The 72,089-nt window shown below is 41.2% G+C and overlaps 1 pseudogene; it reads left to right on the top strand.

Moving 5' to 3' along the window:
• Nucleotides 1-48,594: 48,594 nt before the first annotated feature.
• Hsp90ab1-ps4 (heat shock protein 90 alpha family class B member 1, pseudogene 4) lies at nucleotides 48,595-60,983 on the top strand (annotated as a pseudogene).
• The last annotated feature ends 11,106 nt before the right edge of the window (nucleotides 60,984-72,089 follow it).

Here is a 72,089-nt window from a genome sequence, read left to right as displayed (position 1 = left end):
CTTTAGGTAATAGAAGAGCACAGTAAGGAGAGCGCAATCTGTGCACAGGTGTACAGATTTTATATGCACTATAGATCAACATTTAATTATCCCATAATTTGAGCCAGGACTACTCCTTGACCAAAGTCAGTTGTGTCCTTTTATTTTTTAAGATTTATTTATTTATTACATATGAGTACCCTGTAGCTGTCTTCAGACACATCAGAAGAGGGCATCCGATTTCATTACAGATGTTTGTGTGTCACCATGCTTTTGCTGGGATTTGAACTCAGGACCTCTGGAAGAGCAGTCAATGTTCTTAACCACAGAGCCATCTCTCCAGCCTAGTTGTGTTCTTTTTCAGAGGCTTTCTGGATCTTCAGAGCCAAGTTCGACTTTCAGGGATTCAACAAAGACTGGTGGTTGAGACAGGGTCTGACTTTACTGTTTTATGTCCATCCATAGGCAAAGCATTTAACCTCTAGGAGCCTCTGCTTTCAGTCCATGTAAAGTGGTACACTGGGACCTTGTGCTTAGAGAGAGAGAGAGAGAGAGAGAGAGAGAGAGAGAGAGAGAGAGAGAGAGAGATGCCCTCTGCTTTACTACAGCTTTTGACTCTCAAATTTTAATAAATGGAAAAAGTGACACGTATAATACTTAATTGACAAGGTTTGGTAAGTTGGACCTATGGATACCTGTCACCATGACCACATTGAGGTGAATAGACACAGCTATTTTCTCCAGAGTACTCTCATATCCCTAACAAACCCTATTTTAAGACTACCCCAGGGTTGGGGATTTAGCTCAGTGGTAGAGCGCTTGCCTAGCAAGCACAAGGGTTCGGTCCCCAGCTCCAAAAAAAAAAAAAAAAAAAAAAAAAAAAAGACTACCCCAGGGTAAAACCCTCTGTCCCATCCACATATCATTAACAATGACGTCACTTTTCAGTTTTTATCAAGGAAACAAATTGTATTAGGGTACAGGTGTTGAGCAATTAGCTAAGTTTATACCATTTTAAAGTCTGCCCTTACCTCATTATTTTGTTACAGCACTAAGCTATTCAGACATATAGCATGGGGAATTCAGAATTAGTGTATGTCATGCATCTTTCTCACTGATTGTGACAATTTTCATAGTTGACTGATCAATCTCTCAGTGCTTTACTATCTTGCCATGGATTGTCTAAGGACAAAAGAAGTGGGATATGCCAGGGCTCCTCGTAAGTCATTGTGTAAACTTCTAAATGAAAGTTCCTTAAGATTTACATCTGGGCTTTGGATTGGCCTAGAGAAAACAGAATCAAAGCAATTACAGGACACTGTCTCAGGTGTTTTTTGTTTTTTGTTTGTTTGTTTTTGTTTTGCTCAGGGAGCAGTATATATACACATCATGCAGGCTAATAACACAGGATTATAGATCAGTCTTGGTTAAACATAATCTGGATAGCTGCGCTGATTGATATTGTCATAAAGTATTTTCTATCTTGGGAGGTGAAGCAAAGCCCATTTACAGCTCAAATTGTGTTTCATGGTTTTCTTCTTGGCCTAAGAAAGCAATATGTGTGAAGTTTAGAAATCTCTCCTCAGTCATCACAGAACTGTGACTACACTCTCAATTGTAGAATAAGTCAAGGTTTGGAGAGTTTGTGGAGAAAAGATTAAGGGACTAAAAATTCACCCATGGTGAATTTATTTCTAAAGCTTTTTATTAATACTTAAACATATAGATAAATAAGAAGGAAAGAATAGATTAAAGGATATAAAAAGCTGTGCGAGAGCACTAGAATGTTGATGAACTGGTAACCCCGAATCCTGTGACTTCACTTTAGTTTTCCCATAAGAAGGAACTCTTGTGATGTCAAGCAGGTGCAACAGGCGAGTGAAGCCAGGGTGAGGGGCATGGACTAGGAATGGTAAGATTACACCTCCTTTATCTCCTGGATGTGAAAACCCCAGGTCAGTTCTGGAAGGTGATTACTGTGGCTCCACATTAGCTGTGGTACTTTAATAGCAGATGGCACAAGCAAGTTGAGTTTAGCAAGCAAATGAGTTTTCTGGAGATGGACCATTGTTCTTACATGACTTTGATGGTTATGCTCTGAAAGGCATGGTCCCAGATATTTCTTCCCACTTGCTTCTCACTGCTGATACACCTTTCCTGCCATTGTCACACAGTGTAATGATTCCTGGCATCAGGCAACCCTATTGGGCAAATTTCCTGCAGATCAACATGAAGGTGAACTTCAATGGTTTAAGGCTATTTAGATGAATTAATGTCTTTATAGAATTCCTGATTTATTCAAACAATTTTCAGAAAAAAGTTTAAGGGGATGGCTTTAGTTGTTTTGCCAGAATATAATAAACTTAGATCAAGAATTGAATGTTCTTTCTCGTCATAAAATAGTAAATAAAAGCTGCACAATAAAGAGTACAATCAGTTTTCATAAACTGCACTAAGATGAAAAAAATAGGCTTGGATCAGATTTATGATCAAGGAAAAACATTCATTCTAGGTCAGTCAGGTCCAAGGATGAGGCCACCCATGTGCACTGTGATAAACCAAGGCTGTATGAAACTGTTGCTTTGAGCTTATAATGAGCTTATACAATGAAACACAGGTTTGAACTTAGAATCAGCATCCTTTTGTAACTCCCCTTTGTTCATCCTTTTGTCTCTGAGGTAATGTTTTAAAAAAATGTTGTTTAAGAAGCTGTAAAAAAGGCAAAGAGGAGAGAGAGACCCAACCGCCTGGTCAGGTGGGCACTCCTGAGGCTGCAGAGCGGAAGAGACCACCAACACTGCTCACCCCTGCCCACATCCCTGGCCCAAGAGGAAACTGTATAAGGCCTCTGGGCTCCCGTGGGGGAGGGCCCAGGAGTGGCAGGACACCTGCCTGAGACACCGCCAAAACCTGAAAGAAACAGACCGGATAAACAGTTCTCTGCACCCAAATCCCGTGGGAGGGAGAGCTAAACCTTCAGAGAGGCAGACAAGCCTGGGAAACCAGAAGAGACTGCTCCCTGCACACACATCTCGGACGCCAGAGGAAAAAGCCAAAGACCATCTGGAACCCTGGTGCACTGAAGCTCCCGGAAGGGGCGGCACAGGTCTTCCTGGTTGCTGCCGCTGCAGAGAGCCCCTGGGCAGCACCCCACGAGCGAACCTGAGCCTCGGGACCACAGGTAAGACCAAATCTTCTGCTGCAAGAAAGCTGCCTGGTGAACTCAAGACACAGGCCCACAGGAACAGCTGAAGACCTGTAGAGAGGAAAAACTACACGCCCGAAAGCAGAACACACTGTCCCCATAACTGACTGAAAGAGAGGAAAACAGGTCTACAGCACTCCTGACACACAGGCTTATAGGACAGTCTAGCCACTGTCAGAAATAGCAGAACAAAGTAACACTAGAGATAATCTGATGGCGAGAGGCAAGCGCAGGAACCCAAGCAACAGAAACCAAGACTACATGCCATCATCGGAGCCCAATTCTCCCACCAAAACAAACATGGAATATCCAAACACACCAGAAAAGCAAGATCTAGTTTCAAAATCGTATTTGATCATGATGCTGGAGGACTTCAAGAAAGACATGAACACACTTAGGGAAACACAGGAAAACATTAATAAACAAGTAGAAGCCTACAGAGAGGAATCGCAAAAATCCCTGAAAGAATTCCAGGAAAACACAATCAAACAGTTGAAGGAATTAAAAATGGAAATAGAAGCAATCAAGAAAGAACACATGGAAAAAACCCTGGATATAGAAAACCAAAAGAAGAGACAAGGAGCTGTAGATACAAGCTTCACCAACAGAATACAAGAGATGGAAGAGAGAATCTCAGGAGCAGAAGATTCCATAGAAATCATGGACTCAACTGTCAAAGATAATGTAAAGCGGAAAAAGCTACTGGTCCAAAACATACAGGAAATCCAGGACTCAATGAGAAGATCAAACCTAAGGATAATAGGTATAGAAGAGAGTGAAGACTCCCAGCTCAAAGGACCAGTAAATATCTTCAACAAAATCATAGAAGAAAACTTCCCTAACCTAAAAAAAGAGATACCCATAGACATACAAGAAGCCTACAGAACTCCAAATAGATTGGACCAGAAAAGAAACACCTCCCGTCACATAATTGTCAAAACACCAAACGCACAAAATAAAGAAAGAATATTAAAAGCAGTAAGGGAAAAAGGTCAAGTAACATATAAAGGGAGACCTATCAGAATCACACCAGACTTCTCGCCAGAAACTATGAAGGCCAGAAGATCCTGGACTGATGTCATACAGACCCTAAGAGAACACAAATGCCAGCCCAGGTTACTGTATCCAGCAAAACTCTCAATTAACATTGATGGAGAAACCAAGATATTCCATGACAAAACCAAATTTACACAATATCTTTCTACAAATCCAGCACTACAAAGGATAATAAATGGGAAAGCCCAACATAAGGAGGCAAGCTATACCCTAGAAGAAGCAAGATACTAATCGTCTTGGCAACAAAACAAAGAGAATGAAAGCACACAAACATAACCTCACATCCAAATATGAATATAAAGGGAAACAATAATCACTATTCCTTAATATCTCTCAATATCAATGGCCTCAACTCCCCAATAAAAAGACATAGATTAACAAACTGGATACGCAACGAGGACCCTGCATTCTGCTGCCTACAGGAAACACACCTCAGAGACAAAGACAGACACTACCTCAGAGTGAAAGGCTGGAAAACAACTTTCCAAGCAAATGGTCAGAAGAAGCAAGCTGGAGTAGCCATTCTAATATCAAATAAAATCAATTTCCAACTAAAAGTCATCAAAAAAGATAAGGAAGGACACTTCATATTCATCAAAGGAAAAATCCACCAAGATGAACTCTCAATCCTAAATATCTATGCCCCAAATACAAGGGCACCTACATACGTAAAAGAAACCTTACTAAAGCTCAAAACACACATTGCACCTCACACAATAATAGTGGGAGATTTCAACACCCCACTCTCATCAATGGACAGATCATGGAAACAGAAATTAAACAGTGATGTCAACAGACTAAGAGAAGTCATGAGCCAAATGGACTTAACGGATATTTATAGAACATTCTATCCTAAAGCAAAAGGATATACCTTCTTCTCAGCTCCTCATGGTACTTTCTCCAAAATTGATCATATAATTGGTCAAAAAACGGGCCTCAACAGGTACAGAAAGATAGAAATAATCCCATGCGTGCTATTGGACCACCACGGCCTAAAACTGGATGTTTGCCCGGAAACCGGGAAAGGGAATAACACTCGAAATGTATATAAGAAATACTCAAGTTAATAAAAAAAAAAACTGGTCTTCAATAACAATAAGGGAAGAATGCCCACATATACGTGGAAATTGAACAATGCTCTACTCAATGATAACCTGGTCAAGGAAGAAATAAAGAAAGAAATTAAAAACTTTTTAGAATTTAATGAAAATGAAGATACAACATACTCAAACTTATGGGACACAATGAAAGCTGTGCTAAGAGGAAAACTCATAGCGCTGAGTGCCTGCAGAAAGAAACAGGAAAGAGCATATGTCAGCAGCTTGACAGCACACCTAAAAGCTCTAGAACAAAAAGAAGCAAATACACCCAGGAGGAGTAGAAGGCAGGAAATAATCAAACTCAGAGCTGAAATCAACCAAGTAGAAACAAAAAGGACCATAGAAAGAATCAACAGAACCAAAAGTTGGTTCTTTGAGAAAATCAACAAGATAGATAAACCCTTAGCCAGACTAACGAGAGGACACAGAGAGTGCGTCCAAATTAACAAAATCAGAAATGAAAAGGGAGACATAACTACAGATTCAGAGGAAATTCAAAAAATCATCAGATCTTACTATAAAAACCTATATTCAACAAAATTTGAAAATCTTCAGGAAATGGACAATTTCCTAGACAGATACCAGGTATCGAAGTTAAATCAGGAACAGATAAACCAGTTAAACAACCCCATAACTCCTAAGGAAATAGAAGCAGTCATTAAAGGTCTCCCAACCAAAAAGAGCCCAGGTCCAGACGGGTTTAGTGCAGAATTCTATCAAACCTTCATAGAAGACCTCATACCAATATTATCCAAACTATTCCACAAAATTGAAACAGATGGATCACTACCGAATTCCTTCTACGAAGCCACAATTACTCTTATACCTAAACCACACAAAGACACAACAAAGAAAGAGAACTTCAGGCCAATTTCCCTTATGAATATCGACGCAAAAATACTCAATAAAATTCTGGCAAACCGAATTCAAGAGCACATCAAAACAATCATCCACCATGATCAAGTAGGCTTCATCCCAGGCATGCAGGGATGGTTTAATATACGGAAAAACATCAACGTGATCCATTATATAAACAAACTGAAAGAACAGAACCACATGATCATTTCATTAGATGCTGAGAAAGCATTTGACAAAATTCAACACCCCTTCATGATAAAAGTCCTGGAAAGAATAGGAATTCAAGGCCCATACCTAAACATAGTAAAAGCCATATACAGCAAACCAGTTGCTAACATTAAACTAAATGGAGAAAAACTTGAAGCAATCCCACTAAAATCAGGGACTAGACACTCTCTCCCTACTTATTCAATATAGTTCTTGAAGTTCTAGCCAGAGCAATCAGACAACAAAAGGAGATCAAGGGGATACAGATCGGAAAAGAAGAGGTCAAAATATCACTATTTGCAGATGACATGATAGTATATTTAAGTGATCCCAAAAGTTCCACCAGAGAACTACTAAAGCTGATAAACAACTTCAGCAAAGTGGCTGGGTATAAAATTAACTCAAATAAATCAGTTGCCTTCCTCTATACAAGAGAGAAACAAGCCGAGAAAGAAATTAGGGAAGCGACACCCTTCATAATAGACCCAAATAATATAAAGTACCTCGGTGTGACTTTAACCAAGCAAGTAAAAGATCTGTACAATAAGAACTTCAAGACACTGAGGAAAGAAATTGAAGAAGACCTCAGAAGATGGAAAGATCTCCCATGCTCTTGGATTGGCAGGATTAATATAGTAAAAATGGCCATTTTACCAAAAGCAATCTACAGATTCAATGCAATCCCCATCAAAATACCAATCCAATTCTTCAAATAGTTAGACAGAACAATTTGCAAATTCATCTGGAATAACAAAAAACCCAGGATAGCTAAAGCTATCCTCAACAATAAAAGGACTTCAGGGGGAATCACTATCCCTGAACTCAAGCAGTATTACAGAGCAATAGTGATAAAAACTGCATGGTATTGGTACAGAGACAGACAGATAGACCAATGGAATAGAATTGAAGACCCAGAAATGAACCCACACACCTATGGTCACTTGATTTTTGACAAAGGAGCCAAAACCATCCAATGGAAAAAAGATAGCATTTTCAGCAAATGGTGCTGGTTCAACTGGAGGGCAACATGTAGAAGAGTGCAGGTCGATCCATGCTTATCACCCCGTACAAAGCTTAAGTCCAAGTGGATCAAGGACCTCCACATCAAACCAGACACACTCAAACTAATAGAAGAAAAACTAGGGAAGCATCTGGAACACATGGGCACTGGAAAAAATTTCCTGAACAAAACACCAATGGCTTATGCTCTAAGATCAAGAATCGACAAATGGGATCTCATAAAACTGCAAAGCTTCTGTAAGGCAAAGGACACTGTGGTTAGGACAAAACGGCAACCAACAGATTGGGAAAAGATCTTTACCAATCCTACAACAGATAGAGGCCTTATATCCAAAATATACAAAGAACTCAAGAAGTTAGACCGCAGGGAAACAAATAACCCTATTATAAAATGGGGTTCAGAGCTAAACAAAGAATTCACAGCTGAGGAATGCCGAATGGCTGAGAAACACCTAAAGAAATGTTCAACATCTTTAGTCATAAGGGAAATGCAAATCAAAACAACCCTGAGATTTCACCTCACACCAGTGCGATTGGCTAAGATCAAAAACTCAGGTGACAGCAGATGCTGGCGAGGATGTGGAGAAAGAGGAACACTCCTCCATTGTTGGTGGGATTGCAGACTGGTAAAACCATTCTGGAAATCAGTCTGGAGGTTCCTCAGAAAATTGGACATTGAACTGCCTGAAGATCCAGCTATACCTCTCTTGGGCATATACCCAAAAGATGCCTCAACATATAAAAGAGACACGTGCTCCACTATGTTCATCGCAGCCTTATTTATAATAGCCAGAAAATGGAAAGAACCCAGATGCCCTTCAACAGAGGAATGGATACAGAAAATGTGGTACATCTACACAATGGAATATTACTCAGCTATCAAAAACAACGAGTTTATGAAATTCGTAGGCAAATGGTTGGAACTGGAAAATATCATCCTGAGTGAGCTAACCCAATCACAGAAAGACATACATGGTATGCACTCATTGATAAGTGGCTATTAGCCCAAATGCTTGAATTACCCTAGATCCCTAGAACAAACGAAACTCAAGACGGATGATCAAAATGTGAATGCTTCACTCCTTCTTTAAATGAGGAAAAAGAATACCCTTGGCAGGTAAGGGAGAGGCAAAGATTAAAACAGAGACTGAAGGAACACCCATTCAGAGCCTGCCCCACATGTGGCCCATACATATACAGCCACCCAATTAGACAAGATGGATGAAGCAAAGAAGTGCAGACCGACAGGAGCCGGATGTAGATCGCTCCTGAGAGACACAGCCAGAATACAGCAAATACAGAGGCGAATGCCAGCAGCAAACCACTGAACTGAGAATAGGTCCCCTATTGAAGGAATCAGAGAAAGAACTGGAAGAGCTTGAAGGGGCTCGAGACCCCAAAAGTACAACAATGTCAAGCAACCAGAGCTTCCAGGGACTAAGCCACTACCTGAAGACTATACATGGACTGACCCTGGACTCTGACCCCATAGGTAGCAATGAATATCCTAGTAAGAGCACCAGTGGAAGGGGAAGCCCTGGGTCCTGCTAAGACTGAACCCCCAGTGAACTAGTCTATGGGGGGAGGGCGGCAATGGGGGGAGTGTTGGGAGGGGAACACCCATAAGGAAGGGGAGGGGGGAGGGGGATGTTTGCCTGGAAACCGGGAAAGGGAATAACACTCGAAATGTATATAAGAAATACTCAAGTTAATAAAAAAAAAATGAAAAAAAAAAGGCAAAGAAAAAATGAAGTGTGGCTGTTGGGGCTCTGTTCCCTCCACCAAAAGTATGTATGTGCATATATGTATATATGCATAAATGTACATATGTATGTATGTATGTATATGTGTATATATGTATACAGTATATGTATATATGTATATACATGTCTGTCTGTTTAAATACATACATAGGTATATGCATGCATATGCATATATAAATATGCATGTACACATGTAAACTTGATGAAACTGATGGTTGGGCCCGGCCAAGTGTATGTATGTGTATACATGGCTTTCTCTTTATCCTTTTTCTTTCTTTCCAGAACACGAAGAGTTAATGAACTCATAGCCTGTAGCCTGGTCAGCCTAGAGGCCTATGGGACAAAAGGTAAAGAGCCTGAGGAACTAAGTTTCTTTTCCTGATCTCCAACAGCTATCAGGAGGAGTCAATTGCCAGAAGCCATCAACTTCTAGCCCCCAGAACAGTAAGAGAAAGTTCAGAGCCAGAGGTCATATGGTCCCCCTAACTATGCACCACCTTAGTACCTGAATGTCTGGGCAGGACCCTGACAAGCAGGACTGGCATTGTGTAAAGTCCTTTGGGGCTCTTTGGAGTCTTTCCTTTGTGAAGACAAGAATGAGCATGATGAGTGGACTGTTGAAATGATGGCTTAGCTCTTCTTGATAGATCTGGTCAGTCTGGATTTCATACGTTCAAAATGGAGTCTTTAAGTATTATGTTTCAATCATTTGATTTGTTTGGAAGCCCATATTTCCTGCCAGGATTCTTTTGAGAAACACATCCTCCCTTCTCTGCCAACAGATGTCTCAAACCCGAGAGCCTCCATCTTCCTGGTGGTCCCTTATTGTTACCTTGTGTCAGCAGGTTGAGATGACCAGGTGAGCAATTTAAAGTCCCTTTTTTAGACAGCATCATTTCTAACACTTGTGGAATAATGCCAGAACTTTCTTTTAGTGCTTCTTAGGTACCCACCTCTTGGCTACATTTAACAGTGGCATTGCTGAACCAGCAGTGTTTGCCAGGATCTCAGTTTAACACTCGGGGTATTTTCAAAGCACCAAAGCAGCTTTGGTGGTCACATGTTGAGTGGCAGAATAGTCCTTTGCATATGTGACTTTTTCATTCTAAGCCCTTCCCTCCTCTGGTTTCCTTGCTTGATCTATGGTCCCTGAGGTTGACAAGCCCCATCTTTGCTAATGATGCCCAGTAGCTTTATCCGACATTCTTAGTTACTCATTTCCTCCCAGTGCACCACAACATCTTATACAGCGTTATCTCCAGTCATGAGATACAAAATTATTGATGGCTTAGACAGAAATACTCAAAAGGAGTCTCCCCACAGATGCACCAAGTTTCTAGGATAGATCCTCCCCTGAGACAGTGCGCTGACTTACAGTGACTCTTATGCAGTGATCCATCATTCACACAGTCGGAGAAAATGTGTTCCCATATAAATATGGAAGCACCTTCGTATCTTCTTTTGAGTCTGCAGGATTTTGGAGATAATTTCCATCAATAATTATAAATTAAGAAAGAACATGAATTACATAAACTTAGTCCTAGTAGTTGCTACTTTTTTGCAGTTTGACCTTAAACTCATTTGGTGCTTTCTTGCGTTGTTGAACAATAGTGATGATAACACTTCCGCTGCTCATAGTAGTCATGGCAACTAATGTCATGTCATAAGTCATGGCTTTATTTCTGGCTTCACATGATCTTTATTTTTTTTCCTTGTTGTCTCTGTTTTCTAACTAACCACACCATATTTTAAATACTATAGGGAGCTTGTCGAATTTATTTGAACATGCAGGTGAATAGTTGCCTTCTGGGAAGCCCCTTTGGAGAGCCCTCAGATAGTATGATAAATGGCTCTTGTGCATTCGTCTTCCCTAGAAATTCTTTCCCTCTAAACTGTAGGTAACAGCTTTTCTCTCTTTTTCTATAATATTTGTTTAGATGTTAGTTACCCAGGCATAAGTGTTTATTGCTTTGTCACTTGGACAACCAAGGTTGTCCGCGTGCATTAGCATGCATGTTTGCACGTCTTTGGTTAGCATGGAAGATATCCCCCCACCAGCTCTTTCTTTAAGCTCACAGCATATTCTCATTTTCCAGTATAATTCAAGTCATCCTCTGATCCTTCTCACTCCACGAAAGCAAAATATTTGATTATGCCTTAATCATTTTATCTCCATTCACTCCCAGACAAAAGCACCATGACTTATTTTCTGTGAGCAGAATCTAATCGGGTTTTCACCCTTTGGCGATTCAATATTGTTGGGAAATGGTTTTGTTTATGAGTCTGTCATGGCAGAATGCATCTCCGTCTGTGCAGTTCTCTGAGCAAAGAACCCAGTAGGGCATTCTTAGTTGAGAAACTGCTCTAACAGGCACACTTTTCTCCTTATCATTCATGATTTACCAAGGTGAGTAACACAGTGTATCATTGAGTTTCAGAAGAGATCAACAGTGCGTAATTCCTCACACAGGCCAGGAGGCAGACATTATTCTGTCTCTGGTGGGCAAAAGTATGAAAATGATGAAGAGTTTTTCATACTTCTATTTGTACGATCATAATAAATGTAGGATACTTCTTAGTGTCTTTAGAACTTGAAAATAGATAACACCATCAAATAATAAAATACATTTGAAATTGATATGAATGGCAAAACAAAGAGTTTCTAAGTGAAACTTTCAAAGATCTAGTATAATCAGCTATGAATTTATCCCCATGTGTGTACCCAAATGCTGTAAGAAGACAAAGAAGTAAGGGTGCCGGTAAACACTCTAAATTTTTACCGTAGATTTTCCTCAACTGTGGCTGAGCTGCAATATTAGGTGATAGTTCTGAAAGTCTATGCATTTTACCACAAAGTCACAGTCAGAGCTAGCAAGATTCTTCTTTAATGGAGTGATAAGAACTTGGATTTCAAGAGTTTAAAGGATTCATATTGGTCAAGTACTCATTTTCACCAAGGTTAATCGCTATTTAGGCTAGACCAATCTCTAATAGAATTGTTAGACACTATCAACGGAGGAGATAGAAGCCATGTGAGGCAGAGTATTTTGGAGTTTAACAGCGACTGACCTCCCTACCCCTCACATCTTCCATTTTCTGGGGTGTTTATCTACCCAACACTCCATTCATGTGCTTCTCTATACCTCAAAATCAAAGGAATAAGAATTGGGCGGAGGGCGGTAATGGGGGTAGGATGCGGAGGGGAACACCCATCTAGAAGGGGAAGGGGAGGGATTAGGGGGGATGTTGGCCTGGAAAGTGGGAAAGGGAATAACATTTGAAATGTAAATAAGAAATACTCAATTTAATAAAAATGGAAAAAAAAAGAAAGATTGGGAGTTGAATAAAAAACAAACAAACAAACAAACAAAAAAGAACCATTAGACAGCTAGGCAGAGAGAGTGCTCCAGTAGGCTGCCTACCCTTCTAAAGGCTGGGCGGGGAGTGGGGGTGGCCAAGCATTGTGCTGACTCCATATTACCCAACAGTGGTAGGCAGGTTGCTTGAGGGAAAGCTGTTCTAAGCTGGGCAAGAAGGAAGGCACACTTCCTCAACACGTGAAATGGAGCTGAGCGACCACGTCTCCCATTCTCTAGTCTTGAGCGTCACACTCTCATTCCCTTCTCTGTAAAATGCACACACCAATAGAACCAACATTTAGGGTTGTAGAGAGGACCACATGGAAGAATTAAGCAAGGTTTAGCAGAGAATTTGCCCTTCAGTGAGAACTCTCATTGAAGTTGCATCTGCGTAACCAGAATATTCTATCTCTTTGCTGCTCTTGGGTGATGACGCGTGCTCTCACGGATGTGATGCTGTGGTGTTTATTTTAAAATACATAAAGACAGCTCTTCCACTGCAGATAATGGAGTTCACAGCGTCAGAAGTTTGCAGAACTCTTTAAGAAGGATAGATGCTATATGTATGCATACATGCATATTTATGTGTACATATATGTATATGTGCACTCTATGTCTGTATATGGAGATTTTTATATTCCCCTGTTTCTATCCTTTTCCTAACCTATACTCATCTATTTATTAGCTAACATTTTCTTTGTAGTAAAGTTCACTGTAAACCCAGCAAGATGTGGACTTGGAACAAACATCAACCATTGGGGTGGGTTCAGATTTAGGCACTTGAGGATGTTCCCAGTCTGATTTATGCTCATAGTGTTATTCCTGATACCTCTCACCATGCTTCAGAGGTAAGAAAGGAAAGCTGTTCCTGTGGCTACCCAGGGCGGTACCACAGTTCCTTAGTGAGATAGGCTTGATTTGTGGTTAACTAAGAAGGATTCAACTGGAACAGCCCAGGTCACGTTCAGTGATGAATTCAAGGGGCCTACCCTGTGAACTATACTGTTCAGAGGTTAGAGAGTTGGGGTGGGTTTAAATAGCACAATATCCTAGGCACAGGGATGACAGTGGTGGCTTGCTACCCAGTGATGTCCAGGGTCAAATGGTCAGTCATGCAAAGTGCTCTTGGTTGTAGGAATAACATGCCGGAGATAAAACTGCTCAGCGGTGCGAATCTTTCATGAGCTTCTCAGCATGGCACAGTCCCCAAGTCTCTCTTTCTATCCTACTACCGAAAGCTTTTTATTGTATCATGTGCTATAAACATTATTGCCATATTAAGTATGTTCCTTGGGGTATTATACATTGTGTGTAAACAATAATGATGATAATAAATCTGGCCTAGCATTTATTATGCCCCTAGAGGATTTACAGCCTTGGCAAATCTTTCCTCTTCTACAATGCGTTCTATTTCATCCTTTCCTAATTTTCAAAGCAAGGTGGCTGTATCACGAATGCCTGTATTAGAATTAACCTGAATTCCCCTTCCTTAAGGACCAACTTTCATGCTATCTGAAGGTGCCATGCAAGTTTCAAAAGGAGGGAGGCCTCCAACAGCCCTACCTAGTTATGATGCCTACAAAGGACATCAATGACCAAGATGGCACAATAACCTTACAGGTGCAGGTAGTGGCACTCATACCCTGGAGGTAACCAACTGCTCACTGGTTGAACTGAAGACATGCTCAACATGAGAGAAATCATGCCTGCCATTGGAAGCTTAGCTAATAGATTGGTGGTAGTGCATCATGGTTATTGGAGTAGAGCAGTCAACTAATTTGCTAAACTAGCATAACCCAAACAAAAAAAATCTATAAACATTTGTCCTAAACCCACCACTAAATATAGTCTTTACCACTCATCAATAAAACTCTTTGCAACAAACGAAGACTACTACAGAAAACCACGACCAACCAAAATACAGCATACGGAGCCCAGTCTGAATGGATACATCTACAAAAACACTCCTACGCCTAAGCCTCAGGGAACATTGTGGATGAGGGGCTGGCGAGATTGTAAGAGGCAGAGGATCAGGGAGTTTGCTGTGAGGCTGTGTGTCCTAGTGCATCAGAAACTCTACATGTTGAGTTTCACCATCGCCACTACCCAAACATGAACTGAACATGGAGGTCAATAACAAACCTGCCAAAGTGGATGGGGAAAGGCTTAGGAAGTGCAAGCTCTACAAAAAGAACTACAGGCAACTGAGTAAAGCTTGGAGTGGGAGAGGCGGCCCTCCCCAGGCCAAGGAGAACCAATCAATGTTCAGTGCCAAATGGTCAGCTCTGAAAACATACTTACAAATAACATGTGGACTCAACAGGTTATATTTAGGATCATATGTGTATGTGTATATATATATGTGTGTATATATATGTATATACATATATACACATGTATATGATAACACTGAATGAAAAGAAGAAGCCATGCATTTGAAGGAGACCAGGGAGGGATGTATGGAAGAGTTTGGAGGGAGGAAACTGAAGGAAGAAATATGTCATAATTAAAATACAATTTGAAAACAAAATAAAACAAAAAAAACCCCCAAGCATTTTTAAACATTTGGTTTTTATTATTTTCTTTTATCATTTAGAAGATTATAGAGGATGACATTTTGTTTTAGTCTTTTTAATAGTATCTGACATGGGATTGAATACCAGATAACAGCTGAAAGAGACTCCACGAGTGGCCCCAGTAACATTACGTGTCTCCATTACTGCTGGCCCTTCTCTGATTATAACCCCTAAAATGAAGACGTTGATTTTTGAGTTGGTTTTCTATCACTGTGACAAAGCGCCTTATATAAACATCTTAAACGGTTAAAAAAAATGGCTCATTGTTTCTGAAGTTTCAGGACACAAGCTGTTGGCTCCACTGTTTGTGGAAACATGAAGAGAATATCATGGCAAGGAGTTCCTGGTGGAACGAGGGCTAGTTATCTAAGGGTGAAACCAAGAGAAGAGGGTTCAAGTGCCAGTGTCCCTTCTGTGGAATGAGCACAATGACTGAATTTTCTTTACTAGGCTCCACCTCCCAAAGTGGAATCTCCAGACAATGACGTCAGCTGGGAATCAACACACAGGGCCTTCCATTTGTTGAAACATCAGCTAGCTAGGTGAGGGGGCAGCCTTGCTCATGGTAGTTAATTCAGGAGCAGAGGTACACTGGAAATTAAAAGCGGACAGTTAAAACGTTCCATAGGCAAAAGGCAGGACAGAGATGTGGGAACCGTGAAAACCCACTCTTAGATTTTCTAATACAGTACTGAGTACAAACAGCTCAACCGCGCTTTCTATTTTGGCTAGCCTGAATTGCTAATTGTATTTTTTTGCATTTGCTTTTAAATAATCCTTAATGAATTAAATAAACATTTCAAGTAACACAACCAGGGCTACTAGTGATTGCTTGGGTGGAAGTAATCACAGATCCCGGGAAAGGTTCTCTGCTGTTTCACATCAGCCCAGGGCACCTACAGCTTCTGAGAGACTTTTGAGAAGAAAATACTCTGACATGGAGTTCTCCTGGGGAATCAGTTCTCAGATATGTGAAACCTAAGACAAATAACGACTTTTTTTAAAAAAAACATGTTTTTCAAAAATGTCAGTTTTTCCTTGTTGCTGGAACCGATTGTACCTTTGGGGGATGGGGACGACCAACAGCTTTTCTATTTCAGAAAAATACCCTGCAGTGTTGGGTATTGGCAAAGTTAAAGCCCAGATCCCAAGCTGGAGAGGAGACAATGAGGAGCTATGCAGCTCTGCATGGCTCTGTCCAAGGCTGTTTTCCTCCTGGGTAAAACAGTGTCTGAGACTAGGCATGCGCAGAGGCTGGCTCCTATTGCTGAGTAAAGGAAACCCCAGGCTTGACTTTCTGTTTGCCCCTGCCCTGGGTACAGGATACGTGATGAAGGCCGCCTGCCTGGGTTGAGTCCCAGCGCTGGTGCTGCTGTCCTATCAGTCATACGCTAGACAGGAAAGAACTGTGCCAGTCACACAGATGCATAGAGTTCAATAGTAAGGACGTAAGGCAAATATAAACTTGTTAATTCTGCAGCTAATGGAAGCAACATACGGATGTGTGTATTTGTATGTGTGCCCATGAATGAGTGTGTGAGTATGCATGTATGCACATATGTGTGTGCGTGAATGTTCATGAGCATGCATGAATGTGTACATCTATGTGGTCATCTACATATCTGTGTGCACGCGCAAGTATGGGCAGGAGCACAAGAGTATAAATGCACGCATAGAGGTGCAAATGTATGTTTATGGGTATGTGCACACATGTATATTCACATAGCATGTGCACATACTTTGTGGGTCTATGTGTGTATGTAATTGTGAATGTGTATAGCTGTGTATATATAGATATATGCATTTAGATATATGATCATGCACGGATACATATGGACACATGTGTACCTGCAGTTAAAGAGTGAACAAATGGGCACAAGAGTTTGTATATATGTATTTGAGTATGTACTTGCCTGTGACAACACGTGTGTATGTCTGCGTCTGTAAGCACATGTGTGCCGCTGAGTTCCTGCCAAGTATGTGTGTATAAGCATATTCACATGTATTCATGTATACATGTCTATGTATGTGTATGCACCTTTGTGTGTATATATGTGTGTGTATGTGTGCATGTGTATGTGCACATGTATGTGACTTGATGATAAAAGGCAAATTGAAAAGGGAAAATATTACTAAACAAAATTTATGAGAGGCCACTGTTTTGAACGAGGTTTCTGTACTAGGCTTCAACAGAGCTAAAGCAGCTGGAACTACTTATGCTACATGGCACGCAGTGCTGGTTGATGTCAACCTGAGTTTCCTATTCCAAGATACTCATAGAAACGGTTGAAAGGGGTGCAGCTTACCTGAGCCAGCTCGCTTAGCAATCTCCATCACATCCCTTCCTCTAAGGAAACCGTCTTTGAAATGACCAGCCCACTTCTGTTTCCCATTTTTGCTTTCTGTAGTCACTTTCTGCCTGTAAAAGGCAATCTCATCAGATCACTTACTGCATTTTGTAGTACAGCATTTTGTCCAGCATTGGAACCATCAATACAAATCATTTAGTTTTTAAGTTGGCAGCAATCTGTCTTTCCCTAGCAAAGAGTTACTTAATATACATTTGCGTTATATGGGAACCTTCAGAAACCAAGACCCAGCTCATTAAGGAGACTTGAGTGACTTCAGGGACAAAAGGGAAGCAGCTTGAGGCAGTCAAAGGGAGGCATGATTGGACAGTATGGCATGATGAGAAGACTGGGAGGAACTTGTTACATCCTTGTATATTCACTCATAACATTTCAGTGTCACCATTTCTTTTCTCGTCTCTTCTTGAATGAGGACCTTAGGATCTCCCTCAGAGGAAGACCAGAACATTCTTCCTAGATCTCTAGACCTAGGCCTCAGAGAAGGGCAGGGAAGGCTGTGGAGATGTTCTTCCCTCTGCTGTTTTTCAGAAGCCAAGTACTAGAGTCTTCACACCAACTGGTTCTCTGAGTGTTCAGTTTCAGCTCTTACACAGTATGTTTTTTTTTTTTATCTTGTCTTAGTCTTTCTTTTAGATTTAGTGGTTGGCCTTATAGAACAACATATGACAGGACATCAAATGTTACCTGGGGAAAGTTGTTCAGAGGTGCACAGAGGCTGTGACACCATGGGTAATGAGATCCAAGTTGAAAATAAAAGTTTATGGACTGACCGTAACATAGGGAGAGAATGGGATGACCTGGTTTTGAGTAGAAAGGACTTGGAATGTAGGTATTGCTAAATAAAGCAATTAATAAGGGAGATAGTGCAATATCATGACTACCTTGAAAGGCATTTAAGGAGCCAGTATATTTATGTGCAACTTAACAAGAAAATATTAAGGTAAGACCGTTGCATGGAATATAAATGTTTAATGTCCAAGAGCAATGAATCCTTGGGATTGTCTTGCCTACTCTGCTGAAATTATTTGCACTGCAAGTCAACAAGAAGCTACAGTTATCAAGCAACTTCCCATGGAATATGAATAGTAATGTATAACAAAAAGAGAGGAGACAAATATATTCCCTAGACACCTTTGTGTGTCTGTTTTTCTGTTGTGCATCAAAAGGACACGGTGCCTATCTTTTGTTTCAATTTTAAAAGCACGTAGCCCACCTTTTGGTTAAAGCTCCTGGATATTATTTAGGTACAAAGAGAAGTAGAACCTTGTAGGCTTCTCTTGAGAATGTACAAAAACCTTCAAGGTAACTGTGTTAGAAGCTACTTAAGACTATGGTTGGTTTTGGGTCCTAGGCCCCTTTCTGTTGCCTATCCTTTTAGACCTGTTATTTTCTAATTGATCAGTTCACATCAAGTCTACTGGTCCTGGGTTCCTGCTTTGGGTCGTCATTGTCTAGTTAATTATATACCACCTTGACATCCTGGTCTTGACAGCAACCAACAGGGAACTAAGACTTACAATATTAGAAACCGTTAGTAGATGCCATGCTAGCCACATATAATGCTTTCCCTTGCTGTCTGAAGCTGTCATCACCAGGAGTCAACTGCTCATGCCCCAAGACCATTTCTCTGAACTTACAGAGGTTCTAAAAGCTTCTTTTAATAAACTTTCTTGGCAAATCCTCTTTAACAAACTTTCTTCCAAATGAGTGATACTAGGTTTTGTTGAGCGACAGTGAGCTTGTCTGTCTTTTAAGGGACACTTACCTTGTTGCTCTAGAAGGTAAAGGTTTGAATTTAGGATTGTATTATCACTCATAGTGATTGTGATCATCGCGGGAGTTGAAGTGGAGATGTGTTGCAAGATTAAGGATAAAGAGAAGAAAAAGGAAGATTTTAGAAGTCAGACATAAAAGAAAAAATTCCCAAGATGGGACAGTGCATCTATAGTGTTCACCCTTGGAAGTGCTGGCCACTGCTCAGAAGCCTCTCTGAGTTCTTTGGAAGCTGAGTGATAAAGGAACTTTAATTTTATTGTGAGTTATTGTCCAAGATTCCTTGCTCATCATGTTATTATTTAGTAAATAAAAATGTATTATGCTACTGTTTTACATTAGTGTAGCAAAATAACTTTATAGAGTTTATTAAGTCCACAGATTTGAAGGCTGAAAGTCTAAGATTGGGAGGTGGCTGTTACAATCTATCGGGTTCTGTGTGTGTGTGTGTGTGTGTGTGTGTGTGTGTGTGCGTGTGTGTGTGTGCGCGCATGTGTGTGTGTGAGTGTGTGTGTGTGTGTGAGAAAGAGAGAGAGAGAGAGAGAGAGAGAGAGAGAGAGAGAGAGAGAGAGAGAGAGAGAGAGGTGTGTGGGGGAGACCACGTAGTGAGAGGAGACAAGGAGGGTCCAGGATGGAACTTGTCTGTGGCAACAACTCATTCTCACTCCAGGAGAGCAATGTTAGACTTCAAGGACAGAATCCCCAAAGACCTAGTGATCATCCACTAGGTCCAAACACTTCAAGGTTACACAGCTTGGGGACAAGCTTCCTGCATAGAAACTTTTGTGTTTGCATCTTGACGCCTTTGTGAATGTGACAGCTTGTGACTTCACAGGCTTCCATAGAGATGGCTTTTAATCTCTTATAACACAAAGCTTCTACAGTGCTAAAAGGATCATGGGAAGGAAACTACACTAATGATGGAGGATGGTGCTACTCCTCCAGACTCAGTTTGGACTGTCTCTCTATAATGACAATGGTGATTCAAGTTTCTAATCACATGAACAATGTTATAGCCCAATAATAAAAATATGGAACACACAAATGCATGTGTATAATAATCTCAAGTAAGGAAACCTTTAATGGAGTATATTAACATTTTAATGTGATTAACTTTGGATTGAAATATATATATATATATATATATATATCCTTTTTTTAACTCTGCTAATTAAAATTTACAAAGAAAAATGAAAGGCAAATCTGAGCATTGTGATGACACAGAAAGTATTACCTATATTAATAAATAATTGTTGTGTTAAAGTCCTGGAAGAGTCAGTTTTCTCACAATTAATTTATATGACGTTATTTCACATGGATTTTCATAAATACCCTCTCTAGTGCAGCTACCAGCACAGATTTATGCTTACATTAGCACTAGGCTTCACTCACTGCTTCTTATGATGGCCTTCTATAAAACCAAGGGCATAGCATTAAAAGTGAAGTCAGTGGAGGTTAACCCTGGGAGGAGCCCTGACACAATAAAAAGGGAGGTTCAAATAGCTTGCTTGATCTATAAGATCTTACAGAATCATTGGTTCCAAGGTCACAGAATGTGCTAACGGCAGAATCAGAATTAGCCTGTGTAAATCTTGATTTTTCAGCTGTACAGTACCACATATCTTCCTGCCCCGCCTCCGAAGAACACCCACCACTGCTTGGATCTCTTTCTCTGAATACTCTGCAGGGGTCTGTCACCCACATTCATTCTGCCTTCTACCAAATTTCTTTTTAAAAATTGGAACTCACCTCTTCTCCAGGGGAGGGAGAGGGAAGGAACAAAGCAAAGACCAAAAGACACCCGCAGACTTGCATATACTGGCACATGTGTGTGTGTGCCTCAGGTTGACAAGGCCTTGAGGAAAGTAGACATAGATCCAAATTTTATACACAAGAGGCCAAACTAAAAACATTAGTCCTTTATGATTAATGGAAAGAAATTATAATGTAACTGATGGGAAATTTACAATATGCTTTTAAAATAATTAAATGCAATGTCTCTATTGGCTCTTAACTCTTTTCTGAGCCTTGTATTGGCTTCTTTCCAGAACTAACACATTTCATCCAGCAATAGGAGAACATATTTAAAGGAAAAAATTTTTTTCCATCTTTGATTTAATATTTCTTGACCAAAGAGTAGTCTATGGAATTAAGTTACTATGTACTGAAAGAGTCACTAGATTTTTCCATAAATATTTTTATGAGAGCAATGACTGTTTTAAATCAGAAAGAAACATACAAATCCATTATATCTTGTCTCATTTTTCAGATTGGGAAACTGAGTCCAGGGAGGTTACCCTACAGCTAACCATTAGCTCTGACTTTTTTCCTTTTATTAAGGACTAATTTTTGAGTATCTACTGTGTTTTATATTATGCAACAAGCCCTAAAGTGCTAACACCCAAAGCCTTACTTGATGACATTCTTAATTTAAAGAAATGTCCTTTTTTGGGTGCTGGATTCAACTTTAAGCTTTAAAGGGAAGAGGCCTTAGTACTGCAAGACTTTCTGTACATGAAAACCAAGGCTTCTCACAGTGATTCTCAGTCAAGAGTGAGGAAATCTCTCCAGTTCCCGTATGTCTTGCTCTTCTAGTCAATGGTGTTCACATGCTGATTCTTAAACTCCCTGTTAGTTATGCCTGGGCTTCTGAACTGGTTACCATGGAGAAATGTAGGGCTTAGCTTTGAGTCTGTGAGCAGCGCAGTCAGTGGTGTTTCTGTCTTACACAGTAAAATTTGCTAAGCAAGAAGGAGGAGGTGGATGAAAGCCAGACTGGGGAACCGTCCATTTTGAGTGTCAAGGAAGGAGGGCTTTACAGTAAATGGGCGGCCATTGGCACAAAGATTGGCAGTTGAGATCAAGTAGAATGGGGGGTTACAAAGGGATTCATTAAATTTGTCAATCATTAGCCCATGTGTCCAATGGTAAGTTTTGGTGGAAGTTTTCAGAGATGTTCCAGGAAACTTTTGCAGAAAATTCTTGAAAGGGATCTGTGGCAAAGAAAGGGGAAAAGAAATGTGAAATCGGAGCTGTGGCTGGGGTGGAAGGTGGTGTACATCTTTAATCTCAGCACCCAGGAGGCAGAGGCAGGTAGGTCTCTGAGTTTGATGCTAGTCTGTGCATAGTGAGTTCCAGGGCCTCCAGGGCTACATAGTGAGTTGGGTATTGTGGTATACAAGCAGGAAGATCATGAGTTCAAGGTCAGCCTGGAATATGTGGTCAGAAAACCTATCTCAAAACAAAACACAACAAAATTAAACCAAAAGATGCTGTTCAAATGTTAAAGTGGTTGCAGCTTACCAAGTTTTTAATCATTATTAAGTTAATACCAATTCCTTCCTATATTGAAAGGAAGAAAACTCATCTTCCATTTGAAGAGTATGGTAAGATGTTGAAGAGACGAACGAAGATGTAAGCATCATGAGAGAGGTGGGGCTGGGGCAGTGTGGCCATCAGGAACGTAAGAGATGGAATTTCCATCAACATTTTACCAACATCAGCATCGTGTAATTTTTTTAGTATGCTCTGTTTAGTTTCTTGGCTGTGATGAAAAATTGATATGTTTAACTTATACAGTCAGCCTTAGCAAGATGATATGCACCTCGTAATTGCACCATAATTACATTAAAAAGCAGAGGCAATTTTCTCCCGAGCGCGGGGCCACCCACTCAGAAGATTGGTGTACAGAAAGCAATCGGGCACATTTTGTCAACGTCAGGCCAGATTTACAATGCTCAGCCAAAGTGTAAAACAAGCTCTCAAACCTGAGGTCAGCAAGATTTAAATGTCACACATTCTGTGATAACAGCAACAGTGATGTTAGAGACATCCCCCCCGTGACCCACGATGCTTTTGGGTTCTCAGGGAAAGCAGTGCTGTAATGATCTGCATTTCATTCTGTTTATGCAGCATGCTTCACAATTCTTTCAGTTTCCCCCACGTCGCAGTGATCTGGTGAACTAAGAATAGCTGATATTATTTTTATCTCATAGATGGGAAAAGAGAGTCTTAGAAGACTTGCTAACTGATTGGCTGTCAGCTGCTCCACAGTTCATGGAGAGTTAGCAGCATACAAAGTGGGTCCATATCAAAGCTGGGAGAGGTGATTTCATGGCAGATTTGTACTCAAAGTAGATAGGAAGACCTGAACCACAGGAAGGCTTCCGAAGTAAATGGGTGAGTTGATGGTTCCAGGCTAAGGTCAGGGATAAAAATGTGCAGAAAATTCATTGAGGGTCATATTCGAAAAGGACTTTAAACACCATTCTCCCCAGTCTCACAACACCCAGAGGAAGCCCAACTCCCAGGTACTCTAACATGCCCAGGATCATTGGTACTCTGAAATGCCCAGGATCACAGGATCACAGAGGAAGCTCAACTCCCGGGAGATTGGACACAACTAGGATCTCAGGATCCCAGGATCCCAGAACCATAGGATCACAGAGACAGCTGGACTCTGAGGAGTTCTGACACAACCAGGATCACAGAAGGGACAGGCTGCAGTCAGAGACAGCAATGGCAGGTAACACTAGAGATAACCAGATGGCTAGAGGCAAGCTCAAGAATATAAGCAACAGAAACCAAGGCTACTTGGCATCATTAGAACCCAGTCCTCCCATTACAGCAAGTCCTGGATATCCCATCACACCAGAAAAGCAAGATTTGGATTTAAAAATTACATCTCATGATGATGATAGAGGCCTTTAGGGAGGACATAAATAACTCCCTTAAAAAAATACAGGAGACCACAGGCAAACAGGTAGAAACCCTTAAAGAGGAAACACAAAAATTCCTTAAAGAATTACAGGAAAACACAACCAAACAGGTGAAGGAATTGAACAAAACCATCCAGGATCTAAAAATGGAAGCAGAAACAATAAAGAAATCACAAAGAGAGACAACCCTGGAGATAGAAAACTTAGGAAAGAGATCAGGAGACATAGAGGCAAGCATCACCAACAGAATTCAAGAGATAGAAAAGAGAATTTCAGGAGCAGAAGATACCATAGAAAACATTGGCATAACAGTCAAAGAAAATACAAAATGGGAAAACTCCTAGCCCAAAACATCCAGGAAATCCAGGACACAACGAGGAGACCAAACCTAAAGATAATAGGTACAGAAGAAAAGATTCCCAACTTAAATGGCCAGTAAATTCTTCAACAAAATTATAGAAAAACACTTCCCTATCCTAAAGAAAGAGATGCCCATGAACATACAAGAAGCCTACAGAACTCCAAATAGACTGGACCAGAAAAGAAACTTCTTCTATCACATTATAATCAAAACACCAAATGCACAAAACAAAGAAAGAATATTAAAAGCAGAAAAGGAAAAAGGTCAAGTAGCATATAAAGGCAGACCTATCAAAATTACGCCAGACTTCTCACCAGAGACTATGAAAGCCAGAAGACCCTGGGCAGAACCAAATTTATACAATACCCTTCTACAAATCCAGCCCTACAAAGTATAATATCTGGAAAACTCCAACACAAGGAGGGAAACTACACCCTAGAAAAAGCAGGAAAGTAATCTTCTTTCAACAAGCCTAAAAGAAGATAGCCACACAAACATAATTTCACCTCTAACAATAAAAATATCAGGAAGCAACAATCACTTTTCCTAAATATCTCTCAACATCAATGGACTCAATTCCCCAATAAAGAGACGTAGACTCACTGAGTGGATATGTAAACAGGACCCAACATTTTGCTGCATATAGTAAACACACCTCAGTGACAGAGACAGACACTACCTCAGAATAAAAGGCTGGAAAATGGTCCCAAGAAACAAGCTGAAGTAGCCATTCTAATATCAAATAAAATCTACTTTCCACCAAAAGTTATCAAAAAAGACAAGGAAGGACACTTTACCTTCGTCAAAGGAAAAATCTACCAAGATGGACTATGAATTCCGAACATCTATGCTCCAAGTGCAAGGGCACCTACATTTATAAAAGAAACTTTATTAAAGCTCAAAGTCCACATAGTACCTCACACAATAACAGTGGGAGACTTCAGCACCCCACTCTCATCAATGGACAGATCATGGAAGCAGAAACTAAACAGAGGCGCAGTGAAACTAACAGAATTTATGAACCAAATGGATTTAACATATCTATAGAACATTTCATCCTGAAACAAAAGAATATAACTTCTTCTCAGCACCTCATGGTACCTTGTCCAAAATTGGCCATATAATTGGTCATAAAACAGGCCTCAACAGATACAAGAAGATTGAAATAACGCCATGTATCCTATCAGATCACCATGGACTACGGCTGGCCTTCAATAACAACAAAAACAACAGAAAGCCCATGTATACATGAAAGCTGAACAATGCTCTCCTCAGTGACAACTTGGTTAAGAAAGAAAGAAATTACAGACTTTTTAGAACTTAATGTAAACGAAGGCACAATGCACCCAAACTTATGGGATAAAAAATAAAATTAGATGAGTAAAAAAAGGAAAATAAACCCCACTCTCTTGCTTTCTTCCCATTTACCATGTTGATACCAAGACAGAGAAATACTAGATAGATAAGGGACTTGGATCCCAGTGTCCTTTCTATGTGAGTGGAAACTTGGTGTTATTAAGAGCAGCCCATCTGAGGGAGAACAAGACTGAAAGGCAGGTAGAGTGGTTTGGTTCAAAGGTTCACATCCTTCAAAATTCACAAGTGTTGGAAGCTCTAATGTTTGTAGAGGAACTGACCTGGCCTAGTTACTCTGTGCCCGAAACCATCCAAAATGAATGGCAGATGCCCCAACCCAGAAGGAGTTCATTTCAAAATGCAAGGTGCTACAAATAGGTTTGAATTATGAAGTTAGGAATGGGAAGATACCTTAAATTCTTTGCATAAATCCTGAAATTAGTGAAATTTTTTCGGCTGTATTGGCACAAGTTGTCTTGTTTTGGGGCTGATCAATCAAATATTTTAAATTGCAGATGCCTTGCAGTAACAGATAGCTCCCTTTTGAGAGATGGGGGTAGCACATTTGGGAATGCAACTGCTTTTAGGCTGATTTATATCCCTAAGCGCAAGCAGCAAATAGCCTTGTTTATTATTGGTCATAGTTATTACACTATTCATAATTTGCTCTCCCGTAAGAACAGTATTGCAGTGATGAATGACAGCTTATGTATGGAGCAGAGTGAATTTATTGCAGGAAGCATTTTCAAATAACGCGGAGGAAAAATTAGGTCTGCAACACGTTCAAGCTGTGTCAGGTAACTGCTCTGCCCCTTCAGAGTTCACTTTGGCAGCACAATAGTGAGTAGATAGATTGCTAACTCATGTTTTAAGTGCAAACTCTGCTCTCTGAAGACAGGGCACATCAAACTCACTTTTAAAGCTCTCAGAATCCCTCCCATTCATGTTACATGATGAAATAAACACCGGGTGGAAAATGGTTGAAAGAAAGTCATGTTTTTGTTGTGATTTTCCTCCCATCACAGTGATTCATGTGTACCAGGTGTTGACTGTGTCCTAGGAAATGTTTTATGTGCTTTAATTCATCCAAGTTTCCCAGCAAACTCTTGAGGAAAAATACATTAGTGATCACCAAATATGTGCAAAGAAAAATAGACACAGAGATATAGAACAATTTCTAAAATTAAATGATGCAGCTAAGTAAATTATAGAGTGGGATTGCACTCCAGGCTAAGTGTGCTAAGTTGAAATGCTGCAACCTTAATCACGGCTCTCCCAACTCTTATTTCTCCCATGCATACATTCAGTGTATGTATGGTGTGGTGAGGGCGTATTTTTCTTCAAATTACAAATGGGCTGTTATGGTTTATTTTTAATATCATACTTTTCCATTGAATTATATAAATACTAATTTTATGTATTTATTTACCTGTGTTTTGTTTGACTTACAGGTTTGGCTGTGCATGTTTGTGTGTGTGAGTGGATGAATGTGTATCGAGTGCACAGCATGTGTATACAGATGTATGCGGAGGCCAAGGGACAACCTGGGGTGACATCCTCAGGAATGCTACCTCCTTTGAGGCAGTAGCTCTCCTGGACCATGCATTTGGCCAGTTAGGCTGGGTGGGCTGGCCAGGGAGCCCTGGGTATCCTTCTACCTCTGTCTTCCTAGCACTGGGCTATAAATATGCACCATGTCACCTGACATTTTTATTTGTTGTGAAGCTTTTCTTTTCTTTTCTTTTTGTCAGAGCTGAGGACCGAACCCAGGGCCTTGCGCTTGCTAGGCAAGTGCTCTACCACTGAGCTAAATCCCCAACCCCTGTTCTGAAGCTTTTATTCCACTAATATCTATGTTTGTGCATGTACCATGTAACAACTCTACCAACTCCTAATACCTCTGCATCCCATCCCTTCTTGATTTTTATTAAAAATATATTTCTCCATATTAGTATTTCCTCTGGTGGTTTTGAAGCTGTTACCCCGAATTCACACAAAACTCTAATTATTTTGATGCATCACTCACATTGAATGCTGAATGAATCCTTTTGTAGTTACATTGAGTCTATAGATTGCTTTTAGTAGTATAGCCATTTCACAGTGTTAATTTTGTCTGTGAGTTTGGAAGTTTGTCCATCTTCTAGTATCTTCTTCAATGTCTTTAGTATTTTAAAATTTTCACTATAGGTTTTTTTCATGACCTTGGTTAAGGTCATGTCAAGGTTTTAATATTTTTAGAGTTCTTATAAATGAATTTCCCCCTGTGTCTCCGAGTATGTTTTTATGGTTAAGTAGGTAAGCTACTGATTTTTATATACTAATTTTTTTTATCATTGTCAGTCTGAGAATTTCCCAGGAGAGTTTATATATAGTCTTTTATACATAGAATCCTATTGGCTACAAATAGGGATAATTCGACTTCATTTCCTACTTGTACCTCTCTTATTTCTGTCTCTGGTCTTATGTCTGTAATGCATACACTGGCACTATATTGAAGAAGAGATAAGAAGGGGGCACTGTTGTTCTGTTTCTGATCTTCACAGAATTTTTTTGCCCCTTAATTATGTTTGCCATGGTTTTGCTGTATGTTGCTCTCATTATGTTGACTTATGTTTCACACATCCTCAGTTCCTTTAGATGTTTCCTTTTTTATGATGAAAGGATGTTGTCCTTTGTCAAAGGCCTTTTCTGCATCCGTCGATGGGATCATGTGATTTCTGTGATTAATGTAATACATTGCATTTATAGATTTTTTTTCATCCAGTAAGGTGATTGGGTGAAGGGAGTGATCTGAGGAGATGTCTTGCTGAATCCAGTTTGCGAGTATTTTATGAAGAGTTTCTCATCCATGTTCGTCAGGGAGATTAGGCATACTTTTCTTTCTTTGTGCGTGTTTATCAAGTTTTGGTATCCATGTGATCCTGGATTCATCAATTGAGTTTGACTGTGTTTGTTTTTAATTTGTCTTGAGATTCATTGCTGGCTTCTATTTTCTGAGTAGCTGGGATTCGAGACGTGTTTCACCAGGTCTGGTGTGTGCTTTTGCTTCCACGAGTTGGACATTTTTTGCCCAAATCTACTATTCAAACAGAGAAGGAGAAAAACCTTTTATTGAGCAGCTACTTACTTCCGTTCTTGTGCTAGGAAAATGGCCCCAAACCGTATGTGAGTGAACTCACAGACATGAGGATTGATAAAAATTTATGTTCAAAACCAGACCGGGGTCAGACTGGGTTTGTCAACCACAATTGTACTCTTTCCGTATTTGGTCTTTTCTGTCACTTAATTTGATCTTGGTCTGCTTAAACTACTATTATCCACATCTGATGCTGTAGTTTGAATATTATTTGTATCTTTAAAGTCTCTACTAGATTTAAAATCTAGTCCCAGTGTGGCACTGTGTGAGGTGACCCTGAGGTTAAATATCTTTATGCAGATGCTCTGAGAAGGTTCTTGAGGGGCATGATAGTTTTCACATCAGGGTTGTTGTAAGAGCCTGGGTTTGACCCTGCTCAGCTGCATCTTCTTCCTCCTCACTCAAGAAATTGATGATTCTTGCCACCTGCACCTACATTTACCAGGAAATCTTCACCAAGTGAGATGGTTCAGATGCCAAGGTCTACAGTCTTTAAAACTGTATGCGTCTTCTTGGGCTGGATAGTTTCATGCTCACTTGACACAAGCTAAAGTCATCTGAGAGGAGGGAACTCAAGAAGTCAATAAGAATCTGCCTCCTTATGTCTGGGTTGTAGGTAAGCCAGGAGGTCGTTTACTTAGTGATTGATTGGGGAAAGCCTAAACCATTGTGGGATCTCTAAGAAAACAGGATGAACAAGCCAGGGGACACAGGACAGTAAGGAACACCTCTCCTTGGACTCTGCATCAGCTCCTGTCTCCAGGTTCCTGCCCTCTTTGAGTTCCTGTCCTGACTCCCTTCAGTGATGAGCTAGCAATGTGAAAGAGTAAGCCATATAACCCTTTCCTCTCCAACTCACTTTTGGGCATGGTGTTTCATCACAGCAATAGTAACCTTAAGTAAGACGTTTCTCCTCACACATGGCCATATGAGCTGTTTCCCTGTGGCGGTCAAAGGCTATAAGCATAGTTCCACAAGGAGGACACGACTCGTTCTCCCTTCCCTGATTTCTGTGCACACCCTCGCAGGAAGGGGAAGGACCACATGACTTCACTAGTTTTCCACTTATAGCAATTTGATTTCCATGTTCCTTGCCTTGCCAGGGACATTAGGAGATAGCAAAGCATCTCTCATCTCAAAAACCAAACCTAGACCTGGCATAGAATAGGAACTATAATGGTCCAGTCAATGGATAAGCATATGCTGTTAACTGTCACCTCAGACCCTGTGGGAATCTGCCCTTCCTTCCATTTGCCTCTTCTCTTCCTCTCTGTTCTTCAATCCTTGGGCTTCACAGTAGGAAACCAAACCTACACTTGTATAACAGTTATGTTCTTGAATGGAGCAAATGTCATAGAAATATTTACCCGCAGACACATTTCTTTGGTCTAAATGCTCACCTTGATTCCCCCTTACCAATTACATTCTCATTAGAACCATAAATCCTGGGACATTGTGTCCTAGGATAACTGTTACTGCTCTGGAAGTTAACATCATGCTGGGCCCTGTAAGCTGGAAAAGACTTTTTCTGAAGTTTTGTTATTTTATTACTTCACCGTCTATAGATCTGAAAAACTCTCTGGTGCTCCTTAACATTGAAGGTGTTATTAGGTGCATGGATGACTCCAAGTGGCTTTATCATTTAGGGGCAGAGAGCATGTGAGAAAACTATTTGAATCTAAAGCACAATGGCAGTTTAGACCATCAAGAGGGAAATCGGCTAGGCGAAAGCACAGGGCTGAGGTGAAGAGAAAGTCAACTGGGAGCACTGTTGCTCTGACAAGTTTGGTTGCATCTGACAGAATGCAGAGGCCAACGAACTCAATACTCCCAGTGGCAAGTTCGTAAGGCAGCAGAATTACCACAGTCTCCTTTAGTTTATGCTGAGCAGTGGGCAGCGCTTTTGAACGCCTGTTTTTACTTAGGTTTTGTTCAAATAACTTCAATTTCTCCTTTATAAGCCTATGAACATCTCTACGACACAAACTTTTGTCTCCAAGTTCACCACTCAAACAAGTGTTGCTTCGTTGACCTCTCCTAGGATCCTGACCTCATAGGCTTTTCTTTCTTTTTTCCTTGTCATTTTCATTGGTTATTTTATTTACTTACACTTCAAATGCCACCTCAGTTCCAAGTTTCTCCTCCACAGACCTTCTATCCCCTCCTCTCCCTCCCTGCTTCTAAAGAGTACACACTGAGGGACTTGCAGGCTTTTCAATGGTGTTTGTTAACCTTGGCAAGTTTAGGAATCTAGAAATGGCCCAAGGAAAGCATTCTATTTCGGGATGAGAGGCACATCCTTTCTCACTGAGGCCAGACAAGGCTGTCCACTTAGGGTTATGGGATGCATAGGGCGGAGGAGTAGAGATGGGAGTGTGTGTAGGGGTTGACACCTAGAAGGGGGGCTTCATGTTCTAAGGGAGATGAGGGGAGGACTTATGTAAGGGGGTACTGGGAAGAGAGGAGGAGCTGATATTGGGTTGTAAAGTGAATAAATAAATAAAATTAATAATAATAAAAAAGCACTCTGTTTAGAAGGCAACTTCCACTTGTTTCTTTCTATATGGTGTGGTCATGGAGACTGGACAGGAGTTGATGCTTATTGGGTATGGAGGGTACACGGGTGGTATCTGTTAATGAAGAGTCCCGAAAGGCTTGAAAACATTAATGTCTTCTGGCCTTCAATGTAGTTTAAGAATTAGCTTAAATATAATACCCTTTAGGGGAATAAAACATCATGCAGGATAGACTTGCAGACTAAGACTGGAAACTCACGAGTGGGTATATGACTTGAATTTAGTCACATGGATAAAACGTCTCTCTTGCTCACAGACATGCACAATCTATAATGGACTTCTCACACAGGACATTAAGAATGACTTCTAACTGAGTTGTCATTGTTCCATGTTGGGACATCTAACTGTAGTATTCCATAAACGTCTGTGAACTATGTGACTAAATGATAAATGACCCCGTGTGAATGAAAGAGACCTCTCAGGATAGCAAAGTTAATATTTTGGCCCCAATCCATTATTTGATGTTTACTCTTGACACTGTTTCCTACCCCAGCCACAATTATATGTTATGTGGACTTATAAGACAATATGTTAAGTGGACTTATAAGACAACAATGGACACTCTTGCTGGTATTAATTGTGTCTTTTTTTTTTTTTGCTGTATAGTCCAGGCTGGCCTGGGTGGGAATTATGCAGTCCTAACAGAGCCTCTGGGGTTCTGACAGATCTTATGTAATAATTTACATGCCTTATTCGAAAATGCTTGGCTTCAGTTTTCTGGGCAGTTTTGTATGCTTTTGTTGACCCAGATCCCGATCAATAAGCAGTCCCTGCCTTTGATTTTGCGTGGGTAAGGCGTCTGTATGTGTAAGATTCTGCCCAGCCCTCCGTACACAGAGAAAACGTCTTCATTCTGAAAGCAGATAACAATTGAGAGACTGGGTCAGTTAAATCTAAAATGCAAATCTTCAAACTATGCCTCCTAAAGACACTCAGGGTGGTCATTAGGATAAGCAAACACATTAGACATTCAGAATGGGATGCTAAGACAAACGTGATACAGGGAGAAAGACTTCTCTTCTGCCGCACCCTTTCATCTTGCAACGGTGAGCACCCTGGCTTGCCGTAATTCTCTGCAATAACATTCACCCCTTCGGCTAAACTGCTGTGTCAGACATATTTCAAGCTAATTATCTGGCATTATAAGATTATATTTTGTTCTCTAATAGCCTTTCAGCGCCCTCTTTTATTAGAGAATCAGTGATTTCTAGGGATTTCTTTTTAAGTGTAAAAGATAAACAATGATCATTTGGCCTGGTTATTTGATCTCATCACAGTGCGGGTCTGGGGATGTGACTCGAGAGAGTCATCTTGAATCATACAGCTGAGATACTGGTTTCTATTGATCTCTCTCCCCCTCCCTCCTCTCTCCCTCCCTCCCCTTTCCTCCCTTCCTTCCAATCCCTGCCCTCCCTTCCTCTCCCCCTCATCCTCTCTCCTCTCTCCCTCTCTCCCATTCTTTCTTACTCTCTCATTTCTTCCTTCCCCAATCCTCCCCTCCTTTCTGTTACACACATTTTTTTTTAGAGCAGAAAGCAGTCAATATAAAAACTAACAAGTCACTTTTTTTGCTTGAACTTCAGATCTCTGTATAAAATACTCTTTAATGAGAGTGTGATTGGACACAGCGAACCCTGATCTTCTCTCTCAGTCTCAGCATCTCTAGCATCCCTCCCTTCCCCCAGAGGCCTTCCCTTTTCTCCTTTGTAGAAAGCTCCTTCCTATCCCATTAGGACCGTAAAGCCCTCCGTGACGTTGACTGACGCGACGCTCAACTTTCAGGGACAGTCCTGATCAGTGTTCATGGCGAGCCAAAAATGTAGATTGGAAGTTTCATGCAGCCTGAGGATCTTAGATTTCTAGGGCCAGAGTAAAGCAGCTTTTATACAGAAAGCCAGGAAAGTAGATGTTTACCTATGGTAACATTGAATGAGCTGAACAAAACTGGGAGAGTGGCTGGGATTTCCGATCGTTCTCCATACATCACAGGAGGAAGTATGATTAATATCTGCAATAAACAGATTATTTGAAAATAATAAAAGATCACCCTCTCCAATGGCCAGAGTTTGGGTACAGCAATAGCGGCACGGGACCTCTTCTGAGTGGGAGGAGCCTAGGAGGTAGGTTACATACTCACCGACCTTCCCTAAGCAATTTCTATTTTCCACAAGACTGGAAGGAGGAGAGAGCACACTGAAGGTGAATTGCTTGTGGTTAGCCTTCCCAGCCAGTGCCTGACCAGAGAGCCTGCTCCAACTTGCTTAATGGAGTCACCGATCCACAGAAAGTATCCAAGATAGAGTTTGAGCTATTGGAAGGCCGAGCTACTTAGAGATCAAAGGGAAGCGCTTCTAGGCTTCTGTGAGCGGTGCCATTCATTTGCAGTCCAACTGAGTGGGACAAAAATGTCTTTTGATTGCGCACTAACGTGGGGTCATCAGAACACTGGCGACATTCAGACACAAAAGAAAGCCAGGAGGCGGAGGGACCTCAAAGTGACCTTGGTGACAAAAAGCACTTCCGCAGAGGCACACATATCTCAGGCAGTGTGGCCAACAGTAAGCAAACTATGTCAGCTGACATTTTATTCCTGAGTAGCTCCTGAAGCATTTGGGGCTGAGACTTTCATCCCACTCCCGTGGAAACCCCCAAGAACTCTCATAAATGCCTGCTTTTACTTTACTTCCATTAAAACAACCAAAATTCCCTCCTCACAGTTGTTGGGGCATTCGAACAGCACAGTCCTTTCTTTCCCGAAGCAATGCAAACAAACATTGTTTTGTCCATTGCTTGTGTGTACTCCAGCCTCAAACCAATGTTAACATTTTTTTTCCTTACTAAAGGGCATTTCCTAAAAACACCTGATGGTGGCAGTATTGTGCATCAGTCAGTGATTAGTAAGGAGATCAGGAACGAATTAAGGAAATGATTTAAGGAGTAGGCTGCAACTGACTCAAAATGAGCAGATTATATACTGAGGAGATTTCTTGAGCCTAAATGCAACTACATCCCCCCGTCCACCAGAATACACTCCAATGTGTATGTATAGTGAAAAACGGCAAGAGGAAACCTAAATGCTACATCAACAGAGGGTAATTCCATTACTATTTCAAATATGCTCAGTCTATATAGTTAATGCTGTGATATCTTGGCCTGTGGGTCATTAAGACAGCTGGATGAAGAAATTCCAATGATGCCAATTCACCAGGAATTTTCCAGGAGGAAGGACATTATTCTCTCCAACTTAAGCCTCCAGGAATCTGCAATCCATGTACTTTGGAAGCAGACCCCTATTTCCCTTGGAGAGACATGAAGCAAGACCGTGCAGATATTTTCCATGCATCCATGCTACAAAAGTCCCCAGTTCTCTGAGGTAAAACGAAGCAACAGCATTGCAGGAAAACTAACTGGTGATTGAAATGGGCCAGGCTGGGGGAGGGAGGGATCATTGCCCATGTGGTAGTGACTGGAAGGAGATAGGTAACTCTAGCACAGTCCAGCCGAACCCAGTCCTCTAACCAAGATGATGATTAGGGCAGTCTTGGCAGCCACATCACAGTGTCACCTAGGAAGTAGATGAATAATTGATTCAGACTGAGTGGACCTTTCAAGGGACATTGACCATATAGCTGTGAGGCTGATGATGAAGGTCAGTTACAAGAAACAGGTCAGAGGTAGGAAAGTCCCTGTGTGTCAGAGCCAGGGCACACTCTAGGTCTTCTCAGATCATAGATTGGAGCATATCCAGACTTCCAGCTGAGTCACTATCTTAGGGTGTTTCATTACTGGGGCTTTCCACATTTTTAGAATTCCCAAGGAGAAGAGCCCTAGATACTCTGGACCTGCCATTAAAATGAGACAGCACAAATGGTCACTTTGTCTTGTTTGTTGCAACAGTGAATGAGTTGCCTGGTACTTTGTTTCACATCAGTATCAGATACTGTTAGGATCACCCAAAGATTATGGTCTGGGGAAAGACTTTTGAAAAGAAATGCCATTTTAGAAAACTCAATGTTAAGAAATTGAGTAGTTTCTAGACATGGTTACAACTATTTTGGATATTTTATGCCATTTAATCATCATAATATCACATGAGGCAGAAATAAGCTATCTATCTGTCTATCTATCTATCTATCTATCTATCTATCTATCTATCTATCTACCACAATTGTATAGAAGTTGACCTTCCCCAAAGCTATAAGGGCTGGTATTCAAACTCTGAGTTTCTTTAGGGGAAGGAGGGTTAAATATATTTATGAAACCATTGAATGTGAATCATTTTTGTTGAAGACTGATAGGCTACTATGAATTTCTTATTTTAAGATTTATTTTATGTGTGTGTGTGTGTTTATTTGCCCGCATGTCTGTGCACTTTGTGCCCACAGAGGCCAATAGAAGCCATTGGATCCACTTCCTGGAACAGAGTTAGAGATGGTCATGAGCTGCTATGTTGATGCTGGGGATCGAACATGAGTCCTATGCAAGATCAGCCAGTGCTCTCATGGCGGAGCCATCCCTTGAATCCCTCTTTTTTCTCTTTTGCAATCAGTATATATCAGTACAAAATAATAGGCTTAATTATGATATTTCAATACACACATAGATACTGTATATACCCTCTGTTATATTTTACTTACAATTCAAAGTTGGAGAATACAATTAGTTTCAGTGTCTCATGGTATTAATTATTGCATGACCTCAGATAAAATCCATTACTTGATGCCCACCAATTTGGAAACACTTCCCATGGATCAATAAGTGTGCTGTGGGGCCAGAACTCATCCACGCTTTAAGAATAGCTTAATTTTTACTTTAGAGGATAAGATTGGGAGCTCTAAACCTGGAGACGTCCACTTGTCCCAATCACTGCCTTCCGCACGTTCAACTCTCTATCAATAAACTGTCATTCCATGCCAACCCTTTGCTTCTACCATTGCTGGAAACACTGCCCTTCTTGATTAAATGTCCCCTCCTCACTACAGAAGAGACCTGGAAGATGAGTGTATGTCTAGCGATGGGCCATATAGCTGACTGGGAATGCTTTGAAGAGGAAAATTAAGAAATTTAGGCCACCCACTTGACCTGTAAGCAAAAAGTCCTGGCTGATCTCAAAGACAGACTTCCAGCATTGCTCAGGACTCTGCACCTCCTGGGTGCTTTGTCATCTCTGGTGTCCAGGGGTCACTGGCCTTTAGAAACTACTCCTGAAATCAAAGCGGGTGCTATGTAGAAGAGACTTTAACTGGTTTCCTAAATCATATCTATTAATAGCAAGTATAGGATTTGGAGACTGACACTCAAAATCAATAGATACACTTGAATCTAGGGCTCTTCCCTGACAGTCTTATTGTCATCAAAAGTATGTGTAGGAACCAGATGTGCTGGTATAGGGCTGCAAAGCCAAAACTCAAGAGACTGAGGAAGGAGGACTTTGAATTGGCGATCTGACTGGACAACAAACAAAAGAAAACAAATGTAGCGTCCAAGGCTATATAAGGAAGTTACTACAGTGGATGTGCTCAAAGAACAAGCGGCTTTAAGTCACTTCTCAGAGTAACACTTGCATCGGAAACACTGGGTAATTTGTTGAGCTTCAGATCTCCTAGTCACACTTGTTGAGTCCAGGACCCAGGCTCTTGGCGAAAATTAAAACAAGTTACCTCATGATGTAAGAGGACCTGTAGTCCCGGTTGTTCCTCAGGTCAATGGCATGCATATCACTTGAGAGTTTGTTAGAAATAGAGATTTTGTTGAGCTCTAGTTTAAGCATGCCTGACCAGAAATTGAGGACGGAATCAAGAAAGCTGTATTTAAAAAAATCCCCAAACTCTGCTGCATGATGATGTCTGAGAATGACTTGCCTCTCAACAGAGTCTTCCATAGTTCCTCACCAACACCGGTCAGCTACTGAATCTGGAAGAGACAAACCCAGAGCTACGACATTTTCTTCTAATGCTTCCCTGGTGATTTTTTTCTTTGCTTGCAGAATAGCACTGATGTAGAAGAACAAAACCTTTTTCCTTTAGCCTTTGGCCCGAGTACTTACCCAATCATCTCCACATTTAAGAATAAGGGTCACTCTTTGATTAGTAAAAGCCCACTGATGTGTACCCTGTGCAAACTGCGTGTGGCTATATGTGTGTGTGTTTATAGGCACACATGTGTGTGCATAGGCAGACATTTAAAACAAGGACCGGTTTCTGCCCCAACGTTTATTGCTATGCTATGATTAAATAATAACCATTTCCTCTCTCACTTTATTGTAATACCTGAATAATTTACTTCAAATGAACTTTAGTTCAAAAGCATTTACCTGTGAGAACAAATAGGCACATTAGAAGAACTTTTGGGGGATGGGCTGATTAAAAATGTTTTACATTTATTTATTTACTTCATGTCTATGAGTGGATGCACATGTGCCAGGCTGTATGTATGGAGGTTAGAGAACAACTTGTGCGAGTTCTGTCTGTCCTTCCAGTATGCAGGTTTCAGGAATTGAATGCAAGTGGTCATGCTTAACAACAAAGAGCCCCTACCTCATTGAGCCATCAGTAAGGTCCCAGAGATCATCTGGGCTTATACTTTTGTTAGAACAGTATGTATAACATTTTAGCATCTTTTCTCCAAAAGTCATTAATTCATTAATTCATTAATTAATTCAAGAAAATTACTGCCAGGTGTGAAGGCAAATGCTGCCTACCATTCCTTGAAAGAGATAGAGAAATTGACTACCAAGATGAAGCCAATGATACCATCCACAGGATCCAGAAAAAAAAATGTTGTTAGGACCATACCCTTGTTATAATGTAGTGACATTAAAACTTAGATTTATTATAACTTAGTGACTTGAATAAACAGATTGTCTTATAGTATGGTATAGCAGTCTATGTTTTCAGGAATTAAAGATACATTATTATTAACTCACCAGGAGACCCAAGCTTTTTATCCCTGTGATTGAGGTGGTAGCATGTCCTTAGACACTTTCTCCTCTCTCTCTCTCTCTCTCTCTCTCTCTCTCTCTCTCTCTCTCTCTCTTTCTCTCACTCTCTCTCTCTCCTTCTCTCTCTGTGTGTGTACTATATAATCATATTCGGAATTTTTCAAATTAATTCCCTCTTGGGACAAGACCCTAAAAAACCGATCCTGTATATTATGTGCTGAAACCAGATACAAAGATCCTTTCTGTTTTCTTATTTGGGCATAAGATGCATGGGTAGATTTTCATATTTGCTTTCCTTTGTTTTGTCCCCCAAGTGCACAGGGCACTCCAGTTTCTGTGCCCGTGGAGGTGGGTCATGAGGAGGGTCACTGCCACCTGTTAGTTTTAAGGCTTTGAAATGTCTCCGACTTATCTCATCTTTGTTGTTACCTTTTATTTTTATTTTTCCCCAATGAGTTTAACCAGGATTGTGTGGGTAAACATGCATTTGGAGCTGTCCATTGGGCTCTGGTTGGCTCATCAGTAGCTATACAACAGAGGCAACAACTGCCCTTTCTTCAGCATCCATGAGTAGTCATCAGGGATGGGTGAGGCCCTGTGAGACCTTCAGCTGACTGTTGACAGTTCAACATCATTCTTACGTGCTGTGTGGCATGACGTGTGTAATGACATCTAGTTCTCTGTATTTTGGCTCTGTGCCATGATTCCAATAGCTTCCTTTGTAAGAAATGGCAGCCTTACGCATCGCAAATTTAATAACGTATGTTCCAGTTTTGGGTGATCATTTTTGGGAACACTGCACCATGGTCTCATTCAGCTTCGAAGTTTGTGCACTTTAGTCTTATTGAGAAGAAAACAGGGCAGATCCCTGCTCTACCAAGTTAGCTTTTGGGTTGTAGAAGACACCGACACCCTTGCAACCTTCCTCTTCTGCTAAAGAACTCCAGTTCGTTCATCTATTCATATGACAGTATTTATGTCCATATCTCCTTGAGCTTACCCTACAGAATCACTGCAGTGTCATCACCCCTTATGATGTATGGTTCATAGAACAAAACAAGACAGGCTAGAATGGATGGGACCATCATGCCCATGATACAGTAACATATTCTATCTATCTATCTATCTATCTATCTATCTATCTATCTATCTATCTATCTATCTATCTATCTATCCATCCATCCATCCATCCATCCATCCATCTATCTATCTATCTATCTATCTATCTATCTATCTATCTATCTATCTATCTATGCATGTATGGTCTGGAACTGGCCTTCAGTTCTTAAATCCATGATCCTCTTGCCTTCACCCTTCTAAAGGCTGTGACTATAGGCTTGTGCCATCCTGCCCAGTCCAGTATGCATTTCCTTTCACAGAACCTAAATTCCCACTTGACATTCTGTCCTCTCTTTCAACATCAGCATTAAAGTTAAGCACTCAGTGAAGATTTTCCATATTGCTGTTCAGTATTCGCCATATTTTCTGCAATTGTGCACTCTCTTGCATAGGGCTATATTTTCTTTAAAGATCAACCAATTGCTCTCTTCCTTTGAAGTTCTCTTCATACCTTCTTCAAAAAATACTGAGTCGAATACTGTGATTTTGATAGTATGTAGTCACAGAATGAATTTATAGAATTTTCTCAAGACCTAACTTCTAAATATTTCCTAACATATTATATCCAATTCCAACCGCCTAACAGTGATCAAATGACCAAGTAAAATTATTTTTTTTGCTTCAAAACCATCATGAATTTAAGTTCCTTTTTCCTAAACCAATTTGAAGAATTCTGCCACTTGATGTATTAAATCTCTCATTTTCTTGTAGTTCACATAGCTGATCATAAAGTTATCATTTGCTATTGGTTACCCTGGAGAGAAATCTCCCACATGCAGACAAAATACATTAACTTAGGTTAATTTATAGTCTTGGAAAGATGCCAAGTATAATCACCATTAAGCTGGATTTCACCCTGGGTGTCTCTTTCTCTGTGCATTTAAAATTTTTCTATATGGATGTCACAAGAAATTTTAACAAGTTGGCTATTCAGCCATCATGATTCACCTGAAGCTTTTGCCTCACTAATGTGTGTGTGTGTGTGTGTGTGTGTGTGTGTGTGTGTGTGTGTGTGTGTGTGTGTTTAACTGGTTTAACATGATCTACTCTTAATGTGTCTACTGGTTTTTCCTAGCATTCACAATGTCCCCTAGCATGTATTCACAACCAATCTGTTAATATTCTATCCAAGAAACTTGCCTGCATTTTATGTCAAGCTCACTAGTCTATAAATGACAGGACCCATCTGTATCTCTTTTAGATAAGTGGAAACACATTCATCTAGTCTCCACAATCCCACAAAATGCTACACATTCTTATTCCCTAAGCAAACCACCCCAAGAAGGTATATTTGTATTGCCAGGAAAGGAAAGCACTTCAGAGAAGCCAGGTGCTGCTTTATTAGACTTTATGCACCTATCAATATTTATTCTGTAAATTTCAGAATAAAAATCGTGCTTGCTGACAAAACAGACCAATGTAAAATCCAAATTGAATTCCTTCTTATCTCACTGTCGTCTGTTAACATTATGTCGGTAGCCCAGACAGCCCGAGAATGCATTCTTGCTATTCTGTTTACTTTCAATACAAGAATGTGTGTTTGCTCTCTTAGTATGCTTGGCATTTCTTGGCTATTTGAGAACATTAGATGTTTTTAATATTATTCATAGGGTGTTGTGTCTTCCCTCTTCTTTTCTCTCCTTATGTGATTTCCCTGCCTCTAACTCCTACCCCTCTCCTTCCTGGAATACGTTCCTAAGACTTCACAATTCAAGGTAATTTGTGTCTTTAGCTGCAAGCTTTCTTCTAACATTTGTTTATTTATGTGTGCACAGGTTGAGTACCAAGGAGTATGGGTGAAAGACGGTAATTTGTGGATGTTGGTATATTCCTTCTATAATGTAGGTTCTGTGGGGATTGACTCAGGCTGTCAGGGTTGGTGGGAAGTACACAACCCATTGAGCCATCCTGTCAGCCCCCTCTTTCCCTTTCTTATGGTGGCCATCTGTAACTCTGCTGCCAAGTTACATTTTTAAAAGATTGGCCATATCTCATTCATCTTCCTGCTTGTCAGGTTAAAGATGAGTGAAGGTGGAGGGGAACAGAGGAGGTAGCCAAGAAATGTCTTATAAGATACATGGAAAATGTCTCTGACTAGAGAATGTATTTTTTTTCAGAAATTTAGTAGAAATGCTGCTTTATTTTGTATCAATTAACTAACTGAACATGACTAATGACATTTGCATTTAATTCAAAATAATATTTTAAAAAACCCTCAGATTTGCAACTGGTTTCATGAGCTCAACTCCTATTGGTGCTGATAATTGTCTGCTCTGTCTGGCTGGTTCTGCCCAGATCCAAAACTAGACGACAGCTCTATTAACATCAGTGACATCTTTGTCCCGTGACTGGCATTATTTATTTATTTATTTTTTGCTTCCACTTTTGATGCTGAGTCTACCTGGGGAGGTTATTGCTGTCACAAGAGATAGATCACACGAATGCCTTGCTCCTATATCTTTGACCCCCTATCCCTGCAGTCCCGGAGGGCCCCTGATTCTAGACAACAGCACTCTGGACACATTACACCTAGTTTCTTTCTAATTCACTTTTCAACACTCCTCATATCAATGTGAAGGGCTATTTATTCTCTCAACTCAGAAATGCATCTGGCAGAGCCATTTGGCACACAGAGTCCTGCCCTTGTTCACTGTGTTCCTTGGATCTTGGCATTAACCTAGAGCCAGCTATGTGATCAAAGCCAGTCTCACTAATGACCCAGTGTTAGCCTGCTTCCTTCAGGGACATGATGAGTCCTCAGAGAACATGAGGTTTCAGAAGGAGGGAGAATAAAATACTTTGGAACTGACATGAAACCAACACTCTAAAGACTTGGGGCTGGAGAGATGGTGCAGTGGTTAAGAGCACTTTCTGCTCTATCTAGAGGTCCTGAGTTTGATTCTAAGCACCAACTTCAGACAACTCACTACCACCTGAAACTTCCTCAGGGACATTGGCACCTTCCTTTGGCTTCCATGGGCACCCACACATATGTGGCAGACACAATAACACTTAGCATAAACAAATGCGATAAAAATAAAATCTTTTAAATATCTCTTAAAAACTGAGTGACATTTCACAGGTTGTTCTTCACAGTCACAGTGAATCCCAAAACCTTTGAAATGCGCAGAGATGATTTGTAACATTGGAAAGAGCATCACCAAATCACACAAACGTCTGTCAAATGACTTCTCTGACAAGGAGAAGGTCCAATACAGTGTTCAGTGGGTCTTCGTCTTCTTATTCGGCATTTTAGTCATTAAAGCTGATGGCTGATCCAATTTGGACTTCCTAGGAACCATGCTTACACTTACACCTCTGTTTTAGAGAGGAGGAAACTGATACTTGGAAAAGGATTTGGAATGAGGCACCAGCTCGTAGTTTCCAAAGCCAGAAGTCAGGAGGGCTCGCTAGTCATTTTAGCTTGCTCAGAACTGTCCTGGATGGAGTACTGAATGCTTGTATAATCTCTCGGCCCTGTGCACACAGGAGGGCAATAGGTTCCCTTTCAAATGATCCTAAATCTGTAAAATTCTGGGAATAATTTTTTCTCTGTGATCCTCTAGCTTTTATTGGCTCTTCAGAGCTTCACAATATTCCTATAAAACTATTCCATTGAAGAACTATTAAAATATTGTATTCATCTGTTGGAAAGAGAAAAGGTGACCAATCCAAAACTGTTAGATCCGTGAATTCTAAGACATCTTACTTTTAATGTACCAGGACATTTTCATGACTCTCTATACTTCTTTATGTCTGATGTAATCTGGGCACTTAGTCTCTGCAGAAGATCCTGCTTGACTCTTATTAACCCTATGCGGGGGAGACTTGGCTCTCACAGGCTGGGAGGAACTCGCTCAGTTATAGCACATGCTCAGTGGTACAGCACATGCTTAGCAAATAAATAAATAAATAAATAAATAAATAAATAAATAAATAAATGAATGAATGATTTCCTTTATTGGACATCACCCTTTCAACTCACTCAAATAGCCTGCAAATAGCTTGTTTGAATTTAAATCAGAAACACAACAAAAATATTGGCCTCCGGGAAAAAAAAACAAAAGTCATTGTATTAATTCTCTCTGCAAGATTTCAGAGCATTTTAGCAATTTTTTTAGTGGCATCCAAGGTGTTTTGATTCACTGTGAATTGAGTTAATTAAGTTATTTTCACATTTTTCTCAATATAGCCTGAAAGGCAGGTAGACATCTTATAAAGTTTACTTATTTATTTTATCTGTGTGAGCATTTAGCCTAAATGGACGTATGTACACCACCTGCATGCCTGGTGTCTGAGGAGGTCAGAAAGCATGTTGGAGCCTCTGAGAGTGGATTAGAGATGGTTGTGAGCCACCATCAGATGTCCTCTGCCATAGCAACATGTGGTCTTAGCACTGTGCATCTCTCCACTGCCTGTCCCTTCCCTGTCACAGGTGAGAAGGGTTTATTTTAGATCACAGATTGAGGGTACAGTCCATCATGGTGGAGAGGGCATGGGAGCAGGAGTGTGGGGCAGCTGGTCCCATTGCATCCACAGTTAGGAAGCAGAGAAGGGAGAAGATAGAGGTAGATAGAGACAGAGGCAGAGACAGAGACACAGAGAGGCACACAGAGAAACAGAGAAAGGGAAAGAGAGGGAGAGAGGGAGAAGTGGGGGTGTGGGCATATCACTGGCTTTCTGACTATATTCAGGCAGGGATCCAGCATGGAATGGTGCTACCCAAAAAGCGTGTCTTCTTACCTCCAATTACTCAATCTAGAAACGCCTTCAACAATCTGCCCAGAAGTTTAATCTCCTAGGTGATCCTACATCCTGTCTAGTTGACATTAACTACCACACTTTCCCCTTTCTCTCAATGATTGGCTATGGGTGCTAGGTTCCCCAGAAGCTTGGGTTCCTCCTAGGAGGTTATACAATGGTTGTGATTGTGTGGAGCTGTTATAGAACTATGCCTGGAGAGTCTTGGAAACTGTTGATGTCTGTATCTTTTCATGGAGATCCTAGCCATGTAGTGAAAGCAAGACTGGAGACTAACATGAGGCTGGGCCTGCAATTCCAAGCTACATAGAGGGTGGGGCAGGAGTTCAAGGCCTGCCTGAGCTATAGAGTGAGTTTAAGGTCATGATGAGGGACTTAAGGATAGCTTATGAACAAACATGCTGAACTTGATGGGGAAAAAGTCAGGAGGCCTCAATGCTACACAAAGAAGTACAGGCAACTGAGGAAAGCTGGGAGCAGGAGAGGTGGTCCTCCCCAGGGAAGAGCACACCAACCAGTGTTCAGTGTTCAGTGCCAAGGGCCGTCCCTGAAGACATGCATGCAAGTAATATTATATGGGCTCCTTAGGTTCTATTTAGAAATAGAAATGAATGATCTACAGCAAACACAGAAGGGAGCAGGGCCTCAGGCAACTGTATGTGACAATATAAAAAAGATTGACAGTTGGCAGAAACCGTGCTTCAAAGGGGACAAAACATTTCCCAAGGCCAAGTTCAGCTGGGTAACCTCGAAGGGAGAACCGAGGGAGGAAGAGTGCAGCCTTGGACAAGGCTCATGAGCTTTTATGCACACTGCTAGTACATAGCCTGCATCTGTCAGTTCTTCTAAATTTGTGCGTGTCCCCATCGAACCGAGTTTAAGGTTCTCCTTCCACCGTTGCTTATGCTTTTGCTTTTTTCCTTTTCAGTTCTCATCCATCCCCCTGAGGAAGAATCCCCACATTTTTTTCAGCTGTCAGACTCTCTTGTCTTCTATCTTACATGGTCTAGAGGTCGAGTTTTCGGTTTTGTCTTGGGGCCTTTTCTGATGTTTCTGAAGCTGTGCCCGTTTTTGTGAAACCTGGAGCCAGGCACTCGTGCCTGAGGAAAGTTGCCAGGACTCAGGGTTGTACAGCAATGACACTGAACCCTTTGTCTCTCCCTTTAGAGGGCACACCCACCGAAACAGAGATGGGAGGTCAGTGATAAACTGGTTTGGTAGAAGTAAATTCTGGAGACGGAAAAAGTTTTGACCTGATGAATCCGTGCAGTAGCCATTAGTTTGCATCATATACTGAGCACTTCTTCTGTGTGCATTCTCTCTATACATTAAAAAAAAAACCCATAAAACATAGAGCTTAAAGCTGACTACAGGACATTATAAAACCTCCCCAAATGAAAGAACTGTAAATCCCACAACTGTGAATTTTGTCAACCGTTATCTGGATCTGTCCAAATGATACGAGGACATGGGTTTTCCTACAGGTCTCTGTAAGAATACCACATCTTTGGGGACCATGGTGTTTAGTGGTGTTTCTATTTGGCATCTAAGTTTTTAAGGGAAAAACATTCCTGTTAAAATGTAGCAGGCTTAGACTCTTAAAAGACTTAAAAATAAAAGCGAGGACATATGGAGTCGACAGCATGGCTTGTGTTTTGAGTCCAGATCAGGCAGACATGGGGTGTTTGGAGTCAGACCCCTGCTGGAGATATGCCAGTACCCCTCGGCTCTGGAGTGGGGTGATTCTTACTTACTGCAGGCGATGGGAGTGGTTCAGTTATTATGCCTATGTGGTATTACTGAGTAGAGAGAGCAAACATGGCTTCTTTAATTATTTAAGCAATGAAGACCGAAAGTATTTGTTGAACCCGTTACCAAACCCAATCATCGCCTTTGTTTTCCAAGGTCTAGCCAAAGCTTTATTTCCGGGTGTATGTTTTTAAACGTTGCTACTGCATTGAATGTATAATTTTACAGCTTGCTTTTCATTCCTTACTAACATTACTTCAGAGAAATGTCCTATATTATTGCAGAGGCTTTATATGTTAGCTGAATGAAGAACCTGCATAGGGTGATGCTTTATGACATTTAGACCAATTCTCTTTCGGTGGTCATTTTGAATAGTGTATCTGGACTTTTCTACTTTGTGGGTTCTTCTTTTACACCCTTTACAACTCTGGTTTCACCCCTATCACTAGACAGAAGAGAAGGAAGGATAGAGGGGGAAAAAGAGAGAGAGAGAGAGGTAGAGATCTGTGAATCTACTTTCTTTCTCATTTCTTCTTTGAGCATGACTACTAACAAACCACCACCAACCCCTCTGGATAGCCACCAACTACATCTTTTGGGGCTTTAGCATTTATCTACCCTCTGATAAGTTCCCAGAATTCCAAACACCACACAATCACAGAAACTCTCTGCAGCTGGCAGAGCTACACCTCTGCTAGAGCACGAGGCAAATCATCATCAGCTGCTATGGCTAATTGAAGCAGCCCCATATCCCGTACCTGGGACTTAAATGAAAGCACATCCTTATATTTCTGTGTTTTTAAAGAAGCCAAGTTCCAGAATTCTCACTATAGGACAGCTATGGTTTTGCATGGACTTCTTTAAAACATTTTGAAAATGCTTATCATCATTATCATTGCTGCATGTAGTATGTATGAATGTGGCTAAATGCACACTGTGGTGATATGTGTAGACAAGAGGATAATTTTGGGAAGTCAGTCTTTTCCATTCCTTTTCTTGAAATGTGTGTTGTCTCATTCCGTTATGCCATGCAGTCAGTATACTCTAAGTTAGGTGACCCCTGAACAATTATCTCTGTCTCCCATCTTGCCACAGGAATGCTGGGGTTACAACTCTGGGCCACCTCATCAGGCTTTTTTTTAAATCAGACTTCTGCTCCTGCAGAACTCATAGCTGTGTGGGTCAAGATAGGAAGGGAAAAGCAAATCCAGGCAGGCCAAACTTAGATACCAGGAATCATGGAAACAGAATGCCAAAAGTTAAGGCTGTGAGGTGGAGACTTGCTCAGGGACTAGGGTTAGAGTCTAGGCTAATGTAGAAAGAGCCTGTTTATCTGTTCCTTCCCTCCACTCGTCTTTCCTGTGTCTCACTTCTCCACTGCTTCAAAATTTGCTTGAGGAAAGGAGTCATTTGAGGACCTAGTGAAAGCCTCTAGCAAAAGCTATTTTGGTTTTGCACCAGTGTTAGCAACACGAGTACACTCTCTTGGTGCTATTGATTGAAACTGGAAGATATGTAGAAGTTAAAGAAAGAAATATAAAGTACTCATAGACAGTTTGGGCATATATATATATATATACACACATATATACACACATATATATGTATATATATATGTTACCATAGATATACTTCTACATCTATATTCATCACTGTTCTATTCATGCTATCTAGGAAGTGATATCAGCCTAGGTGTCCACTAGTAGATGAATGTTAATAAAAATGTACAGTGTAATTTTATATACAATAACATTTTATTCAACCATGAAGATAAATGGTAATATGAACTTTACAGGAAAATGGATGGATCTGGAAAAAATATCTTATGAAGGTTACCCAGACTCAGAGACACAAATACAGCATAATTTGCTCTCATGTGTTTGTCCTAGATTTATATATATGAAGTTATAGATCATGTAACCAGAAAGGGAACTAGGTGAGGGGAGGAGGTAATTGAATACATGTGTCATAGAAGCAGGTAAGAAGCCATTGGATGTGGAAGGTCAGGGGGAGGGGCAGGAGGTGTTGGGCAACAAATTATATTTGAAATCCACAGTGAAACCTAATACTTTGTCTGCTAATTAAACCTTAAAGTTAGAAGAAAGTGCTTGTGGGCAGTGACTTTTTTTTTAATATACCTAAGGTATCACACATCATGAGTCCACACAATGTGCCTAAATGGACAATTTCCTTCTCTTCTTCCCAGCTCAAGGTAGAGAAACTGATGAACCAAAATATACTTTAGCAATTATGACTGACAACCTTGAACAGTATGTTCCTATACCTTTTCTACCAAACAGTCAGCTATTCAGAAACATTCACTGGGCAGTTGGTGTTGGTGAAATTACTTCTATTCTAGTGTGGTCAGATATTATCACAGTTATGGAAAACGATAAAATTGAAATTATTAAAATTAAGGATAATCTTGATTATATAAAACTTTTTTCATAGGAGAGGTAGTTGCAAACACTGATCAAATAAAGTTAATTTAGAAAAACTAAAAAGAGTGTTCCAGGCTCTTGAGTTACCATGGAACAGCCTAGGCTTGCTGTGATAGTTGAACGTGATCCAGGCCCACCCTGCTCTGTACTACTGCTTGGCTTTCTTGTCAAGATGCCTGAGGAAGTGTACCATGGAGAGGAAGAGGTGGAGACCTTTGTCTTTCAGGCAGAAATTACCCAGCTCATGTCCCCCGTCATCAATACTTTCTACTCAAACAAGGAGATTTTCCTCTGGGAGTTGGTCTTTAATGTTTCTGATGCCCTGGACATTGGCATGACCAAGGCTGACCTCATAAATAACTTGGGAACCATTGCTAAGTCTGGCAATGGCATTCATGGAGGCTCTCCAGGCTGGTGCAGACATCTCCATGATTCAGCAGCTTGGTGTCGGATTCTGCTCTGCCTATCTAGTGGCAGAGAGAGTGGTCGTAGTCACAAAGCACAATGATGATGAACAGTATGCCTGGGAGTCTTCCGCTGGTGGATCCTTCACCATTGGTGCAGGCCATGGTGAGCCCATTGGCTGGGGTACCAACGAGATCCTTTACCTCAAAGAAGACAAGATGGAGTAGTAGAGGAGGGGAGGGTCAAGGAAATGGTGAAGAAACACTCGCCATTCATAGGCTATCCTATCACCCTTTACTTGGAGAAGGAATGAGAGGAGATCAGTGATGATGTGGCAGAGGAAGGGAAAGGTGAGGAAGAGAAAGGTGAGAAAGAGGAGGAAGATAAGGAGGATGAGGGAAGCCTAAGATTGAGAATTTGGGATCTAATGAGGAGGATGACAACAACAAAGATAAGAAAAACAAAACAGAGAAGATCAAGGAGAAGTACATTGACCAGGAAGAGCTGTATAAGACGAAGCCTATCTGGATCAGAAATCTAGATGACATCACACAATAGGAATATGGTGAGTTGTATAAGAGCCTCACCAATGATTGGAAAGGCCACTTGACAGTCAAACACTTCTCTGTAGAAGGGCAGTTGGAATTCAGGGCATCCATGGCAAGTTCCCTATGACCTTTTTGAGAACAACAACAAGAAGAACAACATCAAATTGTATGTCTGTCATGTGTTCATCATGGACAGCTGTGATGAGCTGATACCTGAGTACCTCAACTTTATCTGTGGCATGGTTGCTTCCGGGATGTTCCCCTGAACATCTCCCGAGAAACACTCCAGCAGAGCAAGATCCTGAAAGTCATCCGCAAAAACACTGTGAAGACGTGCCTCGAACTCTTCTCTGAGTTGGCTGAAGACAAAGAGAACTACAAGAAATTTTATGAGGCGTTCTCCAAGAATTTAAAGCTTGCAATCCATGAACATTCCACTAACTGTCGCTGTCTCTCTGAGCTTCTTAGCTATTGGACCTCTCAGTCTGGAGAGGAGATGACTTCCCTGTCAGAGTATGTGTCTTGCATGAAGGAGACACAGAAGTCCATCTACTATATCACTGGTGAGACAAAGAGCAAGTGGCCAGTTCTGCCTTTGTGGAACGTGTGCAGAAATGGGGCTTTGAGGTGGTGTACATGACTGAGCCCATTGATGAGCATTGAGTGCAGCAGCTGAAGGAATTTGATGGGAAGAGCCTGGTCTCAGTGACAAAGGAGGGCCTGGAGCTGACAGAGGATGAGGGAGAGAGGAAGAAAATGAAGGAGAGCCACACCCTCGGATCCCGGCCCGAAGCAGCTCTCTGCTCCCAGACCCTGTGAGAGAGAGACCCAACTGCCTGGTCAGGTGGGCACTCCTGAGGCTGCAGAGCGGAAGAGACCACCAACACTGCTCACCCCTGCCCACATCCCTGGCCCAAGAGGAAACTGTATAAGCCTCTGGGCTCCCGTGGGGGAGGGCCCAGGAGCGGCAGGACCCCTGCCTGAGACACCACCGGAACCTGAAGGAAACAGACCGGATAAACAGTTCTCTGCACCCAAATCCCGTGGGAGGGAGAGCTAAACCCTCAGAGAGGCAGAAAAGCCTGGGAAACCAGAAGAGACTGCTCTCTGTACATACATCTCGGACGCCAGAGGAAAACACCAAAGGCCATCTGGAACCCTGGCGCACTAAAGCTCCCGGAAGGGGCGGCACAGGTATTCCTGGTTGCTGCCACCGCAGAGAGCCTGTGGGCAGCACCCCACGAGCAAACTTGAGCCTCGGGACCACAGGTAAGACCAACTTTTCTGCTGCAAGAAAGCTGCCTGGTGAACTCAAGACACAGGCCCACAGGAACAGCTGAAGACCTGTAGAGAGGAAAAACTACACGCCCGAAAGCAGAACACTCTGTCCCCATAACTGACTGAAAGAGAGGAAAACAGGTATACAGGACTCCTGACACACAGGCTTATAGGACAGTCTAGCCACTGTCAGAAATAGCAGAACAAAGTAACACTAGAGATAATCTGATGGCGAGAGGCAAGCGCAGGAACCCAAGCAACAGAAACCAAGACTACATGCCATCATCGGAGCCCAATTCTCCCACCAAAACAAACATGGAATATCCAAACACACCAGAAAAGCAAGATCTAGTTTCAAAATCATATTTGATCATGATGCTGGAGGACTTCAAGAAAGACGTGAAGAACTCCCTTAGAGAACAAGTAGAAGCCTACAGAGAGGAATCGCAAAAATGCCTGAAAGAATTCCAGGAAAACATAAATAAACAAGTAGATGCCCATAGAGAGGAGACACAAAAATCCCTGAAAGAATTCCAGGAAAACATAAATAAACAAGTAGAAGCCCATAGAGAGGAGACACAAAAATCCCTGAAAGAATTCCAGGAAAACACAATCAAACAGTTGAAGGAATAAAATGGAAATAGAAGCAATCAAGAAAGAACACATGGAAACAACCCTGGATATAGAAAACCAAAAGAAGAGACAAGGAGCTGTAGATACAAGCTTCACCAACAGAATACAAGAGATGGAAGGGAGAATCTCAGGAGCAGAAGATTCCATAGAAATCATTGACTCAACTGTCAAAGATAATGTAAAGCGGAAAAAGCTACTGGTCCAAAACATACAGGAAATCCAGGACTCAATGAGAAGATCAAACCTAAGGATAATAGGTATAGAAGAGAGTGAAGACTCCGAGCTGAAAGGACCAGTAAATATCTTCAACAAAATCATAGAAGAAAACTTCCCTAATCTAAAAAAAGAGATACCCATAGGCATACAAGAAGCCTACAGAACTCCAAATAGATTGGACCAGAAAAGAAACACCTCCCGTCACATAATAGTCAAAACACCAAACGCACAAAATAAAGAAAGAATATTAAAAGCAGTAAGGGAAAAAGGTCAAGTAACATATAAAGGCAGACCTATCAGAATCACACCAGACTTCTCGCCAGAAACTATGAAGGCCAGAAGATCCTGGACTGATGTCATACAGACCCTAAGAGAACACAAATGCCAGCCCAGGTTACTGTATCCTGCAAGACTCTCAATTAACATAGATGGAGAAACCAAGATATTCCATGACAAAACCAAATTTACACAATATCTTTCTACAAATCCAGCACTACAAAGGATAATAAATGGTAAAGCCCAACATAAGGAGGCAAGCTATACCCTAGAAGAAGCAAGAAACTAATCGTCTTGGCAACAAAACAAAGAGAATGAAAGCACACAAACATAACCTCACATCCAAATATGAATATAACGGGAAGCAATAATCACTATTCCTTAATATCTCTCAACATCAATGGCCTCAACTCCCCAATAAAAAGACATAGATTAACAAACTGGATACGCAACGAGGACCCTGCATTCTGCTGCCTACAGGAAACACACCTCAGAGACAAAGACAGACATTACCTCAGAGTGAAAGGCTGGAAAACAATTTTCCAAGCAAATGGTCAGAAGAAGCAAGCTGGAGTAGCCATTCTAATATCAAATAAAATCAATTTTCAATTAAAAGTCATCAAAAAAGATAAGGAAGGACACTTCATATTCATCAAAGGAAAAATCCACCAAGATGAACTCTCAATCCTAAATATCTATGCCCCAAATACAAGGGCACCTACATACGTAAAAGAAACCTTAATAAAGCTCAAAACACACATTGCACCTCACACAATAATAGTGGGAGATTTCAACACCCCACTCTCATCAATGGACAGATCATGGAAACAGAAATTGAACAGAGATGTAGACAGACTAAGAGAAGTCATGAGCCAAATGGACTTAACGGATATTTATAGAACATTCTATCCTAAAGCAAAAGGATATACCTTCTTCTCAGCTCCTCATGGTACTTTCTCCAAAATTGACCATATAATTGGTCAAAAAACGGGCCTCAACAGGTACAGAAAGATAGAAATAATCCCATGCGTGCTATCGGACCACCACGGCCTAAAACTGGTCTTCAATAACAATCAAGGAAGAATGCCCACATATACTTGGAAATTGAACAATGCTCTACTCAATGATAACCTGGTCAAGGAAGAAATAAAGAAAGAAATTAAAAACTTTTTAGAATTTAATGAAAATGAAGGTACAACATACCCAAACTTATGGGACACAATGAAAGCTGTGCTAAGAGGAAAACTCATAGCGCTGAGTGCCTGCAGAAAGAAACAGGAAAGAGCATATGTCAGCAGCTTGACAGCACACCTAAAAGCTCTAGAACAAAAAGAAGCAAATACACCCAGGAGGAGTAGAAGGCAGGAAATAATCAAACTCAGAGCTGAAATCAACCAAGTAGAAACAAAAAGGACCATAGAAAGAATCAACAGAACCAAAAGTTGGTTCTTTGAGAAAATCAACAAGATAGATAAACCCTTAGCCTGACTAACGAGAGGACACAGAGAGTGCATCCAAATTAACAAAATCAGAAATGAAAAGGGAGACATAACAACAGATTCAGAGGAAATTCAAAAAATCATCAGATCTTACTATAAAAACCTATATTCAACAAAATTTGAAAATCTTCAGGAAATGGACAATTTCCTAGACAGATACCAGGTATCGAAGTTAAATCAGGAACAGATAAAACAGGTAAACAACCCCATAACTCCTAAGGAAATAGAAGCAGTCATTAAAGGTCTCCCAACCAAAAAGAGCCCAGGTCCAGACGGGTTTAGTGCAGAATTCTATCAAACCTTCATAGAAGACCTCATACCAATATTATCCAAACTATTCCACAAAATTGAAACAGATGGAGCCCTACCGAATTCCTTCTACGAAGCCACAATTACTCTTATACCTAAACCACACAAAGACACAACAAAGAAAGAGAACTTCAGACCAATTTCCCTTATGAATATCGACGTAAAAATACTCAATAAAATTCTGGCAAACCGAATTCAAGAGCACATCCAAACAATCATCCACCATGATCAAGTAGGCTTCATCCCAGGCATGCAGGGATGGTTTAATATACGGAAAACCATCAACATGATCCATTATATAAACAAACTGAAAGAACAGAACCACATGATCATTTCATTAGATGCTGAGAAAGCATTTGACAAAATTCAACACCCCTTCATGATAAAAGTCCTGGAAAGAATAGGAATTCAAGGCCCATACCTAAACATAGTAAAAGCCATATACAGCAAACCAGTTGCTAACATTAAACTAAATGGAGAGAAACTTGAAGCAATCCCACTAAAATCAGGGACTAGACAAGGCTGCCCACTCTCTACCTACTTATTCAATATAGTTCTTGAAGTTCTAGCCAGAGCAATCAGACAACAAAAGGAGATCAAGGGGATACAGATCGGAAAAGAAGAGGTCAAAACATCACTATTTGCAGATGACATGATAGTATATTTAAGTGATCCCAAAAGTTCCACCAGAGAACTACTAAAGCTGATAAACAACTTCAGCAAAGTAGCTGGGTATAAAATTAACTCAAATAAATCAGTTGCCTTCCTCTATACAAAAGAGAAACAAGCCGAGAAAGAAATTAGGGAAATGACACCCTTCATAATAGACCCAAATAATATAAAGTACCTCGGTGTGACTTTAACCAAGCAAGTAAAAGATCTGTACAATAAGAACTTCAAGACACTGAGGAAAGAAATTGAAGAAGACCTCAGAAGATGGAAAGATCTCCCATGCTCTTGGATTGGCAGGATTAATATAGTAAAAATGGCCATTTTACCAAAAGCAATCTACAGATTCAATGCAATCCCCACCAAAATACCAATCCAATTCTTCAAAGAGTTAGACAGAACAATTTGCAAATTCATCTGGAATAACAAAAAACCCAGGATAGCTAAAGCTATCCTCAACAATAAAAGGACTTCAGGGGGAATCACTATCCCTGAACTCAAGCAGTATTACAGAGCAATAGTGATAAAAACTGCATGGTATTGGTACAGAGACAGACAGATAGACCAATGGAATAGAATTGAAGACCCAGAAATGAACCCACACACCTATGGTCACTTGATTTTTGACAAAGGAGCCAAAACCATCCAATGGAAAAAAGATAGCATTTTCAGCAAATGGTGCTGGTTCAACTGGAGGGCAACATGTAGAAGAATGCAGATCGATCCATGCTTATCACCCTGTACAAAGCTTAAGTCCAAGTGGATCAAGGACCTCCACATCAAACCAGACACACTCAAACTAATAGAAGAAAAACTAGGGAAGCATCTGGAACACATAGGCACTGAAAAAATTTCCTGAACAAAACACCAATGGCTTATGCTCTAAGATCAAGAATCGACAAATGGGATCTCATAAAACTGCAAAGCTTCTGTAAGGCAAAGGACACTGTGGTTAGGACAAAACGGCAACCAACAGATTGGGAAAAGATCTTTACCAATCCTACAACAGATAGAGGCCTTATATCCAAAATATACAAAGAACTCAAGAAGTTAGACCGCAGGGAAACAAATAACCCTATTAAAAATGGGGTTCAGAGCTAAACAAAGAATTCACAGCTGAGGAATGCTGAATGGCTGAGAAACACCTAAAGAAATGTTCAACATCTTTAGTCATAAGGGAAATGCAAATCAAAACAACCCTGAGATTTCACCTCACACCAGTGAGAATGGCTAAGATCAAAAACTCAGGGGACAACAGATGCTGGCGAGGATGTGGAGGAAGAGGAACACTCCTCCATTGTTGGTGGGATTGCAAACTGATACAACCATTCTGGAAATCAGTCTGGAGGTTCCTCAGAAAATTGGACATTGAACTGCCTGAGGATCCAGCTATACCTCTCTTGGGCATATACCCAAAAGATGCCTCAACATATAAAAGAGACACGTGCTCCACTATGTTCATCGCAGCCTTATTTATAATAGCCAGAAGCTGGAAAGAACCCAGATGCCCTTCAACAGAGGAATGGATACAGAAAATGTGGTACATCTACACAATGGAATATTACTCAGCTATCAAAAACAACGAGTTTATGAAATTTGTAGGCAAATGGTTGGAACTGGAAAATATCATCCTGAGTGAGCTAACCCAATCACAGAAAGACATACATGGCATGCACTCATTGATAAGTGGCTATTAGCCCAAATGCTTGAATTACCCTAGATCCCTAGAACAAACGAAACTCAAGACGGATGATCAAAATGTGAATGCTTCACTCCTTCTTTAAATGAGGAAAAAGAATACCCTTGGCAGGGAAGGGAGAGGCAAAGATTAAAACAGAGACTGAAGGAACACCCATTCAGAGCCTGTCCCACATTTTGCCCATACATATACAGCCACCCAATTGGACTAGATGGATGAAGCAAAGAAGTGCAGACCGACAGGAGCCGGATGTAGATCGCTCCTGAGAGACACAGCCAGAATACAGCAAATACAGAGGTGAATGCCAGCAGCAAACCACTGAACTGAGAATAGGTCCCCTATTGAAGGAATCAGAGAAAGAACTGGAAGAGCTTGAAGGGGCTCGAGACCCCAAAAGTACAACAATGCCAAGCAACCAGAGCTTCCAGGGACTAAGCCACTACCTAAAGACTATACATGGACTGACCCTGGACTCTGACCCCATAGGTAGCAATGAATATCCTAGTAAGAGCACCAGTGGAAGGGGAAGCCCTGGGTCCTGCTAAGACTGAACCACCAGTGAACTAGTCTATGGGGGGAGGGCGGCAATGGGGGGAGGGTTGGGAGGGGAACACCCATAAGGAAGGGGAGGGGGGAGGGGGATGTTTGCCCGGAAACCGGGAAAGGGAATAACACTCGAAATGTATATAAGAAATACTCAAGTTAATAAAAAAAAAAAAATGTAAAAAAAAAAAAAAAAAAAAAAAAAAAAAAAAAAAAAAAAAACAGAGACTGAAGGAACACCCATTCAGAGCCTGCCCCACATGTGGCCCATACATATACAGCCACCCAATTAGACAAGATGGATGAAGCAAAGAAGTGCAGACTGACAGGAGCCGGATGTAGATCGCTCCTGAGAGACACAGCCAGAATACAGCAAATACAGAGGCGAATGCCAGCAGCAAACCACTGAACTGAGAATAGGTCCCCTATTGAAGGAATCACAGAAAGAACTGGAAGAGCTTGAAGGGGCTCGAGACCCCAAAAGTACAACAATGCCAAGCAACCAGAGCTTCCAGGGACTAAGCCACTACCTAAAGATTATACATGGACTGACCCTGGACTCTGACCCCATAGGTAGCAGTGAATATCCTAGTAAGAGCACCAGTGGAAGGGGAAGCCCTGGGTCCTGCTAAGACTGAACCACCAGTGAACTAGTCTATGGGGGGAGGGCGGCAATGGGGGGAGGGTTGGGAGGGGAACACCCATAAGGAAGGGGAGGGGGGAGGGGGATGTTTGCCCGGAAACCGGGAAAGGGAATAACACTCGAAATGTATATAAGAAATACTCAAGTTAATAAAAAAAAAAAAAAAAAAAAAACAAAAACAAAAAAAGGTCTCCCAACCAAAAAGAGCCCAGGTCCAGACGGGTTTAGTGCAGAATTCTATCAAACCTTCATAGAAGACCTCATACCAATATTATCCAAACTATTCCACAAAATTGAAACAGATGGATCACTACCGAATACCTTCTACGAAGCCATAATTACTCATACCTAAACCACACAAAGACACAACAAAGAAAGAGAACTTCAGACCAATTTCCCTTATGAATATCGACGCAAAAATACTCAACAAAATTCTGGCAAACCGAATCCAAGAGCACATCAAAACAATCATCCACCATGACCAAGTAGGCTTCATCCCAGGCATGCAGGGATGGTTTAATATACGGAAAACCATCAACATGATCCATTATATAAACAAACTGAAAGAACAAAACCACATGATCATTTCATTAGACACTGAGAAAGCATTTGACAAAATTCAACACCCCTTCATGATAAAAGTCCTGGAAAGAATAGGAATTCAAGGCCCATACCTAAACATAGTAAAAGCCATATACAGCAAACCAGTTGCTAACATTAAACTAAATGGAGAGAAACTCGAAGCAATCCCACTAAAATCAGGGACTAGACAAGGCTGCCCACTCTCTCCCTACTTATTCAATATAGTTCTTGAAGTTCTAGCCAGAGCAATCAGACAACAAAAGGAGGTCAAGGGGATACAGATCGGAAAAGAAGAAGTCAAAATATCACTGTTTGCAGATGATATGATAGTATATTTACGTGATCCCAAAAGTTCCACCAGAGAACTACTAAAGCTGATAAACAACTTCAGCAAAGTAGCTGGGTATAAAATTAACTCAAATAAATCAGTAGCCTTCCTCTACACAAAAGAGAAACAAGCCGAGAAAGAAATTAGGGAAATGACACCCTTCATAATAGACCTAAATAATATAAAGTACCTCAGTGTGACTTTAACCAAGCAAGTAAAAGATTTGTACAATAAGAACTTCAAGACTCTGAAGAAAGAAATTGAAGAAGACCTCAGAAGATGGAAAGATCTCCCATGCTCTTGGATTGGCAGGATTAATATAGTAAAAATGGCCATTTTACTAAAAGCAATCTACAGATTCAATGCAATCCCCATCAAAATACCAATCCAATTCTTCAAAGAGTTAGACAGAACAATTTGCAAATTCATCTGGAATAACAAAAAACCCAGGATAGCTAAAGCTATCCTCAACAATAAAAGGACTTCAGGGGGAATCACTATCCCTGAACTCAAGCAGTATTACAGAGCAATAGTGATAAAAACTGCATGGTATTTGTAGAGAGACAGACAGATAGACCAATGGAATAGAATTGAAGACCCAGAAATGAACCCACACACCTATGGTCACTTGATTTTTGACAAAGGAGCCAAAACCATCCAATGGAAAAAAGATAGCATTTTCAGCAAATGGTGCTGGTTCAACTGGAGGTCAACATGTAGAAGAATGCAGATCGATCCATCCTTATCACCCTGTACAAAGCTTAAGTCCAAGTGGATCAAGGACCTCCACATCAAACCAGACACACTCAAACTAATAGAAGAAAAACTAGGGAAGCATCTGGAACACATGGGCACTGGAAAAAGTTTCCTAAACAAAACACCAATGGCTTATGCTCTAAGATCAAGAATCAACAAATGGGATCTCATAAAACTGCAAAGCTTCTGTAAGGCAAAGGACACTGTGGTTAGGACAAAACGGCAACCAACAGATTGGGAAAAGATCTTTACCAATCCTACAACAGATAGAGGCCTTATATCCAAAATATACAAAGAACTCAAGAAGTTAGACCGCAGGGAAACAAATAACCCTATTAAAAAATGGGGTTCAGAGCTAAACAAAGAATTCACAGCTGAGGAATGCCGAATGGCTGAGAAACACCTAAAGAAATGTTCAACATCTTTAGTCATAAGGGAAATGCAAATCAAAACAACCCTGAGATTTCACCTCACACCAGTGAGAATGGCTAAGATCAAAAACTCAGGGGACAACAGATGCTGGCGAGGATGTGGAGGAAGAGGAACACTCCTCCATTGTTGGTGGGATTGCAAACTGATACAACCATTCTGGAAATCAGTCTGGAGGTTCCTCAGAAAATTGGACATTGAACTGCCTGAGGATCCAGCTATACCTCTCTTGGGCATATACCCAAAAGATGCCTCAACATATAAAAGAGACACGTGCTCCACTATGTTCATCGCAGCCTTATTTATAATAGCCAGAAGCTGGAAAGAACCCAGATGCCCTTCAACAGAGGAATGGATACAGAAAATGTGGTACATCTACACAATGGAATATTACTCAGCTATCAAAAACAACGAGTTTATGAAATTCGTAGGCAAATGGTTGGAACTGGAAAACATCATCCTGAGTGAGCTAACCAAATCACAGAAAGATATACATGGTATGCACTCATTGATAAGTGGCTATTAGCCCAAATGCTTGAATTACCCTAGATGCCTAGAACAAATGAAACTCAAGACGGATGATCAAAATGTGAATGCTTCACTCCTTCTTTAAAAGGGGAACAAGAATACCCTTGGCAGGGAAGAGAGAGGCAAAGATTAAAACAGAGACTGAAGGAACACCCATTCAGAGTCTGCCCCACATGTGGCCCATACATATATAGCCACCCAATTAGACAAGATGGATGAAGCAAAGAAGTGCAGACCGACAGGAGCCGGATGTAGATCTCTCCTGAGAGACACAGCCAGAATATAGCAAATACAGAGGCGAATGCCGGCAGCAAACCACTGAACTGAGAATAGGACCCCCGTTGAAGGAATCAGAGAAAGAACTGGAAGAGCTTGAAGGGGCTCGAGACCCCATATGTACAACAACGCCAAGCAACCAGAGCTTCCAGGGACTAAGCCACTACCTAAAGACTATACATGGACTGACCCTGGACTCTGACCTCATAGGTAGCAATGCATATCCTAGTAAGAGCACCAGTGGAAGGGGAAGCCCTGGGTCCTGCTAAGGCTGAACCCCCAGTGAACTAGACTGTTGGGGGGAGGGCGGCAATGGGGGGAGGATGGGGAGGGAAACACCCATAAGGAAGGGGAGGGGGGAGGGGTATGTTTGCCCGGATACCAGGAAAGGGAATAACACTCGAAATGTATATAAGAAATACTCAAGTTAATAAAAAAAAAGTATATGAAGGAGAGCAAGACAAAGTTTGAGAATCTCTGCAAGCACATGAAGGAGATCTTGGACAAGGAGGTTTGAAAAAGTGACAATCTTCAATGGCTTGTGTCTGCCCCTGCTGGATTGTGACAAGCACCTATGGCTGGACAGCCAACACAGTATGGATCACGAAGGCCCATGCACTGCGGGACAACTCTACAACGGGCTACATGATGGCCAGCAAACACCTAGAGATCAGCCTTGACCACCTCATTGTGGGGATCCTGTGGCAGAAGGCTGAGGCAGACAAAAAACGACAAAGCTGTCAAGAACCTGCTGCTGCTGTTTGAAATGGCTCTGCTCTCCTCTGGCTTCTCACTTGAGGACCCCGCATCTACTGCATGATTAAACTAGGCCTGGGAATTGATGAAGATGACGTCACTGCAGAAGACCCTAGTGCTGCTCTTTCTGATGTGATCCTCCCACTGGAAGGTACAAGGATGCCTCTCTCATGGAAGAAGTGGATTAAAGGCTCATGGGAAGCCCATGCCCTCAGTATAGTATCCCTGTGGCTCCCCCAACAGCTTTGATTGGCCCTGACCCACATGGCTCTCTGCTGTGTCTATAAGAATCTCTTCTATTCCGTCTTTGTGCCTTAAGGCAGGAAGATCCCCTCCCACAGAATAGCAGGGTTGGGTGTTGTGTATTGTGGTTTTTTTTTGTTTGTTTTATTTTGTTCTGAAATTAAAAGTATGCAAAATAAACAAGGTGCAGTTTTATAAAAAATAAAGTGCTTCTGGTCCAACTATAGGCTAGACAACCAAATGATAAGACAGGAAAACTTGTTGAAGAGTAACTCAGTTATAAGGCAAAGAGCCGTCAGGAAGAGCCACCTGGTGACTTCAGCTGGCATTTGCCACCCACAGTAAGGAAAAGCCCCTCTATGTCAGCCGACTTCTTGGTGACTCTTCTGAATTTAAAGCTCCTTTTTTGACCATTGTAGGAATAAGCAGGTCCTCAGAACTCAAACATGGCTGCTCTAACTTAACCACGAGGCCTTTGATCCCACAGGCAGTCTGCTCTTCTGAAGGTCTGACTGCTGTGAGACGAGGCATCTAGACAGACACCTGTCACTCACCACCCTATGACGGGCACTGGGCAGCCCCCTTTGCAGATAGCAGAAATTCACTTCCTTGCATTGTGCATTAGTTAAACGATACTCAAGGTTCCTCATCTCCCTTAAGGTCACAGGGTAAATTGAGCAAATCCGCAGAGGAAGCCGCAGCCATCTGTGGGCGAATGTAGACTCTACTTTCTTGCTCATCCGTTTAATCTTTTCTCTTTGCTCCTCACTTCTACCCCTCTCCCTCTTCAGTGAAAATCCACTCTAAATTTATTTTCCAGGAGCAGCTATCTGAGCCTGAGCCCACGCAGAGCTTAATGCTATGTGGCCCTGCCTCAGAGCCACCAAGCATGTGTGGCCACACCCTTCTCACGTTCCCAAGCTATAGCTTGCATACCCAATTCTGTCGTTTTTATTTTAAATTAATCCCTTTCTAGCTCTTAGAATAGAAACAAAGCTGTGGGGTGGGAGGGAATGCTCACTGGTTATGAGCACTGTATCTTCAAGAGAACCCAAGTTCAGCTTCCAGCATCCTGGTATCTAACAGCTCCCTGTAACTCCAGGTCCAAGGATCCTATGATCTTTCATAGATCCTGTATATAATCCAATCTCCCAAACATGCATGTGCGCGTGTGCGCGCGCACGCACGCACACACACACACAAAACAAACAATAACCCCCAAAACCCAAAGTCTTTGTTGCTAAAATATTGAAGACACACACACACACACACACACACACACAAAACAAACAAAAACCCCAAAAACCCAAAGTCTTTGTTGCTAAAATATTGAAGACACACACACACACACACACACACACACACACAACGCGTACACACACAAACAAAACAAACAAAAACCCCCCATAAAACCAAAATCCTTGTTGCTAAAATAATGAAGACACACACACACACACACACACACACACACACACACACACACACACAAAACAAACAAAAAATCCCCCCAAAACCCAAGGTCTTTGTTGCTAAAACATTGAAGAGACATGTCATTTGAGTAAGGCCACCTATGCCAGAAAGATATCTTCCATTTTAAATGACATACTATACAAGAAAAACACCTAGTTCACTAAGCCCTTACATGTCAGCGACTAATGTTTTCTGGACAATCTTGGAAGAATATGAATATATTATGAAATATTTTGTGATGAAAAACAAGTCCCCCAGAACGGAATTGCTTACTCAAACCTAGACGGTTCTTCATGATGTTCTCTCAACTGTTTTCTCTGTTGGGGCATTGTTCAGTATTGTGTGCATGTTCTCTGCTCTCTGGGCTTGTGGGTAATCTCAGAGCATGCTTCTCAGTAGGTAATCAGCAGTGCACATTGTGAGTTTTGGTTGCACGGATAGAAATACCCTGAAAATAGAGAGCTGCTAATTGGGTTGAAGGGAGTTAAGTTTGACCCATTTCCCAGTGAGGCACAACACCTCCTTTAGCTGCCCATCTTGTGTGCTTTGGGACAGATCTGGGACAGATCAATGTGTCAAAGTAAACACTTTTCTCTTTTCATCAGGGGGGCTTTAGCCCAGGCGTTTGAAACAAAATGGTTGCCCTTTTAAAGAGCTCAATGACTGGTTAGGTCTTGGGAAGGATTTGTGGATAATATTGAAAAAGAAGGTAAAACAGAAGTCGTTTGTTAGACATCACTGTTAGCAAAACAGCTTTATGAGTACGGAGATCTGCTTGGGTAAAGAGTGTGCTGCTTTGCTTCAAAAGCAAAATAACCGAACCTGTTAGAAGCACCCCAAGATTGAGAAATCACAGCTCCCTGTGTCTCCAAACCCTCCCATCGATCTGTGCATGAAAACAAATTAGAAGTGACAGTTTTCTCCACAACAGAACAGACTTTTCATTCCTCAGTATAACCCCAAAGTCAGACTTAGAGAAGAAGGAGGGTCAGTGGGTGTGGGGCCTTCCTGGGGCTCTAAGTTTGCAGTGTTCCCATGGGAACTCCCTGGAGTTAGGAGTCAGTCCTGTGAGATGTCTATGAGCTGGCGAATCACATCATGGATGCTTGAGAGCCTAATCACAGTCAGCAGACTGTGCTTCGTCCTCGGGTGGTGCAGATTCTCTGGTCTACACCAAACCCACCACTGCCATGTCGGTTTCTGAGCTGCAGTTTACAAAGCATTCACTGCCTATAGGAATCTAAAAATCTGTAATTCCATTTAATCTTAATATCACCAAAGCATGAAATTAGCATGGGTCGGATACAAGTTTTGCGTTATAAAAGACAATCCTGCCTGCCTCTGCCTCTCAAATACTAGGACTCAAGGCATATATCATCATGCCTGACTCAATTTTTTAATTAATATTTTTATATAACATATTTAGACTATCCTCTTTTCTCACTGACACCCCCAACCAAGTTCTTTCCACTTCCTTACTCACCCAACTTCATGTTCTCTCTCTCTCTCTCTCTCTCTCTCTCTCTCTCTCTCTCTCTCTCTCGTACAAAAATTGAAAATCAAATAAACAAAAAAAAAAAACCACAACAAGACAAAAATACCCCAAACAAAATAAAACAAAAAGCAGACATACAGAAAAACATGAAGTCGATTTTGTGTTGGCCAATTACTCTTGGTCATGGGTAAAGCTTTTGAGTATGGTTGATGTACCCAGAGACGCTTCGTTAAGGAACTTTCAGTTTTACAGAAGGTATCAATTGCAAATAGCTTCTTGGTTTGAGGTGAGGCTTTGTGTCTATTTCCTTTTCTTCTTTTTTTAAAAATTTATTTTTATGTATTCATTTTGCATCCCAATTGCTACCTGCCTCCTCTGATCACCCCTCCCATAATCCTTCCCCCTTCTCTGAGAGGGTAGAGGTACCCCTGGGTATCCCCAACTCTGACACATTAGGTCTCTGCAGGGCTAGGCACTTCCTCTCCCACTGAGTTCAAACAAGGCAGCCCAGCTAGAAGAACATATCCCACAGATAGGTAACAGCTTTGGGGATAGCCTCTGCTCCAGTTTGGGACTCACATGAAGACTGAGGGCACGTCTGCTACATACATATGTGAGGGGAGGGCTAGGTCCAGGCCCTGTCTTCTCTTTGGTTAGTGGTTTTATCTCTGAGAGCCCCAAGGATTAGGTTAGTTGACTCAGTGGTCTTCCTGTGGAGTTCCTATCCCCATCCGGGCTACAATCCTTCCTCCAACGCTTCCATTACAGCCCCTAAGCTTCACCCACTGTTTGGCTCTGAGTTTCTGCATTCATCTGAGTCAGCTGCTGGGTGGACATATCTCATCTTTCTGTTAACACCTGAATCATGGTCCATTGTGTAAATATATCACATTTTTATTATTTATTCACCAGTCGGTGGACATCTAGGCTGTTATGAATAGAGCAGCAATGAACATGGATGAACAAATATCTCTATAGTAGGACGTAGAGGCCTTGAGGAGAGATATAGTTGGACTTTGAGGTAGTTCAATTCCCAGCTTCCTAGGGTTCTTCCAAGCTTTTTTCCATGGTGGCTGTACCAGTTTGCAGTCCCACCAGCAAAGGTAAGTGTTTACCTTTCCCTGTGTCTTCACCAGCATGTGGTATTACTGTCTTACTGATCTTGGCCATTTTGATTGGGGTCAGATGAAATCTGCAAGTAAGTTGCTTTCTAATTTTGTGGGATAAGATCTCTCTGTGTAATCCTGACTATCCCAGAGCTTGATATATCAACCAGGCTGGTCTCAAATTCACCAAGGTTCTCCTTGCTCTGCCTCCCTAGGGCTAGGATTCACATTTCCAACACCATGCATGGTTTCCTAGTAGCTTTTAATTTGCACCTCCTTCCTGGCTAAAGGTGTCGGGCATTTTCAAAAGTGTTTTCACTTTTTGAAAATTCTGTTTTGTTCTGTATTGTGTTTTTATTTTGGTTATTTGTTTTTGTAATATTCAGATTTTTTAAACATTCTTCATATATTCTGGATACTAACTCTTTATTGGATGCACAACTGTCAAAGGCATTTTCTCATTTAGTAGCTGCTACTTTGCTTGAATGGTGTCCTTTGCTATACGGAAGCTTTTTAACTTCATGCAGTCTCATTTATTAATATTTGTATTAAATGCTTGTGCTGTCAGCATCCAGAAAGTCCTTTCATGTGCCAATGAGTTCAACCTATTCCCTACCTTCTCTTTTATCAGATTCAGGGTACCTGGCCTTGGGTTGAGGTTCCTGGTCCATTTGTAGTTGAGTTTTGTGCAGGGTGACCTATTTTCATTATTATACATGTAGCCGTCCATTCTTATTGGCTCCATTTCTTAAAGATGCTGTTTTTTCTTTCTTCAGTGTGTATTTTTGGCATCTTTGTAAGAAAAAAAAATCTTGGCTCAAAGTTTTTATTTCCCCTCTAAGTGAGTGCTATGCTCAGGAGAATTTTCTGGGACTCTTGGTCTAAGCAGTATCTGTTCTCTTACTAGCACTCGTAGGTCTTAGTATCCCCTGATATTGTTTTTGCTATGTATACATCTATTTTTTGGTCTATTTCCCCAGCTAGGGTGTTAGTTTCTTAGTTCAAAGGATGCTGTTCGGTCTTATTATTAATCCTCGTAACTCCTGCCACTGGCTGCTGTGGGTATTTGTTGGGTGAATGACAGATGAATTAATGAAGGGATAGAAACAGTGGCACGAACTAGTGCTGCAGAGATGATGGAACAGTCAGTTCTGAAGATTCAAGGGCAGAGACTGGAAACCATGTCCTGACTGTGAGCGGTGCTTCGGTCTCCAATGGTTCAGCCCCATCCCTAACCTAGCTTATGGCCATCTTGGGTGTAGCGGAGGCTGAGGAGCAAGACTAATCACGTTCTCTTGTTGCCTGAATGGCCTGACAGTCTTCAAATCACACTTTCCCCTTTGCTCAAGCTGCCTGGATCTCTGCCTCTCAACTTGGGTTTACAAAGAAATAAAACCTCCTCCTGCCCTTTACACATTCGAGACAGTGAAAGCGGGCCTGTGGTTTATAGAAGATTGCTCGCAATTATCATCGCGTCTCACTGAGATGCTGGCAAGTTCATTGATTTTTTTTTTAAGGAGGAAAAGGCTTATCCCTTGTTTTTGCTTTAGTCTGCGGTGTTTCATAAAACACCTTTTCTCCTGGCCTGACCTTTGGAGAGCCAGGCATGGTTTTAATTCAGATCTTAACCTTCGTTTTCACTCTTCACCTCCTCCTCCCAGACCCACGTGACTCGTCCTTGCACCTGGCGGGTGGAAGACCTATTCAATGTTCCGGCTTCCTCCTATGGCTATAGTCACTGTCACCTAGTCTGCCTGCACCCCACTCCAGCACAGCTGATGACCTGCCAACTTCCTCAAGGGCGCTCTTTAACTTTGTTTTGATTGTGACATGGGACCAGGCTGATATCCAGCTCGGATATATTTGTGTTTGGAGAGCTGGTGACACACCTAGCTGAGGAAGAGGTCTCCCTTTTTGTTTTCTCAGAGGGTTTCGTTCAATCCTTGAGGTCAGAGGTTAGTCTGGGGTGCTTTCTCAGGCTCTCACTGGAAGGTAATCAAGTATGTTATTGGATGTGTCCATTAGAAATTCATAAGGTCGTATTTTCAACTTGAAGTTGGCTGTCATCATTTTGTTTTCTGTTTTACTAACTAAACTGGTATGTTTTCTGATTTTAAGGCAGGTCAAAGAAGAAACAGGCCTTACATGTGCAGGGGTGGGAAGAAGGAAAAGACTTGAATGCCTATACACATGTACTACTTGTGTGTGTAGGAGAATGGGTGGCTTCATGGAGAGGTGGAAGGAATCAGTGAGAGGCTGGTGACTCACGCTGGAGAGACGGCTCAGAGGTTAAGAGCACTGACTGCTCTTCCAGAGGTCCTGAGTTCAAATCCCAGCAACCACATGGTGGCTCACAACCATCTATAATGAGATCTGGTGCCCTCTTCTGACATACAGGCAGACGCGCAGGCAGAACGCTGTCTACATAATAAATAAATAAATAAATTAATTAAAAAGGAATTCAGAATATTAATATAGTGAGGCATGGTGATTCAGGCCAGTTATCTCAGCACAAAGAATTTGAGACAGAAGGATAATGGGCTCAAGGACAACCTACAGTGTAAAGTAAGACCTGGTCTCAGACAAAACAGCTCAACTCTCAAACAAAATTGGATCTTGAGGGCAACGAGAAACAACTGAAGTATTAAGTCTTTATAGTTCTAAAATATCACTCTTGTGACAGAGTGGACTATTGATCAGAGAGGGTAATCTGAAGGGGACAGAAGGTTATAATAGAAAGTCAGGTGAAGGGTGGAGAAAACTTGAAGAGATTATCAAAATTGAAATGGGGGAAGTGAAGGGCCTTTTAGTTTAACTTTGTTCCATTTTATTTATGATTATTTTTAAAATAGACTTTGGTTTTCAGAGCTGTCTCAGGTTCCAGAAAGTCCCATGTAATATCACCCCTTCATTCTATTTCTGAGTCATACAAACATTGTTTCTGCTGTTATTAATGTCTTAAATTAGCTGGCACATTTATTTTTATTTACTTTTAAGTTTTGGCAACTTTGTAAGTATATAGAGTTTCTTGTGATCACATTCATTCCCATTATCCTTCTTTATTTCATAGTACAGGAGACCGTGATGCCCATTTAACCAAACGTTGTTAGAAGATCCCTTTGCTTCCATACCTGGGAGCCCATGACCTCTCTCACTACAAGCTTCTGACCAGGCTTGAAATACTAGGCTTGAACTTCCCCTGTGACCTGGCATGCCGAACGAATCAGAAAATGGCTGATTAACCTCAGAACAGTCACATCACTATTGCACTATTGTATATCCTGCCTGGCAAGTCACTGTTACGGCACTCAGACTTCTCAGCGGAGTAAGAATTCTGATGCATTTTCTTCCCCAGCAGCCTGCATAACAGCCCCTGGCACTATGAACATTAACCATCAGGAAGATGCCTTTTATCTCCATTCTAGCTTTGTGTGTGTGTGTGTGTGTGTGTGTGTGTGTGTGTGTGTGTGTGTGTTCTGTATCTAAAGTGTGTGGTGTCTTTAACAATAAGCTCTTACTATTTAGTTTTAGTGACCAGCTAAGCATAGTAACATTAACCTGTATTATGTTCGGAAGTTCTGACAGTTCCCTGAGTAACTCCTAGGGAGACAGCTTGTACCTGGAACTGGAAAACTGCGTTTAAAAACCCATGGCTTCTGGGAGCAGTGCTATCCAGCACGCATGGTAGTTCTGTTCAAACTCCTTTCCCTTTAACATATATTTTAGTTAGTTTTAGTTTAGTAGTGTAGTAGGCTTATATATCGCTTCTCATTCACCTTTAGTTTTGGTTGATTCTCTATCTCCCTCCCTCCATCCCACCCTTCCCATCGATGCTTAAACCTTTCCATCCCAAGCTTCCTTCCTTCTACCTTCATAACACCCGTGTTCTACTGTCACAGCCCCACCCCCATGACTTCTCTCAATCCCAAAGCCCTCATGGCTCTTTCCCTATTTTCTGACCTGTATAGAGATTTCCAACTAAATATAAAAATCTAAATATTCGAATCTAGAATCCACATATGAGAGAGAATATATAACATTTAGGCTCAAGTTATCTTACTAACTACACTATTTTTTAATTCTATCCATTTTCCTGTATATTTTTCTTTAGTATGGAATAGAAATACCACTGTGTAAATTCATGGCATTTTTGTTATCCACCCATCAGTTAATGGCCATCTCTATTCTGATTCCATTATCTAGTTATTAGGACTAGATCAGATATGAACACAGATGTGCAGTCTCTGTTGTAGGACATAAACTCTTTTGAGTATGTGCCCAGACGTGGTATAGCTGTGGAATATGACAGTTCTAGTTTTAGCTTTTTGAGAAATTTTGGTTTTTTTTGGGGTGGGGGGAAGAGTGCAGCTTAGGGGTTTATTTTAAAAAACGCTCTTCGTTTTTCAGAACAGTTTAAAACTTGTGGCAAAATCGAGTGCACATATTACGTAAGTGACCTCTGGCTCTCTTCTAAATGGCTAAAAATATCCTATATGAATATGACACTTTATTTAAGTGCATACATACTGAAGGACATCTTGCTTTTGAGATTTGAATTAGTGAATAAGGTTACAATAAAGACTCATGTGCTAACTTTTGTATGAATAAATCTTCAACTTGTTTGTTGAACAGTAGGTTGATCTAGTAACATAAGACATTGGTTGTCGTATCCCGGGGCGAGCCTATGTTCAGGTTTGTGAGAAGCTATCCACTGCCTTCTCTCTGAATTCCTACTCCATTTGTATTGCCGCCAGCAGTGAGTGCGAGTCAGTCCCTGTAGCTTCCCACGCTTGCCAGCATCCACTGTGGTTTTGCCGTTCTGGCGGCCACGTGATTCCATTTTATTATTGCAGTAATTTACCACCCCTAAATGACATACAGCATCGAGCATCTTTTCATGCTAATTTGCCACCTGCGAATCTTTGGAATACAGATGTTATGCCTGCTTTGGATTTTATCATTTTTTTCCCTGTTGAGTTTTATGGTTGTTTATATTTTGGGAGGAGAGTAGGGAGAAGTTTGAAACCAGGTTGTTTGAAGCCCAGGCCTTTCTCGAACTCCCGATCCTCCTGCCTTCTCTCAGGTCTGGGATTATACAGGTCTGTGTCACCACATTTGGACCGTTGAGCTTTAAATGTTCTGGTGTGAATTACAGTCCACTATTTGTGTGTTTTGAAAAGTGTCTCCTCCCCCATATGAACAACAATGCCAACCAACCAGAGCTTTCAGGGACTAAGCCACTACCCAAAGACTATACATGGACTGACCCTGGGCTCCAACCTCATAGGTAGCAATGAATATCCTAGTAAGAGCACCAGTGGAAGGGGAAGCCCTTGGTCCTGCCAAGACTGAACCCCCAGTGAACTAGACTGTTGGGGGGAGGGCGGCAATTGGGGGAGGATGGGGAGAGGAACACCCATAAGGAAGGGGAGGGGAAGGGGTTAGGGGGATGTTGGCCCAGAAACCGGGAAAGGGAATAACATTCGAAATGTAAATAAGAAATACTCAAGTTAATAAAAAAAAAAGCTAAATAACTTTTCAAAAGTAAAAAAAAAAAGTGTCTCCTCTTCTTTGTGGCTTTCAATCTCTATGATAAACGTGATGAACAACAGAATTTGAAGGTTCTACTCTTAATGGAAACTGACATCAATTCTTTCATATCCCATGGCACTGGTGCCATGAAATTCATCATCATACCTAGGCTTTCCTCCTCTGCTACCTTCTAGGGGTTTGGTATTGTTTGTTTGAGTCCATGATTTATGTTGCGTTAATCTTCATGATGTATAAAGATTCTTTTTTTAAAATTACACGTCTAGCACTGCTTTGTAAAAATTGTCCCCTATTGACTTGGTCTGCTCCTTTGTTAAAGGCCATTGGACTATTTGGGTGGATATTTAAAGGGTCATAAATCTATTCCATTGATCTATCTGTCCTTTCTTTTACCAATACCACACTACACTGATTACAGAAAATTTTCCCACGTTCAAAGGCAACTAATGATCGTCCTCTGACTGTTCAATATTGCACTGGCTATTCTCTTTCAAAACTATAATATTATTAATCTTTAATGTCCAGAAAGAACTTAACATCTATACATACCAATGTAATGTTTGATATACATTTGTAGAATGATGTTTGAATCAGACTTTAAGATAGTCATTTCTTACTCAAGACAGATGATCAAAATGTGAATGCTTCACTCCTTCTTTAAAAGGGGAACAACTTGGCAGGGAATAGAGAGGCAAAGATTAAAAGAGACACAGAAGGAACACCCATTCAGAGCCTGCCCCACATGTGGCCCATACATATACAGCCACCCTATTAGACAAGATGGATGAAGCAAAGAAGTGCAAGCCAACAGGAGCCGGATGTAGATCTCTCCTGAGAGACACAGCCAGAATACAGCAAATACAGAGGCGAATGCCAGCAGCAAACCACTGAACTGAGAACAGGACCCCCATTGAAGGAATCAGAGAAAGAACTGGAAAACTTGAAGGGGCTCGAGACCCCATATGTACAACAATGCCAAGCAACCAGAGCTTCCAGGGACTAAGCCACTACCTAAAGACTATACATGGACTGACCCTGGACTCCAACCTCATAGGTAGCAGTGAATATCCTAGTAAGAGCACCAATGGAAGGGGAAGCCCTGGGTCCTGCCAAGACTGAGCCCCCAGTGAACATGATTGTTGGGGGGGGAGGGCGGCAATGGGGGGAGGATGGGGAGGGGAACACCCATAAAGAAGGGGAGGGGAAGGGATTAGGGGGATGTTGGCCTGGAAACCAGGAAAGGGAATAACACTCGAAATGTAAATAAGAAATACTCAAGTTAATAAAAAAAATAAAATAAAAGATAGTCATTTCTTCATTTCTTCTTTATGGTAAAAACTTTCAAAATTCTCACTTTGAAATATACAGGGCATAGCTGCCATCCACAGGCAACACACTTTGCAAAACTACCCAAGAGATCCTTCACTGTC

The sequence above is a fragment of the Rattus norvegicus genome, chromosome 16, assembly GCF_036323735.1.
Source record: "Rattus norvegicus strain BN/NHsdMcwi chromosome 16, GRCr8, whole genome shotgun sequence".
Lineage (NCBI taxonomy): Eukaryota > Metazoa > Chordata > Mammalia > Rodentia > Muridae > Rattus > Rattus norvegicus.
Note: the sequence above shows the minus strand (reverse complement) of the source record. Positions and strands in the feature narration are given on the sequence as shown.